Source organism: Scylla paramamosain, chromosome 39 (genome assembly GCF_035594125.1).
Source record: "Scylla paramamosain isolate STU-SP2022 chromosome 39, ASM3559412v1, whole genome shotgun sequence".
In the NCBI taxonomy this organism is placed as follows: Eukaryota; Metazoa; Arthropoda; class Malacostraca; order Decapoda; family Portunidae; genus Scylla; species Scylla paramamosain.
The window spans coordinates 6027817-6099905 of NC_087189.1; the positions used below are offsets into that span (position 1 = coordinate 6027817).

At 39.9% G+C, this 72089-nt stretch overlaps 1 protein-coding gene and 1 long non-coding RNA gene across 2 annotated transcripts in view; both read left to right on the plus strand.

Moving 5' to 3' along the window:
• Positions 1–1852: 1852 nt before the first annotated feature.
• Positions 1853–36214, plus strand: LOC135091998 (sec1 family domain-containing protein 2-like). The gene is made up of 14 exons (XM_063990110.1): positions 1853–2479; positions 3296–3503; positions 5318–5551; positions 7285–7462; positions 9159–9340; positions 11733–11905; positions 12368–12523; positions 13493–13505; positions 15598–15759; positions 20582–20728; positions 21879–22071; positions 25706–25808; positions 33717–33872; positions 34157–36214. The coding sequence occupies exons 2-14, from the start codon at positions 3324–3326 to the stop codon at positions 34374–34376; spliced, it is 2097 nt and encodes a 698-aa protein (XP_063846180.1). The 5' UTR covers positions 1853–2479; positions 3296–3323; the 3' UTR covers positions 34377–36214.
• Positions 36215–62407: 26193 nt separating this feature from the next.
• Positions 62408–72089, plus strand: part of LOC135092120 (uncharacterized) — a 31149-nt gene continuing 21467 nt past the window's right edge. The window contains exon 1 of the long non-coding RNA XR_010262758.1: positions 62408–62801. This is a non-coding gene — a long non-coding RNA (uncharacterized LOC135092120). The remainder of the gene's footprint in view (positions 62802–72089) is intronic.

Genomic DNA, 72089 nt, shown 5'->3' on the forward strand with positions numbered 1-72089 from the left:
TCAGTTTAAAGATAGTAAATATAGTGAGGGGTATGCATGTGGACGTAAAAGTCAAGTACAGACTTGGGAATATAGAAGCAGACAGGATGAAGAGAGCTAAGAGTCAGGCAAGGATACATTTTATCACCAACTCTGTTTATCCTGTATACAGAGGAATTACCGGTCAGGACTGGAGAATGATAAGATGTGTATGTTGTATGTAAATAATGTCGTGATTATGAGCAGTAGTAGTGAAAAATGCATGGCATTAGTGAATAGGTCAGAGGATGAGAAATGCAGTGTGAAGACTAGGAGGTTATGAGATATAACAGAGACGTGAATACAAGCACTTAGGGGTATGTATGAGTGCAGTGGGTGTGATAAGACAGAATGAAAAGATCAGCATGGTGACTGGGAAGCGCGGCAAGGATGAGAGCAAGTACGAGTAAGTGTGCTGCGAGAAGTGTGGACGAGTGTGGCTTTGCCGAGCATAATTTACGGTAAAGATGTGATTGCATGGGATGAAAGTGAAATCCATAAGTTAGATATTGCAAATATGCAGATATGCAGTTAGATATGCAGCAGCGACAACTCTAAGAGGTAGTATGGAATGAACACGTTTAAGGAAAGACCATTTCACAATCGCTTGGTAACTTTCTTAACCAAGAGCCTTACCAGCTTGGTAACAGGCATTACCAACACCTCCATCAGATTTCATAGTCGTTGTTTTCTTGGTTTCGGTAATCCCCAACCTGGTGACGATCATGACTAAACGGAGACCTCTGATTCGGTAATGTTGGCATGTTGGAGCAGCCTCGTATGAGAGAGAGAGAGAGAGAGAGAGAGAGAGAGGCATGGGAAAATGTCATTGATACATTCAACACGGCCTATCCATCTATTACAATTATGGTTATATTTTGTGATTTAAAGTCTTCCCTTTGAATATCTGTCTAACATTCACCAAGTTGTTTTGTAAACTGTGTTTATGGTACACAACAGTCTGCTGTAGACTGGCGTGCAAGCAGATCTGGTCTGACCTGAATATGCAACTTTTAAATTCCACCATGGCCATCCAGATCACGAATCGTGATTAGCCAACCATTATCATTTCTGTTTATCATGTGCCAACGAGACACATGATAAATCATCTATTTCTCCTTTCTCTCATTGCTTTTACACATACATTGTTAAATTGAATTATTTATCTTAGGGGACAAATGCCATATACTCGTACCCTGTCAGGGTTATTACAGGAGTTTGGCCAAGGGGCGTAGCACATGAAATAAGTATGACAGGTACTGAAGTTTTCGGGTCGTGTTCAGCAGGTGAGTTCATCCCAGCATCCAAATTATTCTTAAATTTTATCATATTACACTTATAGCCTACAAAGTATTGTTGTAGCTACTGTTAAATAATCTTAATACATCATTCAGAAAACAATTCAACTTCAAGGTGATAAGAACTTGTGGTATTTGCAAAAAAAAATACATGCATTGGTAATTGGAGGACATGGGAGGAAGCCTTAACATGACGGAAGGTGTGAGGATGGCCAGTGATAAAGATGAAGGGCCATGATCTCCGACCTTACAAGACTGGCACCTCAGTAAAACGCCTGGAAGTGACTGTCAAATCGGAGTCGCAAGAAAGGTGCATCTTTGGAATGAAAGTGAAAGCAAATGGAGGAGGATGTGCACGAGAATTACAGACAGGAGAGGACAAGAAGTTGTGTTAGATATGGCAGGGAGAAATCGAAATGAGTGTGAATGGGTAATGAGAGAGAGAGAGAGAGAGAGAGAGAGAGAGAGAGAGAGAGAGAGAGAGAGAGAGAGAGAGAGAGCGTTGAATGTGATGTAAAAAAAAAAAAAATGGAAAAGTGAGATACAGAAGTGAAGCGGGGTGGGAAGGACTGAATGAATAAAGTAATGAGATGGAACGGAAGGGCACTTCAGAATGTTATAATGAGAAAGAGGCCCCGATGTATGAAAAGCAGTGGGAGAAGCCTGGGTGGTGATCTCTCCCGAGCTAGGGCACAGTGTATGTGAACGCAAGGAACTAGAGATGATCTGAGTCCTGTGCACAGTGTGTGACAATAATAGTAATTCTAAGCCGCCTTTAGCGTCAGAATCAAGATCAAAACAGTGAACGGCTACGGGACGTAAACATAACACCAATAATTTTTTCCTCTTGCTTCACTACCGTATCCATCACAACAACGTCAACAACATATTACCCATCATTACTACACTGTAGACAAATAATTACAAAGGAAAAAAAAGGGGGAGAACAAGTAGACATCGCATTATTAACAGACAAATAAGTAGATGCCAAAACACGTAACTGATATTTGTGAAGCAGATAAACACAATTAGTCATTATTGTGTCACCACGAGTCACCTGTCAACACCTGGTGCACGGGCTGGAGAACAATGAAGGCAAGGAAACACAGGGACACGAACAACTGAACACTGAACGTTGCATCACCTTATGTGTCATCACTGAGGTGAGTTATGGTGAACATATTGAACTAGCAGGAACGTTAAGAGAAAGTCGTGAGATTTACCTGAGTATATAATTGTTGTAACTCAGGTCTTATTATTATGTTTCATTATAATAAGTTGATTATAACTCATTTGGATTTCATTATTATTCATTACTTTAATCCCAAAATACCATTGCCTCACAGCTACAGTTATCACAGATTTTTAGACTTTTGTGCTAAAATATCTTTGATAGTTTTGTTACTTAGAAAAGACAAATATTTTTGACCATGCAATATCATAGAAAATATAAAAAATTTTATTCTCTCTCTCTCTCTCTCTCTCTCTCTCTCTCTCTCTCTCTCTCTCTCTCTCTCTCATGCAGACAGTATTTTTACAGTGCTACAAATATTAACAGAGGACAAAACTTATATTACCTTTTTCCAGAGGATCACTTTAACTATAAAGGTGCTACTTAACTTTAATTTAACCTCTCCTTGCATTACCTCACCTAATCAAACATATGAAGGCTGATTGAACAGGACAGTATCATACTTGTTTATAAATTCGGTGACCCACTTCAGCTATCAAAGTGCATGATGAATAGTTAAGCTTGTACTGTATTTAGGGTGTGGCTTACTGAAATAATACAAGTGGCTGAGGATGAGATGGTAATGTTAATGTTTAGCACAGAGATTGTTGGATTTTTGGTGTTGAAGTAACTGAGTTTGATAACATTTGTGTGTGTTGTGGAAATTGTTAGTATTATGAAAGGTGTGTGTCATTGGTGTTGCTTGTGCTGAGACTATTAGCATTATGGAGGGTAAGTGTGATGTTAGTGTGTTGCAGGGTGCGAGTGTCGGTGCCATGGAGGCTGTGAGTGCCGGCCATGTCAGCGAGGCGTGGTGGACTGAGGCCTGCAAGAAGGTGAAAAATGCGCTGGTGTTTGTGGACGGACCAACAGCTGAGAGTCTGCACTGGAGTGGAGGACTTGGCCGGCTGGCTGATGCTGGGGCTAAGAATGTCAAGGAGTTCTCATCATTTGAGGTGAGGGCATTCATGATATGTCTTTCTTATATGATAGTATATCCACACTCCTGTTCAAATGCATATAGTCTGCAATACAATAGTATGTAGTGTAGTTCATAAGCATATAATTCTTCAGTTTCTTCTGTGTTCCATAGTGTAAGATATGCATGAGAGTGAAATATACCTATTATTATTATTATTATTATTATCATTATTATTATTATTATTATTATTATTATTACTATGATTATCATTATTATTATTATTATTATTATTATTATTATTATTATTATTATTATTATTATTATTATTATCAATATTATTATTATTATTTTTATTATTATTATTATTATTATTATTATTATTATTATTATTATTATTATTGTCATTGTTGTTATTGTTGTTGTTGTTATTATATTAAGTAAGTGAGAGAAACTTGTGCTTACCAGAGTGAGGGAGAAAAAAAATCAGGTAACAGGTGCTTTAAGCTGGGGAGCAACTTAAAGAATCTTCCCCAGCAGCTGGGGGGGGCTCTAATTTTTAGATGAGTTGCAGACCCAGTCATACAGAGCCCACCTGCACATGCCACGCCAAGTGTCGTGCTGCCGTGATGGTTGCAGCAAGTGACATGTTGCTGTAAATGACTGTGTTTTCAATATGTGGAGCTTTATTTGTATTCTGATAACACTATTATGTTCATGAGAATTTTTCCCACTTAATGTAATAATATATTTCAGCATTCAATGATTGACTGTTGAAAATAGCAAGCATAAGTAAAACATGTTAAAAACATTTTTAACATCTTCACAGTTCAACTCATCATAATACTTTTTTTTTCAAGTTTTTTACAATACATCTTGATTGTACAATTACTGCTGAGTCTGATGGAGTCATCCCATATATGAAGTGCATTATGGCATATAATTTGTGCATTTTACGCGCTCAAGCTTGAGTTGCAGTGATTAGGTGATAGTTGCGTGAGTTGAGAGGCAGAAACCTTTGTTCATATGCCAGTAAGTCGAAATATGCAAAATATAGCAAAACAACGGGTCTGACAAAGAGCCTTTGGCCTCACTCTTGCTGGGAGGGAAAAAAAAAATGTTAAGGCAGTGCATGAAGCTTTTATTTCATGTTGATAGAAGGCCTCTTTTTAGGCAATCTTTTCATATAAATTAAAGTAACACATGCATTCAGTAGATTCATTGTACTGTTAATTAGACAAGCATTATTGAAACAGTAGTAATAGTAATGGCAGTGTTGTATTAGTGCCCTGCTTCTTTGCAAGATGCAGAGGTTGTGTAACATAACCGTGTCATGCTGTGGGCTTTGATTCCCTACTATTTCTCTTTCATTACTTCATTTGTTATCATAATTTCTCATTGTTTGACAAAATCAACTCAATTTGTTATCTTTCCCTCTCCATTGTCAGCCCTCCAGTTATTGTGCTTAGTTTTAGGAACAGAGTGATAAATATTTTAGTGTTAGATTATAGTTCCTTTTTATTTCATGGTTATTTATTGAGTAGAATATTGTATGGCTTTTATTGAGATTATCTCTTTCCACTGAGTGGCAACAGGGCTAAGAGTGTGAGTGATGTGTGTGTGTGAGCATGCATTGCTCTGTTTGGGCCATCACGTATGGGATTGCTGGCCTGACATGTAGATAGATCATTAAATTTGTTGCTTAATATTGCTAGCCTCTTAAGTTCATCATTCACTTTTGCCATCACCTTCAAGAGAAGGGTGGCAAGAGAGGCCGAGGGGTGGAGGGAGATAGACCAAGTATTACTAACTTCTCAGTTTCATTATTCACCTTGGCATTGCCCTCAACAGAAGGGCAGCGAGAGGGATGTCAAGGCAGCCTTCCTGCTGAGTAGTCCAGTGAGGGGCACCACGGCCACTATTCTCAAAGATGTGATCCAGGCATCCAGCTTCCAGTACTGCATCATCATCACCTCAGCCCACCCCAGCGTGCACACCTATGCACGTTATGGTGGCAGAGATGTGGACGATGCTGTGCTGACCACTGAGTTGGAGCAGAGTGTTCTGACCTGGATGGGCAACATGGTGGGTGTGGCTGTCCAGCACTCACAGTTTCCATAGCCCTGGCACTCAAGCTCTGCAACACACATTAACATCACACTCAACCTCCATGATGCTAACAGTAATTTCAGCCAAAGCAACATCAGCAACACATTCATAGCTCTCATAATGCTAATAATTTCTGCAACACACTAATATTATCAAACTCACTGCTTCCTCAACACAAAAAAATCTAACAATCTCTGTGTGTTGATTGCATGTAAATTTTTGGGTTATAATTAAGTCACATGAGTTGCCTTCCTTAAAGTAAAATGTTGAAGTGACAGGATTAACATCTTGTTTATATGTAGTTAAGCTTGTGTAGAACATGTGGGTGTAGATGTGTGAAATTGTAGATGCAGAAGTATTTAGAGGAGAGCCAGTAGCTGCTAAACAGGGAAGGACTGTGAAAAACTCAATATTTAAATGTGCAAGCCCTTTCCATTTTTATAAGTCAACAAGTCTAAGGACCAATTTCACACTCACTTGGTAATGTTCCCAAGCAAGAGCCTTATCAACCTGGTAATAGGCATTACCAACACCTTGATCTGATTTTACAGTTGTTGTTTTCATGATTTTTAGTGATTCCCAACCTGGTAATGATCATAGCAAAACGAATACCTCTGATTCAGTAATGTTGGTATGGCAGAGCCCCATTACTAGATAAAATGAGTCAATTCATGACAAAAGAACTGACCATGCCAGCATTAAAAGAGAAAGAGAAAGGTACCGAAAATTTAAATACATCACTGGTGCCTTCAACACACCATATCCATATACTGCAAACATGGTTACATTTTGTGATTTTAAATTCTTCCCTTGAAATATCTGTCTAACATTCGCTAAACTCTGCGTATGCCATCCAGGCACATAATAAATCATCTATTTCTCTCTTCCTCATTGCTGTACAAATTCACTGTTAGATTGAAATATTTTGGGTTTTATGGAAATAGCCCTAGCTTACTATTTTTGAGACAGTGATTAATTATTTCTCAGCAAAAATATGATGTTTTCTTTTTTAATCATGATCTACCATTGAAAGGATTAACAATTAAATTAATTAACTGAATTAATTTAAACCTAGCTTAACAGAAGCAAGCCTAGCCCTCTGATGGAAGTGGTAATGTTATTTCAATATTATCTAATATTCCTCTTAGATGACAAATTCCATACAGCTTATGCATATGTGAGAATTATTAGTTTTTAACCAAGGAGGCTTAGTAGATGAAATAAGGGTGACAGGTAGTGAAGCTTCCATTAGCTGGTGAAGTGAGTTCATGCTGCCATCCAAATTCTTAAATTCTATCATATTACTATAATAGCCAACAAAATTTTGTTGTATTGTTAAATAATTTTAATATACAATTTAGAAAATAATACAAGTACAAGAGGATAAGAACGTGTTATTTGCAAGAAATAAATACATAGGTAAGCTCCACTGGGGAGGCCCAGCAGCTCACAAGCCAGCGTTATCAAAGGTTCCAATTTCTGGTAAGGATCAAAACAAAGAACGCCGCGAAAAACGTCTGTAAAATCAGATTTATTGTTAGTGGTGAACATCACCACTCATAGATAATGATCACAACAACAGGAGGTGATTGTGAAATAGTCCCTAAGTGTTTGAGAATAATAAAAGATATTGCTCATTCATTTACAAATGGCATGACCTTAAGAACAAGACAGAATATATATATACATAGTTCTCTCATGATTTCCAGAACTACACTGTAGAAGTATTTTACCTCCCCCTGGTCATCGTTCCATACTCTGAGGATCTCTTCTTTATGCCGGTGTTTGCCTCGTTGTATCCACTCCTGAGCCCTGATGTGCCCAGGATATCCAAGCACCACCAAGCTGTGACTCGTGGCGACAAGATCAAACCTCTCACTGGTCTTGGTGAGTCTTTGTTACCAGTGGAGGAGTGAGAGGAGAAAGAGAGGATTAGTTAGTGTGAGGAGGGAATACAATGACAAGAGTAAGTAGTAGCTTTTTTTTCCAGTAATTATTCCTCTGTGCTCATTTTTTCTAAGTTTAATGTGTCACTGGTCAGTCTGATAGCATTGGAGAAGTGTGTGAGAGAAAGTAAGAGGAGAATGAGAGAATTAGTCATTGTGAGGAGGGAATACAAGGACTGGAGTAAGTAGTAAGTAAATCAAATTTCTGTGGTGTTGGCAAGTCCTTGATAGCAGGAGGAGTGTGTGAGAGAAAGGAGTGAGAGGAGAATGAGAGGATCAGTGTGAGGAGGGAATACACAACTGGCTGTTCTTTTACAGTAATTCTTCCTCTGTTTATTTTTTCTCCCTGTTTCATGTCCTGATCTCATTATCATCTGTCAGGTTTTGTAAGACTTTGAGCAGTTTGTATAGAATATTGTTTTAAGCTTATGTAATTTGTGAAGACTATTTGATGTAAAGAAGGGAAACAAAAGTTCAAATTTTGGATGATACTAAAAGGGAAGAATATAAGCTTATTTATCCTCAAACAAATTAGAAACTATTTTGAAATATCAATGCTAAAATGTTTAGCTTATTTAAGACAACAGTTTGATACGGACTGAGTGAAAAATGAATATTTGGTTTTAAGCCTCTCAGGTAATTAGGTTGCAGGATGGTAAAAATATATTAATTTTTTGATGGGCAACTTATTATATTGCAATTTAGAATTGAATCTTTTAGAAAAATATAAACTAGCTATGATCCAGAGTTGTATAGTATTGGAACTGACAGAGTATAAACATGTGCACCCCTTGATCACGATAAATAAATAAATAGAAAATTAATGAATAGATAAATACAAATTAAAAATGCAAAAATACAATTAAATGATGAAAACTAAAACTAAATTAATAGAAATATAATATATATTTTTTTAAATATGGTCTAATACCCACATCAGGGTTATGGGGAAAAATCACAATCAGATCTGCATTCACCTCTAATATACCAACACACCAGACTCTGTACTCAGGCCTGCAGGACAATTAGGTTACTTAGTGGTGCCCAAGTTAGCTTAATCTCATCAGCTCCTCTACTTTGTCCTCAGCCTTTCTCTCATCATTGCAGTGTTGCACCTCCTGCTGTTTCCTACCACTGTTTTCACACTGCTTTAATATTCTTGCTAACTCCATGCTTCCCCTCCTCCCTCATTATTGCTACACAAGACTTTCTCATCCCTATTCTCTTCACCTCTCTAATGCAAGAGTTAAGCAGTATTTTTAATTATTCACTCCTTTTCCTAGTAACCTCTGTGACTCCTCCTTCCTGTGACTTGAATCCTTTCAAGAGGGAGGCTCCAAGACACTTGCACTCCAATTTTTGGCAATTCATTTGGCTCTTTCCTTTGGGACTGTCTGGCACTCATTGGGCCTTTTTGACCTAGGCCAGTGTCCCTCTTACATAAAGAAAAAATCTGACAGAGTTATAACCTGGGACTCCAATCAATATTCCTAAGTCTACCTATAAAGATAAGAAATACCATAGACAGTGAAATTGGGCACAGCAAGTTAATTATCCTCTGACCATGCATTTGCTGTATTTACTAACACTGTATCAACACTGTCCTCATGCACACTCAACCCCTTAACCTTCCTTAGGTGAGGTTGAGTTCCACCACCTCCCTCATGAGATGCGAGTGTCGGTGCGGCAGCTGGTGGCCTCCATACACAGCCTCCTTCAGGGGATGAATGCGCGGGAGGAGATCTTCACCATCGGACAGACGGCTCACATTATCGGCACAGAGCTGGATGTTTTCTCCCCAGCCAGGCAGAGACGAAAGGTTTGTTTTCACTGGTAGTCTTTCTATCTATTAGAGTGACATTTTCTGTGAAGAGGATCAACTGAGACACAAGCACAAGCACATTCACTATTGTTTCTTTACTTGTTCTTAGCAGTAGTAACTGGAGCAGTGATTTATCATTGTCGTCATTAAGTTTAAGATCCTTATTTTTCATGAGTATTTTCTCTTCTGCTTGGGGGCCAAGGGGCTAAGAGAGCAGTGTGAATGAGTGTGAATATGAAAGTTGTGTGCCTTGTTTTGGCTCTTTGTGTGGAAGACAGCCTTGGTACATGTATGTATGCTTTTTTTCTTTTCATTCTTGTGTCTGGAGGAAATCCTATAATTTTTACAACTATTGATGCCACTACTACTACTACTACAATTTGCTCCATCTGCCGACGTGAATGTTATATTCCGCAAACTGGCAAATTATTCCTCAGTCTGAAAAAAATCAGCTAGGAGAAAAATAACTGCATGGGAACTCAAACTGGCCCCTTATATGTTTTCAAAGCATAGAATAATAGATTCAGTGTTTGACGTATTGACAAGAGGGTTGTGTTTGTTTTAATTATAGTGTTCTGCTGAGTTGTTGTGCAATGCCTTCAAACAATACAAGTGACAATTACATAGCTCAAGTGATACAGTTTCATAAGATTGGTGAAAGAGATAAAAAAATAAGCCCTATATCTCATGCCAATGAAAGGATTGTGAGTGTTTTGGTCAAGAAATGGTCTGATGAGAGAGGAGAGGATGCACCTCACCACAGACATGGTGATGGATGTTTGTTCTTTTAGTTGTTCTGCTGTAAGTTGAGGATTTAGCTTTAACTATCTTTTGATAGCATATATGGTGTTGTCAAACATTTTGGGCTGGTCCACCACTATGTTTGTGGTGAGACACATTCCTGCATCCCTCATCATGCCATTTCTTGACCAGCACATTCACAGTCCTTTCATTGGCAACAGTTATACAGTTTTTTTGTATTTTTTTAAAATTAATTAATTAATTTATTTTTTCCAGCATTCTAGTGAAACTCTTAATATGTGTACTATGTGATCATACTCTGTATATTATCCAGCCATCACACAGCAACTCAGCAGAACAATATGTTTAAAATAGACACAATCATTTTGTAAGCTAAAGCTAGGAGTGGTCACAAAAGAAAACTCTTCCCCATGCTAATATGTCAAACACTGAATCCATAATTGTGTGCTTTGAAAACATATAAGGGACCAACTTGAGTTGCCAAGTAGTCATTTTCTCCTGGACCATTTTTTTAGGATGAGAAAGAGCGAGCTGCCAGTTTGTGGAGTGTGACGCCCATATCAGCAGGAGTTCTTAAGTTGTTTGGCACCAATTATACTACTACTGCTACAAAAAAATAGTACCATTTGTATTATTTTTACATACAACTTTATGGATCAGTGGTGATAATGTTGAAAATTCAAGACCTATCTATCTTTATACCAAGCTGGCAGTTCCACATAGAGTGGCCCAGACAAAGCAACACACACACACACACACACACACACACACACACACACACACACATACCATTCACATTTTTAGCCCCATCACCCCATCTGTCCCTGGTGGAAAGGGTTAGTCTCATGGATCACCTTACTAAATCCCAGGATCTCAGTCACATTAAAGATACTGTCAAGGGAGCCACATTGATTAACAGGGCATGGAGGACTGACAAAAATGCAAGGCAAGGAGCCAGTATTTTGATTTCGACAAAGCAAACAGCGCAACATGTCCCCGTAGCAACTGGTGAGGTGATGGGGACTCCACGTTGTGTAAATTCCGCTGACGGATGGTATTGCCTCATGGTGGGGGGAGGAAGATGGTAAAGGCAGTGACAATAGGTTACTCTCAACACTCCCAGCTGTGTGACTTTGTGATGGGGGTTAGGACCTGCAAGATGGAGGTAGGAGACTGGGGAGAGAACTATACAAGACTCAGAAGACAGGGATGGCAAACAGCACTCTGAACCACCCCTCAGTGTATCAGAGTATCCCAGTTAGGTGAGGCAACTAGGGTTGAAGAACACAAGGTGTGCTCAGGAAGAGCTTAGCTGCCTGTCTGCTCTCCTTGGTGCCACACACGACTCCTCACCTCGTACAGGCTTCATGAAGCAATCCGTTTGAAGCAGGTGAGATGAGGAGGAGCGAAGGGAGGCATTGAAACTGGTCCCACTCTCAGTTCATAATGCTTAAAGGTGGTGGAAGAGGGAAGCCAAGTGAACGAGCGGGAAATATTTGAAGGCAAGAGGAGATAAGAGCTGAGTGAACAAGTAGGAGGGAGTGGAGTGGTGGTAGTTGATTCCTTACAGATACCTCTTAATAAATTATAATAATGATGTTGATGGCTAGTAATTTCTTCCTCTCAGGTAGCAACCAACAAGGTGTCATTGGTGGTGGTGGACCGCACACTGGACCTTGTGAGTGCTGCAGATCACAGTGGTGACACACTGATGGCCCGCCTGCTGGCCCTGCTTCCCCGCCTGCCTGGCCACTGTCTCGACTCAGCTATCAACATGGCGCCACTCTGTGATGTTCATCCGTAAGCTGACCAAGTGGTGGGGTGTGTTGTGCTGATTAGATAGGTTGAGGTGTTTTTTGTTTTGTTTTGTTTTGTTAGATTGAAGTGTGTTGTTTTATTTTGTTAGATTGAGGTGTGTTGTTTTGGTTTGTTAGGTTGAGTTATTTTGTTTTGTTTTGTTAGGTTTGATTGTTGTATTGGGTGGATGATAAAAGAAATGCTGTTTTCTTGGTTATTTTGATGTATTTACTTAATATTACCTAATATAATATATAATTCCTTAACTACTTATGTGGTCTTATCTTGACACCACATCTGGACCTCTCCACTCCTTTTTTAAGATAATATACATTACATGCCATTATCATTCCTCTGAGTTCATTCCAGATATTCAGACTTCTAAGATAGGAGCTCTACTTTTATATATGTGTGACATTATGTCCACCAATTCATCTTTTACCTGTGTGTCTACTTGTATGTCAGGTCATGTGAGTGGACACTGGTGCCAGGGTGTCTGGCACCGCAGGGGAAGGAGCAGAGGGCAGCAGAGGTCCTCAGGTCACTGGTCACAGCCCCGGCCAAGGAAACACTCTCACTCATTAACAAACATGTGAGTGTGCCAGATGTGTTTACCTTTTAGTACTTGTAAAGCACTAACAGGTATATCCTTTCTCTCTCTCTCTCTCTCTCTCTCTCTCTCTCTCTCTCTCTCTCTCTCTCTCTCTCTCTCTCTCTCTCTCTCTCTCCCTCTCTCACTCTCTCTCTCTCTCTCTCTCTCTCTCTCTCTCTCTCTCTCTCTCTCTCTCTCTCTCTCTCTCTCTCTCTCTCCCTCCCTCCCTCCCTCCCTCCCTCCCTCCCTCCCTCCCTCCCTCCCTCCCTCCCCATCCCTCCCTCTCTCCCTCTCTCTCTCTCATCTCTCATCTCTCTCTCTCTCTCTCTCTCTCTCTCTCTCTCTCTCTCCAAAACTCATATAATTAGGCTTCTTGTGACAATAGCATGTATTTTCAGATGGTTACACTCTTTTATAAATACCAGAATGCCAGAGAGATGTGTTTATAAAATGCATATGCTAATTATGAGTATCTAGTTACCTTAGAACTGGAGTTTTAATCTTTTTGAATGACAGACTCCTTTGAGAGTCTGGTGAAAGTTATGGACCCCCCCTCCCTTGAAAAATGCACATAAACACCCAAACCCAACATTGCATGCAATGAATGTAGTTTGTTATTAAACAATTATGGACTCATACAGCAAATGACATGCACAACATATGGATAAAGTAAGCACTCTAAAAACAAAAACTATTCTCTTTCATGGAGAAATTGAATGTTGTTGTGAAACTCTGGAGTGGTCCTTTACAAGGTAACATACACATCATCTTTCCAGTCAGCTTTCACCTTTTGTTTTTGATAGAAGCAAATGCTGAAAATCATGAGTCACAAAGGTATATAGCAGAAACAGAGTCAGAACAACCATAGCTTGCTTAACCTGACGAGTGTAAGCTCCACAATTCTTGAGGGCTCTTCAAGTTGAATTTATTTTGTTATATTCCCCTTTGCCCTCAGGTCAGTGAGGTCATCTTAATCAAGGTCTTTGTCACTGTTACAGTCTGTGTCAGCAGGTATATGAAAATATTCCAAAAACAGTGATAAATTGCAAAATTAAGGAATAGGCATATGACATGGAGTGGCACAAGATGCAGGCTGTGCTGACAGGCATGTTTACAAGTAGTGGCAGGATGTGTTTTCTCTTACTTCTTTCAATGGGGAACCACTCCAGGAGTCAAAACTTGATGACGATGACAGTTTTACTTCTGTCATATATTAACAAAATTATAACAATTTAAAACAAAAACATAGTGAATATAAATGTTAAATTTTTATCTGACATTCATGGATCCCCTGAAGCCCATAAATGAACCGCCACAAGAGGTCCATGGACTCAGAGTTAAGAACCCTTGCCTTAGAGTATATACAGTATATACAGTATATTATATATATATATATATATATATATATATATATATATATATATATATATATATATATATATATATATATATATATATATATATATATATATATATATATATTATATTGTTTTTTTTTGTTTTTTTTTCATTTATTTATTTATTTATTTATTTATTTATTTATTTTTAATTCTAGGTCTCATTTCTATGTATTTAATTACATGACATTTTTTGGGATAGTAAATAGATTTTTTTATCATTATCCACTTTTTTATTGACTTATGTTTGTTATTATCACTCATTGTTTTACAAACCTTTTTTTTTTTTTTTTTTTTTGTCTTTAATTTGCCATTATTTTAAAGACTAATGTTACTTTATCATCATCCAGCATTTTAGATGTCCTAATTTTTCTAATCTTATAGTTTTACTTTTTTTTTTCCTTCATATTCATATTATTTCCTTTTTTATACATTGTTGACTGAACTTACTGTTTTCCTGTCTTTTAAATTGTCTTTTATTTTAAGAATTTTTTTTTACTTTTATTATCATTCCAATATTGCACAAGTCTTTCACCTTTCACAGACAACACACACACACACACACACACACACACACACACACACACACACACACACACACACACACACACACACACACACACACACACACACACACACACACACACACACACACACACACACACACACACACACACACACACACACACACACACACACACACACACACACACACACACACACACACACACCACACTTGTATATTGTAAGTGGCTTCATGTCGACTGAGTGCAAAATCAGTGATTTTGCACTCAGTGGGATAGTTTTGTGAGTGTTTCCTGAGTCAGGTGCAGCTCACTGGCCTCTAAAAAGCTCCACCCATCAGCCAAGCTCCACACACTAACCAGTCACATGATAAACTGAGAAGCTCACATGCATCATAATTTACTTAGTCAGAGGCACTTTCCACACTTTTTGTCTCAGTATTTTTTGCTGATGGGTAGGGAGATATTGATGACTAAATGACTTTGTTCCCTCCCTCCATCACTATTGTTTATTGTATTGTGACCATCATGGCTGAGATCAGTAGTAACAGTTTGTATATAGTACATGGACCACTGTAATGACATGGTTTTGGAGGATATTCAGCTTGTTGAAGAGGAAGGCTGGAGGTTTGTGGCTGATATTTTAGAACCAACAAGCCTGATGCCATGACAGTGTCCAGTAGAGCCAGTGGTGGAGTAAATGCTGCTCTGGGACCACACTGCTCTACTGCCCCTGCAGCTGCTTCTAGTGTTTTTTTTTTTTTTTTTTATGTTAAAGTAGTTTTAGAATTGATAAATTACTTGTTTTTGGAGTGTAGGAATTTATACAAGACATTTTGCTGAAGATATATACTTAAAGAAATTAATAATAACTTGAATTACTCATAGTGGGTGTACACACAGAGGAGGCTAGGACTGCTGCTTATTGGGTTTAGGGGATGTAAAGTTTGAAGAGTCATACATGCTTGTATTCAGAAACACTCTGCTCTCTTATTATGATTATTCTCAAAGACCACAGAGATAATCAGCCAAGTTCTCAAGAGTGTTTTTTTCTATTAGTAATGTAAAAATCTTGTTAATATGTCAGTAGATTCATAAAAACATCCTTAAAAATATGTGTAACTTCAACTAGAGCCTTTTGAAAATAGTGGAGGTGCAGCACAGAAGTGTGTCAGAGTATAGTCCCACATTCCCACAGGTGGTGGGAGGCTGCCAGTCGCAAGGGACCTCCCTCCAAACTCACCAAAGAAGGAGGGCAAGATGATGGTGGACAACCTGAAGAGGAACATCCAGCAGTTTGCCTCAGACATTGACGCCTTCACAGATAATGCTGCTCTGCTCCAGGTCAGTACAGAATTCCTAGTGTCTGATTTTTCAAGTATCATTTGTACATGCTCGGGAAGCGGTTCTGCTGTATAAAAACCAGTAAAAAAAAAGAATGTATCAGTTATCAACCATGAGAGATGGAAAACTGTCACCTTGATCTATGGGTCCTTTGCATTCCTGTCAGCATGTGCTATTTTTTATAATGTTCTCTTTCATAATATATTTTTTTTCCTTAGCAGCACCATTATCATTATCTCCATTCTTGGAGACTTCAATGTTCACCACCAGCTTTGGCTTTCCTCTCCCCTTCACTGACCATCCTAATGAACTAGCCTTCAACTTTGCTATCCTCCACGACTTAGAGCAATTGCTGCAACACCCTACTCGTATTTCTGACCGTCTTGGAGATACACCCAATATTCTTGACCTTTTTCCTGACCTCTAATCCTTCTGCTTATGATGTCACCCTTTCTTCTCTGTTGGGCTACTCTGATCACAATCTCATATCTGTATCTTGTCCTATCGCTCAAATCCCTCCTCAGGATCCCCCCTTAGCGAAGGTGCCTCTGACGTTTTGCCTCTGCTAGTTGGGGGGACCTGAGGAGGTATTTTGCTGATTTTCCTTGGAGTGACTACTGCTTCCGTGTCAGAGACCCATCTTTGTGTGCTGAGCGCATAACAGAGGTGATAGTGTCTGGCATGGAGGCATACATTCCTCACTTCTTTTTCTCGACCTAAACCTTCCAAACCTTGGTTTAACACAGCTTGTTCTCATGCTATACATGATAGAGAGGTGGCCCACAAAAGGTACTTAAGCCTTCCATCACCAGAATCTCATGCACTTTATATTTCTGCCCAGAACCATGCCAAGTCTGTTCTCCAACTAGCCAAAAACTCCTTCATTTACCGAAAGTGTCAAAACCTTTCAAGATCTAATTCCCCTCATGACTTCTGGCATCTAGCCAAAAATATCTCCAATAAACTTTGCTTCTTCTTCTTTCCCTCCTTTATTTCAACCAGATGGCACCACTGCTATCACATCTATTTCTAAAGCTGAACTCTTCACTCAAAACCTTTGCTAAAAACACTACATTGGATGATTCTGGGCTTGTTCCTCCCTCTCCTCCACCCTCTGACCACTTCATGCTACCTGTTAAAATTCTTTGCAATGATACTTTCCATGCCCTTGCAGGCCTAAATCCTCAGAAGGCTTATGGACCTGATGAGGTCCCTCCTATTGTTCTCCGAAATTGTGCCTCCGTGCTTGCACCTTGCCTAGTCAAACTCTTTCAGCTCTGTCTGTCAACATCTACCTTCCTTTCTTGCTGGAAGTTTTGCCTACATTCAGCCTGTTCCTAAAAAGGGTGACCGTTCTAATCCCTCAAACTACCGTCCTATTGCTTTAATTTCCTGCCTATCTAAAGTTTTTGAATCTATCTTCAACAGGAAGATTCTTAAACATCTATCACTTCACAACCTTCTATCTGATTGCCAATATGGGTTCCGTCAAGGCCGCTCTACTGGTGATCTGCCTTTCTTTACTGAGTCTTGGTTATCCTCTTTTAGAGATTTTGGGTGAAACTTTTGCTGTTGCCTTGGACATATCAAAAGCTTTTGATAGAGTCTGGCACAAAGCTTTGATTTCCAAACTACCCTCCTACGGCTTCTATCCTTCTCTCTGTAACTTCATCTCAAGTTCCCTTTCTGACTGTTCTATCGTTGCTGTGGTAGACGGTCACTGTTCTTCTCCTAAATCTATTAACAGTGGTGTTCCTCAGGGTTCTGTCCTGTCACCCCACTCTCTTCTTATTATTCATTAATGATCTAAACCAAACTTCTTGTCCTATCCAGTCCTACGCTGATGATATCACTCTGCACTTTTCCACGTCTTTTCATAGACGTCCAAACCCTTCAGGAGGTAAACATTTCACGCAAGGAAGCCACAGAATGCTTGACTTCTGATCTTTCTAAAATTTCTGATTGGGGCAGAGCAAACTTGGTATTGTTCAATGCCTCAAAAACTCAATTCCTCCATCTATCAACTCAACACAACCTTCTAGACAACTATCCCCTCTTCTTCAATGACACTCAACTGTGCCCCTCTTCTACACTAAACATCCTCGGTCTGTCCTTTACTTATCATCTGAACTGGAAACTTCACATCTCATCTCTAGCTAAAACAGCTTCTATGAAGTTAGGTGTTCTGAGACATCTCTGCCAGTTTTTCTCACCCCTTCAGCTGCTAACTGTACAAGGGCCCTATCTGTCCATGTATGGAGTATGCTTCACATGTCTGGGGGGGTTCCACTCATACTGCTCTTCTAGAAAGGGTGGAATCAACAGCTTTTCGTCTCATCAACTCCTCTCCTCTAACTGACTGTCTTCAGCCTCTCTCTCACTGCCACAATGTTGCATCTCTGGCTGCCTTCTACCACTATTTTCATGCTAACTGCTCTTCTGGTCTTGCTAACTGCATGCCTCCCCTCCTTCTGCAGCCTCGCTGCACAAGACTTTCTTCTTTCTCTCAGCCCTATTCTGTCTACCTTTCTAACGCAAGAGTTAACCAGTATTCTCAATCATTCATCCCTTTCTCTGGAACTCCCTGTCTGCTTCTGTATTTCCACCTTCCTATGACTTGAATTCCTTCAAGAGGGAGGTTTCAAGACACTTATCCTTCAGTTTTTGACTACTGCTTTGACCCTTTTATGGGAGTGGCATTTCAGTGGGCATTTTTTTTTTACTGGATTTTTGTTGCCCTTGGCCAGTGTCCCTCCTATATAAAAAAAAAGAAAATTATCATCACTTCATTACTTCAATAAGTAAATGTCTTTATTTTTCCTTACAAGGCTCATGTGTGTGTGGAACAAAAGATTTTCCTCCCTGAGATATTCTCCTCTGATGGAGATCTACAGTCAGCACCACACAACATCATGTAACCTAATTAAGGAGCTGAGAAGTAAAAGGTTGTAATCTGCAAATCTGCCATTTTTTAGTTAGTGCTGGTTTCCGGGAGTTTCAACCGTCCTCTGTGATGTGGCAGAAGAGGATAAACAATACTCCATTTGGCCCCAGTACAATGGATTCAAAGGGACATACACATGTTTTTTCTTCAATATCAAATCAGAGCCTCAGTAGCAGAAGGCCCTAGCCCTGTGTGGGTGGCTGGCCTATCACTGTGCTGCTGTCAGCCGCCAGCCAATCACAGGCATCATTTCAGTGCACTTACATCACTCACGTGCACCGTCTTACTACACTTACATCACTCATGCTGGTTTGATTCTCTCACTGTATTTTGCTTGAAATCGTGGACTTTTCATTTGACTTGTCATCTGAAAGTGATGGTGATTATCCTGAGCCTTGTACTTCTCATAAGAGAGTTAAGAAGCTAGAAAACTGGCAAGTTAACATAGCTAAAGCTAAAAAAAAGAAAGGGTGAAGAGTATTACATAAAGTATTGTAAAAAAAAAGTATTATAAAAATTCACCAAAAATTTACTGTTGTGTATAAAGGCATGAAACTTTCACAATTTCTTAATGTTCATATATAGATAATACATAGAGTTTTTGTATGAATCTGGGAATTTTTTTATATTTTAACATTTTAGGCTATTTTTTAAAATGCATATATGAATTGAAAAAATCATGAAAACAAAAAAATAAATAATAAATAAACATTCAGTAAACTCTGGAGCTCCTTGCTTGCTCCTGTATTTCCATCTTCCTGTGACTTGAACTTGTTCAAGTGGGAGGTTTCAAGACACTTATCCTTTAATTTTTGGCTACTGCTTTGGTCCTTGTTTGAGGACCAGCATCTCAGTGCCCCCCCACTCTCTCTCTCTCTCTCTCTCTCTCTCTCTCTCTCTCTCTCTCTCTCTCTCTCTCTCTCTCTCTCTCTCTCTCTCTCTCTCTCTCTCTCTCTCTCTCTCTCTCTCTCTCTCTCTCTCTCTCTCTCTCTCTCTCTCTCTCTCTCTCTCTCTCTCTCTCTCTCTCTCTCTCCTATCTATAAAAAAAAATAATGATAATAATCTCTGTTCCAAAACTTTCCATTAGTATAATTTTAGGTAGTATTTTGGTTACAAAGTATGGCTGAAACTGTTCCCCTGCTTTAACAGTATTTTTCTCAAAAGTGACCCATTGCTGGTTAAGACCTTTTACTTCTCAGCTCCTCATTTGTTCTGGCTGCAGATCCCATTCAGTTCCCCTTGTATACACTCTGTTATAACCTGAACCACCATCATATAACCTTATTGCTTTGGCTCCATATCTGATTCATTTCAAATTTTCCCCACACTAAGCACTCTATTATAATCCAGGTCAGCATCTTATAACCTCAGTTCACAGTAAGTTCATTTCAAGCTCTTCTAGACAGCTTGGAATCAAAAGCATTTAATCTTATCAACTTCTCTCCTCTAACTGTCTTCACCCTCTGTCTTTTTACTGCTGTGTTGCATCTCTTGCTATTTCCTACTGATATTTTCATGCTAACTGCTCTTCTGATCTTGCTAACTGCATACCTCCTCCTGCAGCCTCTCTGCACAAGACTTTCTACTTTCTTTCACCCTTGTTCTGTCCACCTCTCTGATGAGTTAACCAGTATTCCCAGTCATTCATCCTTTTTTCTGGCAAACTCTGAAACTCCCTGCCTGCTCATGTATTTCACCCTTCCTATAACTTGAACTCTTTCAAGAGGGACATTTCAAGATACATATCCTTCGGTTTTGATGACATATGACATTTCTGTTGGGACCGGCTCTTCATTAGGCATTTTTCTCACTCATTTTGTTGCTCTTGGTCAGTGCCTCTCTTCAAAAAAAAAAAAAAAAAAAGCTCTGTACCCACAGCAAGGCCTTGGGGCAGTGGAGGCGCTGATGGATCCTCGCCACACACACCAGGACCAGCTGCTCAGCCTGGAGAAGAGGCTCCTGCAGGCCCTGGGTGATCCAGAGGAGACGTCACCCTTCACCCAGGTAGCGTCGCCTTTCTCACAGGTAACAGTGCCCTTGGAGGAATTATTGCATCTTTTCCTGTCACCATCACTTCCGTCTCCTTTCATCAGGTATCCATGTCCACAGCCTTTCCTTTCCTAGATATCTTGGAAATTACTGCATCCTTTCGTCTTCTGTCACCATCACTTCCGTCTTATGTCATCAGATACCTCCCCTGCCTCTCCTTTCCTTTTCCTCTACAAATTTTCCTAGATTTTATTGACCACAAGTAGATGAAAGCTAGATTTAATTGGCCACAGGTAGACAAAAGCTTAAAGCATTACACTTGTGTCTCCTTTCAACAGGTATTCACATCCCCTGCTTTTCCTTTCCTCTTCCACCACAAGTTATCTTATATTTTATTGACCACAAGTAGATGAAGGCATAAAGCATTACACACTTAAACATTGATCATCCATATACCAATGATGTTCTCATTCTCTTGATAAACAGCTACTAATGCTCAGCAACCTTCAAATCCTTGCAGTGTAAAGATACTGGATTGGTGTTGTAGGAACAGGGAGCTTGCTCTACTGCTTTAGTGCTTTATTGGCTCTTATGATCCAAGAGCAGAACTTTTCAAGAGGGACTCATGAGCTGTTCATCCACATAAAAGGAAGTCATTACAAGCCTGACATGTTTGCTTACCTCAAGTCTCTCAAAGCAGAAGCAGTGTGCTTATGGTATTTAAGAGTTTCTAATGGGAAAAATGGGATTTCATGAGGCTTAATGCATAGGAAACACAAAAATTATGTTTACGAATATTTGTCTTGTTATCTCTCTCTCTCTCTCTCTCTCTCTCTCTCTCTCTCTCTCTCTCTCTCTCTCTCTCTCTCTCTCTCTCTCTCTCTCTCTCTCTCTCTCTCTCTCTCTCTCTCTCTCTCTCTCTCTCTCTCTCTCTCTCTCTCTCTCTCTCTCTCTCTCTCTCTCTCTCTCTCTCTCTCTCTCTCCCTCTCTCTCCCTCTCTCTGTCTTTCTGTCTTTCTGTCTTTCTCTCTCTCTCTCTCTCTCTCTCTCTCTCTCTCTCTCTCTCTCTCTCTCTCTCTCTCTCTCTCTCTCTCTCTCTCTCTCTCTCTCTCTCTCTCTCTCTCGCTCTCTCTCTCTCAGCCATGTATTTAATCATTTCCTTCTCATCTCTCATCTCCCTGCGCCAGGTCTTCCAGCTGCTGAGGACACGGAAGAGTCACGGAGTCACACTGGATGACCTGCTGAGCCTGATGGTGTATGTGGCATCTCTTGGAGGCTATGGCGTGTTCTCTCAGCGGGAGGAATATGCCCTGATTAACCTCCTGTCCCATGCCATTGTGGAGGATAAGGAGGAACTCTCAGACCTCCTCCTTGAATTGGGTCAGTGGTTAGTCATTATTTATTCCTTATGATCCCATATCAGAAGAGGAGGTAGAAGCCAAAATGTTAATTACTCCCAGGGAGGTCTCACAAGCACTGGACCATGTGGATGCTGTGAGCTTGACTTTGACCAAGCTGTGATCTTTCTGAATGCCACCCTTTATGTCTCACAACACAAGGGGCAGTCACAGCCTGTACTTTCAAGACAATTTCTTTCACACAACACTACATGCATCTAACACATGCACATCTTTCCCTAAAAATCAAAATTTAATATGGCAACTACACAGCCTCAGAGTCCCTCGCTGAGGAGAGGACCACCAATGTCCCCAGGTCAGACTGCTCCTCTAGTATTAACTCGTGTCTTGACATGCTGCTCAACTTATTATCCATTAACTTCTGCAACATTCACAGCCTTGAATATAATTTTCAGTCTTTGAAACACAACCTTTCCTCAGCTAAACCTCATCTTATCCTCTGAGGCAGCTGACAGTAGCCTCTTCTCTGTTCCCTTCTAATTTCTCTGTCCTTATTTTCAATCTAAAGTAGATGTTGCATCTATTTCTGCAGCGACCCAGCTTGCTTTCATGCCTACACTCTTGAATCTTCTTAATTTTCTACCATCTGGCTATTACTGCAGAGTCACTCTCAAACTAAATTTATCTGTCCTGTATACCTCTCACCTAACTCCTCAAACTAAAAAATTCTTTGACCATTTGACTTCCAAAGTGGAGCACATCCTCTCTTTCCTTTTGCAAAAATCTCCAGCACCAGCTCTGGCTTTCCTCTCCCTTCACTGACCTTCCTGATGAACTAGCCTTTAACTTTTCTATCATCCATGACCTAGAGCAATTGGTGCAACACTCTACTTGTATTCCTGACTGTCTTGGAGATACGCCCAATATTCTTGATCTTTTTCTTACCTCTAATCCTTTTACTTATTCTGTCACCCTATCTTTTCTGTTGGGCTTCTCTGATCACAGCCTCATATATATATCTTGTCCTATCACTTCAATCCCTCCTCAGGATCCCCCAAAGCAGAGGTGCCTCTGGGGTTTTGTCTTTGCTGATTGGGGGTACCTGAGGAGGGATTATTCTGATTTTCCTTGGAATGACTACTGCTTCTGTGTCAGAGATCCATCTCTATGTGCTGAGCACATAACAGAAGTGATAGTGTCTGGCATGGAGGCATACATTCCTCACTCTCTCTCACTCTAAACCTTCCAAACCATGGGTTAACTCAGCCTGTTCTCGTGTTATACATGATATGGAGTTGGCCCACAAACATCACTTGAGCCTTCCTTCACCTGAATCTCAGGCACTTTATATTTCTGCCTGGATTCATACCAAGTCTGTTCTCCAATTAACCAAAACTATTGAAATTGTTCTTGGGAATACTCATTAGTCTTGTTTTTTCGTTCCATTTCTGTGCAGATATATTCCACAGACAACAGAGCAATAGTAATTTGGTAGTGTCTTTTTTTTTTTTTTTTATGTAGGAAGGACACTGGCCAAGGGCAACAAAAATCCAATAAAAAAATATGCCCACTGAAATGCCAGTCCCATAAAAGGGTCAAAGCAGTGGTCAAAAATTGATGAATAAGTGTCTTGAAACCTCCCTCTTGAAGGAATTCAAGTCATAGGAAGGTGGAAATACAGAAGCAGGCACGGAATTCCAGAGTTTACCAGAGAAAGGGATGAATGATTGAGAATACTGGTTAACTCTTGCATTAGAAAGGTAGACAGAATAGGGGTGAGAGAAAGAAGAAAGTCTTGTGCAGCGAGGCCATGGAAGGAGGGGAGGCATGCAGTTAGCAAGATCAGAAGAGCAGTTAGAATTAAAATAGCGGTAGAAGACAGCTAGATATGCAACATTGCGGTGGTGAGAGAGAGGCTGAAGACAAGTCAGTTAGAGGAGAGGAGTTGATGTGACGAAAAGCTTTTGATTCCACCCTGTCTAGAAGAGCAGTACGAGTGGAGCCCCCCAGACATGTGAAGCATACTCCATATATGGACGGATAAGGCCCTTGTACAGATTAGCAGCTGGGGGTGAGAAAAACTGGTGGAGACGTCTCAGAACACCTAACTTCATAGAAGCTGTTTTAGCTAGAGATGAGATGTGAAGTTTCCAGTTCAGATTATAAATAAAGGACAGACCGAGGATGTTCAGTGTAGAAGAGGGGGACAGTTGAGTGTCGTTGAAGAAGAGGGGATAGTTGTCTGGAAGGCTGTGTCGAGTTGATAGATGGAGGAATTGAGTTTTTGAGGCATTGAACAATACCAAGTTTGCTCTGCCCCAATCAGAAATTTTAGGAAGATCAGAAGTCAAGCATTCTGTGGCTTCCCTGCATGATATGTTTACCTCCTGAAGGGTTGGATGTCTATGAAAAGACGTGGAAAAGTCCAGGGTGGTATCATCAGCGTAGGAGTGGATAGGACAAAAAGTTTGGTTTAGAAGATTATTAATGAATAATAAGAAGAGAGTGGGTAACAGGACAGAACCCTGAGGAACACCACTTTTAATAGATTTAGGAGAAGAACAGTGACCATCTACCACAGCAGCAATAAAACGGTCAGAAAGGAAACTTGAGATGAAGTTACAGAGAGAAGGATAGAAACCGTAGGAGGGTAGTTTGGAAATCAAAGATTTGTGCCAGACTCTATCAAAAGCTTTTGATATGTCCAAGGCAACAGCAAAAGTTTCACCAAAATCTCTAAAAGAGGATGACCAAGACTCAGTAAGGAAAGCCAGAAGATCACCAGTAGAGCGGCCTTGATGGAACCCATACTGGCGATCAGATAGAAGGTTGTGAAGTGATAGATGTTTAAGAATCTTCCTGTTGAGGATAGATTCAAAAACTTTAGATAGGCAGGAAATTAAAGCAATAGGACGGTAGTTTGAGGGATTAGAATGGTCACCCTTTTTAGGAACAGGTTGAATGTAGGCAAACTCCATACAGATGCTAATTATACATAAAATTTGTATATGAGATACCTGATAGATGTCTTTTTGCTCTCATTTCACAATATAGTATGCATACACAATTGTGTTATCCAGGAGCAGTTTTGACACAGTGAATTTTTATAATAGCAGTACCATGGTGCGATTGTAGTGCCATCTGCAGCTGTGTGCTATGCACTAGTTTATAAAGATTGAGAATATAGCCACTTGAAAATATGACAAATTTAACAAGGTTCCAAATTAAATGATGCCAGTGTTGATGGTTAACCTGCACTTTATCACAGACAGAAAAAAATGTTGAAAAATGTGTATTTAAAATAATTGTCTTCTCTCCCGTTTATCCACCAGTGAAGTCTTCAAATATGAATTAAAATAACTAAGATACATGCAGGAGATTTAATATTTTTATGATCAATATATTTTATTATAAAAGTGACAAAAAAAGTTGTGAAAGTGCATATGTAAAAGAATGTCTATCTACAGTTTATTTACTGATGAAGTTTTGAAGTGAATAGGACTAATTGAAATGCTGTTGTTTCACTAACTTATTAACTTATTACTAACAGTATTATTATTATTACTTATTACTAACATTATTATTAACTTATTATTCACTAACTTAACTAGTCTTATTTTGGCATATAGTTAAATGTTGTTTTGTTGTGGGTGCAGTTGGGGATGAGGTGGATGAGGTGTCAGCCCTGAAGACAGCTCAGAGTATAGCCAGCCAGCTCCATGCCCTCACCACTGTCAGGGAACATCTCAAAAACTACAGGTGAGAAGCAGCCACCATGATCATCTCAGCTTGTCAACACTCATGCACTTAGCCATCCTTGTATCAAACACCAAAGTAAATGAGGAATTGTTGTAACTTTAGTTTCTGAAACAGGGGAGTATTAAGACATTTCCTAAATTGAATTTAGCAGACTACTTCAGAATTCTTCACTGTTGGCTTTTTAGGTATCATCACCATTTTGTTCAATGTTATTGTTTTCCTATGCTGGTGTTAGACAAATATTTGGGGGTTGTAGGGATGAAGGGAAGAGCAGTGATTGGAACTTTCTTCTTCAAATATAATATGCACTGACTGAACAGAGATGTGTACAGACACTCAAGATTTGTTCTCTAGATTTGTTCTCTGTGTTCTTGTATTCGGGATGAGTGTGTCCTCCATATAAGTCATCACTTTGTTGCATAAGGGAACTGCTTAGCCAACACTTCAGATGATGACACTCAGCAATTGCAAAGTCAACTTCTTTGGGTGCTACTGCATAAACTTTGCTCTGTAAACTTGACTTTGGCTGGCTTCTTAAAGAATTAAATCTATTACCATTAACAAAGAAGACTAAGAGGCGATGATATAGGTTTCTAAAATCATCAAAGGCACAGACTGCAGTAAATATTTCATGATAGATTCTTCAAATTATATGTGAGGAAATGGTTGCAGAATTGTTAGAACATAAGAACGTAAGAAACAAGGTAAGCCACAAGAAACCATCAGGCTTACACATGGCAGTCCATGTATGAAATATACTTGCTTATTTCCACCTATCATCCCTATCCATAAATCTGTTTAATCTTCTCTTAAAGCTCCCTAATGTCTTAGCACTAACAGCTTGATTGCTGAGTCCGTTCCATTCATCTACCACTCTATTTGAGAACCAGTTTCTTCCTATCTCTCTCTCTTAAACCTAAATTTTTCAAGTTTGAAACCATTATTTTTTTGTTTTGTCCTGGTAGCTGATCTTAAGAATTTTGCATACATAACCCCTTGTTATAACCCTTACACCACTTAAAAACTTCTATCAAGTCCCCTCTTAACCTACATCTCTCTAAAGAATATAAATTTAACAGTTTCAATCTTGCCTCATAAGGAATACTCTTCATCCCCTGTATCCTTTTAGTCATTCTCCTTTGTACTGATTCTAATAGACCTATATCCTTCCTGTAACATGGGGACAAGAACTGAACAGCATAGACTAGATGAGGTCTGACCAGTGCCAAATATAACTTTTATATTACTTCAGGCCTTCTACTTTTAACATGCATAAAAATTAATCCTAATACCCTGTTTGCCCTGTTTCTGGCCTCTATGCATTGCTTTCTTAGAACTTTCAGAGCTAACTATAACTCCTAAATCTTTTTCATACCAGAGTTTCATTGTTTATTGTGTGCCTGTTGGGTGGGTTTCCTCTACCTATGCTAAGTATTTTACATTTGTTGATATTAAACTGCATTTGCCATCTGTCTGTCCATTCGTTCATCCCATCTAAATCTACCTGCAAGGTGATGGCATCCGATTCTGACCTAATTAATGTACCCATCTTCATGTCATCCAGAAGTTTACTAACATCACTACTAATTCCACTATCCAAGTCATTGATATATATTAAAAACAACAATGGCCCTAATACTGGTCCCTGTCACACCCCACTAATTACATGACCCCATTCGAATGTAGAGCCGTTCATTACAACTCTCTGTCGCATGTCACTTAGCCATGACCTTATCCAGCCTAACACTTTCCCATCTATCCCATATGCCCTAACCTTTCTCAGGAGCCTCTGAAATCCTTCAACTGTCATGAATCAAAGAATAATTTTTCCACCAAGTAGTAAATCTATGGAATGGGCTTCCTTGAGACATGAAAGACCGCAATACTATAGAGACTTTTAAACACCATCTTGACAAATATTTTGCCTGCAATCCACAGCTAACAGCATTTGTTTGTTAGTGATTAACTTTCTTGTCTTCAGGCAAGGAAATGGGGGCATCTCATTTCATCTATTTTCTTTCTTTCCTTTAAAGTTTCCTTTAGGTTTTTCCTTCTCTAAGGTATTTCTTTCCGACCTGTTTTCCTGTACAGCTTATGCCAGTGGGAGTGGAGGGTGGGGAGAGAGCCTTCTGCTTTCCTGTCTTTTTCTTCTATCACCTTAATAGTCCTAGTTCAGGTCACCTCATGTGGACTGCAAGGTCTTTTATGGCCTGTTTTTCTATGTAACTCTCTCTCTCTCTCTCTCTCTCTCTCTCTCTCTCTCTCTCTCTCTCTCTCTCTCTCTCTCTCTCTCTCTCTCTCTCTCTCTCTCTCTCTCTCTCTCTCTCTCTCTCTCTCTCTCTCTCTCTTTTTTAACAGATATTTACAGAAAGGCTTAAAATTCCATGTTGAGTATGGAATTATTTAAAAAGCCTGTGATAGTATTATTTACAGGAATAACACTATACATACTTAACATAAAGATAATAATGCTAATACAATAATACAATAAAATAATAAAAATTTAAAGCGCCAGTGGGGACAGATGCGTGCTACGCCAGCTGTGGGCTGCCAGCTTCACCTGGTGCGTGGACATGTCCTGCACTTGGGGCGTGGCCACCGTGAACATGTTCCACAGCCGCGAAGTCCTAGCTGTGTAGGTACGCTGGTGTTGGCTAGAGCGAGATCGAGGCACCTTCACTAGCTCGTCGCTACTGGCTGCAGCTCTAGTGCACCTCTGCACTGTGTGTGGCAGCAGCCTCATGGGGGTCAAGGTTAGGGACCCTGCACCTGAGTTTTGTGGCACACCACTAATGCCAACACGTCCCGGTGGTGCTCCAGTGACGTTACTGGTGGTGGGTGCTATTGGTCCTCATCAGTGGCCACCAAGCGCAGGGCTCGCCGCTGCACAGCATCCAGTCTCTGCATGTGGGTGGCAGCACTCGACATCCAGGACAGGGCACCGTACTCCATACAGGGGCGTATCTGTGCCCTGGATAGCATGAGGATGCCCTGTGGGTCAAGGGTGTTCGCCATCCTGCACAGGGCAGAGACTCAGAGAGAGGTCTGGCAGGTGACGACAGCAATGTGGTGATCGAAGCGTAGGCTGCAGTCCACGGACACACCCAGGATCTTGATGTAATCCTGAAGGGGCAGGCTCTTGCCTCCAAAACACAGCTGTCCTGAGACTGCTTGTGAGGCACTTGGGGACCGCGAGATGACCATCGCCTGCGTCTTCTCAGGAGCGAAGTTAACCTGCCACATCTTTCCCCACTGCTCCACCAGTCCGAGCTGCCTATTTCTCTCTCTCTCTCTCTCTCTCTCTCTCTCTCTCTCTCTCTCTCTCTCTCTCTCTCTCTCTCTCTCTCTCTCTCTCTCTCTCTCTCTCTCTCTCTCTCTCTCTCTCTCTCTCTCTCTCTCTCTCTCTCTCTCTCTCTCTCTCTCTCTCTCTCTCTCTCTCTCTCTCTCTCTCTCTCTCTCTCTCTCTCTCTCTCTCTCTCTCTCTCTCTCTCTCTCTCTCTCTCTCTCTCTCTCTCTCTCTCTCTCTCTCTCTCTCTCTCTCTCTCTCTCTCTCTCTCTCTCTCTCTCTCTCTCTCTCTCTCTCTCTCTCTCTCTCTCTTAAAAAATGGGGAGAGAACACAAGAACCAGCAAAAAGATTAACTTGGAAAGTTGTGGAAAGGAAAGTGAGGAAATGGTGGCACAAAGATGCCTCACAAGATCACCAAGCAGAAGTTTAAAGATTATGGATAGTAACGTAGATTGTTTGTTGTCGACCCTATTGGAACTTAAAGACTATTTAAAGAACAATAAACCAGATGTGGTATGTTTAACAGAAACCAACTAAAAGAGGAAATAAAAGTTGGGATTTGCAAAGGAAGGATATAGCACATGGAGGAGGGACAGAAAAGGAGGAGGAGTGATGATATTGTAAAAGAGGATATTGTTGTTGAGGAAGTGGAATGTGGCGATGGAGTGCTGGAAACTTTGAGTGTTGTGATTAAGATGAAAAGAAGTGAAAAAAGGAAAATCAATGTGTCATATGTACCACCAAAAACTTATGCATGGGAGACCAATAAATTTAAAAGCATGCAACTAGAAACAAAAAACAGTATAGAGGAAATGATAAGAAAAAATAACAAAGTGCTCTTAGTAGGCAACTTAAACATTAAAGGAATTAACTGGGAGGAGATGAAAGTGAAAAAAAATGTTGGCTCATGGAGCAAAGAACTTGTGCATGCCACGATGGTGAATACAGTGAGAAAGTGGGTGAACGAGCCTATAAGATGCAGAGGAAAAGAACTATCACAGTTGGACTTAGTGTTTACAAAATCCCCAGAAAGAAGACCAAGTATACATTGTCTGAGTATTATTGGGAAGAAGCGATCATGTGATAATAGAAATAGTACTACAGTAGGAAAAAGTGTTGCACAGGAAAGGACAATACAGAAATGGGAGACAGAACTATGCTAAAGCAAACTTTGCAGAACTTAGTAAATTTTATGAAAAAGATAACTGGAAAGAGCTATTTAAAGGTAAAGTAGTGCAAGAAAAATATGAGATATTTTTTAGCAAGTATAGAGAGGGGTGCAACAGCTTGTACCAAGTTATAAAGTGAAAGTTGGGAAGCATGAATGATATAATGCCAGGTGTGTAGAAGAAAAAAGAAAAAGGACAGGGCATGGGAGAAAATTATGAGAACTGAACAAAAATGCTAGAGAAGAGTACAGAAAGGCAAAGAATAAATATAATAAAATAAGAAGAGAAGAAAAAAATTTTGAGAGTGACATACTCGTAGTAAGAAAATACAAGGAAGAATCAAAACTCTTCTACAGATACATAAGTGAGAAAATGAAACATAAGGATGGCATAAACAAGTTAAAAAGGGAAGGAAGAATTTATGAAACAACTGAGGAGATGAGTGAACTAATGAATGAGAGTTTTCAGTCTGTGTTTACAAAGGAAACTGAATTTATGGCACCAAAAATGGTATCACAGAATGAGGTAATACAGGAGATATAAGTAAAGAGACAAGAAATCAAGAAACTGCTGGAAGAGCTGGATGTTAGGAAAGCTGTGGAACCAGATTTAGTAAATGGATGGATATTAAGAGTGCAGAGAACAAAAGGAAGCACCCATATGGAATATAATTAACAGCTCGTTGAGAGAAGGAAAAGTACCAAGGGAATGGAAAAGAACTAATATAGTGTCAATATACAAAGGGTAAAATAAAACAAAACCATTAAATTATAGACTAGTGTCACTAACAAGTATTGTAAGCAAGTTTTGTGAAATAGTAATTAAAGACAGATAGGTGGAATATCTAGAAGATGAAAAAGATAATCACAGAAAAGCAATTTGGGTTTAGGAAAGGGAGATCCTGTGTCACAAGTCTACTGAGCTTCTATACAGGAGTAATAGATGAAGTGCAAGAAAGGGGTGGATGGGATCTCAAAAAAGCATTCAATAAAGTTCCCCAAAAAAGCCTTATGTGGAAGCTAGAGAATGAAGGAGGATTAAAGGTAGCAACATTGAGATTGATGGAGGATTATTTATAAGGGAGAGAAATGAGAACAGTAATCAGAGACACTAAATCAAGTTGGCGCAGATTGACAAGTAGGGTATCGCAAGGATCTGTGTTGGCACCTATTATGTTTCAAATATATGTAAGCGATATGACAGAGTATCTAAATAGTTATAAAGAATGAAAATGACTGCAAGGAGTTACAAAAGGATATTGACAAGATACATGCATGGAGCCAAATATGGAAACTAGAATTTAATGCCAGAAAGTGCCATATATTGAAAATAGGAAAAAGTAAAAAGAGACCTTCGTGGAAGTACAAAATGGGAGGAGAAATAATAATGAAAAGTAATGAAGAAAAAGGTTTGGGAATAATGATTCAAGACACACTATCACCTGAAAGGCACATAAAAGGGCTATTCGGCTCTACATACAGATTGTTAACAAACATTAGGGTGGCGTTTGACTAGTTAGATAAAGAAATGATGGAGAAAATTATAATAAGCATGATATGACATAAATTGGAATGTGCAGCAGTAGTTTGGGCTCCACATAGAAAAAAATATATGGAAACTGGAAAGAATACAGAGGATAGTGATGAAGATGGTACCAGAATTGAAAGAGAGCTGGAGAAAACTTGAAGAGCTGGGATTACCAACACTACAAGAAAGAGGAGAAAGAGGAGACCTGATAACATTATACAAATTAGTAAACAATATAGAAAAAATAGACAGAAATGACTTGGTACCACAGATGGAGGAGGGAGAGAGACAGATGAGGGGGCATGGTAAGAAAATAAAGAAGAGTGGATGTTTGAGTGACATCAAGAAATACAGTCTCCCATATAAAACTACTGAAATCTGGAATGATCTGAAGGAATATGTGGTTGTGGCAGTGTACACATACTCGTATTTAAAGAGAAACTGGATGAATATGGTTATGGAAACAGGACAAAATGAGCTTTGACATGTGCCCTGTACAATACAACTAGGTAAACAAACACACACACACACACACACACACAGTTTTAGATGTGATGGTAGTACTGCACAGCCACAGCACTGCATCACAGCAGATGTAAGGACAAAACACACCCTCTTTTAGGGATTTTGGTGAAACTTTTGCTGTTGCCTTAGACATATCAAAAGCTTTTGATAAAGTCTGGCACAAAGCTTTGATTTCCAAACTACCCTCCTACATCTTCTATCCTTCTCTCTATAACTTCATCTTAGGTTTCCTGTCTGACTGTTCTCTTGCTGCTGTGATAGACAGTCACTGTTCTTCTCTTAACTCTATTAAGAGTAGTGTTCCTCAGGGTTCTGTCCTGTCACCCACTCTCTTCTTATTTATCAGTGATCTTCTAAACCAAACTTCTTGTCCTATCCACTCCTACAGTGATGATACCACCCTGCACTTTTTCACATCTTTTTGTGGAGGTCCAATCCCTCAGGAAGTAGAGCTCATGCAGGGAAGCCACATAATGCCTGACTTCTGAGCTCTCTAAAATTTTTGATTGGGGTAGATCAAATTTAGTAATGTTCAATGCATCAATTCCTCCATTCATCAACTCGACTCAACCTTCCAGATATCTATCCCCTCTCCTTCAATGACACTCAAGTTTCCCTCCCTTCTACACTGAGCTTACTTATAATTTAAACTGGAAACTTCACATCTCATCTCTAGCTAAAATAGCTTTTATGAAGTTAACCATTCTGTGTCGTTTATCAGTTTTTCTCACTGCTCCTTCCCCACACCCCAGCTACTGACTGTACAGGGGCTTTATCTGCCTATGTATGAAGTCTGTTTCATGTGTATGGGAGGATTCCGCTCACATCACTATTTTAGAGAGAGTGGAATCTAAAGCTTTTCATCCTATCAACTCCTCTCCTCTAATTGACTGTCTTCAGCCTCTCTCTCATCACCGCAATGTTGCAGCTCTTGCTATCTTGTACGAGTATTTTCTCGCTAACTGCTCTTCTGATATTGCTAGCTGTGAACCACCCCTCCTCCTGCAGCCTTGCTTCACAAGATCTTTCTTTCATCCCTATTCTGTCTACCTCTCTAATGAAAGAGTTAACCAATATTCTCAATCATTCATCCCTTTCTTTGGTAAACTCTGGAACTTCCTGCCTGCTTCTGTATTTTCTTCTTCCTATGACTTGAACTCTTTCAAGAGGGAGGTTTCAAGACATTTATTTATTTATTTATTTTTTATTTATTTATTTTATTTTCATTTTATTTTTATTTTTGTTTTTTAGCATTGTACAGGAACTGCCATGTGTAGGCCTGATGGCTTTGTGTTGATTCTCTTATTTTATGTTGTTATGTAGTGTAAAGAAAATGCAGTGTCCTTTTAAAAGAATTAGTTATGTAAGTTTACTAAGGCTTGTCATGTGGCTGCCTGCAGAAGTGTACATTTCCCTGGCGATGGGGTGGAGCCGGCCTCCTATCACAGTCTGCTGCCACGGCTTGTGCAGGACTGCCTGGCTGCACCACAGGGGGAGATTACTGACCTGGAGTACAAGTCAGCTGGCTTCAAGGACCTCATCAAGACAGGTTTTAGGTAAGGCTGTGGCTTCTTTGAGTTTGAAATTTTTTTTTTCCACCTTTTTTTTTTTTTTTCACCATCATCATCAGCTCAAGCAATAATATCCTGGTAACTAGATAGCACTAAAAACTGGTCTCATTCACAGTTCTCATCATGAACATCCTTGCCATTTTCATCTCACAGCCTGGTTACCATTGCAAGCACGTCCTCAAAAATAAGGAGCAGGATGGATAGATAAGATTTCTTCTACCCACCACCTGAAGAATGTGTCACTAACACCCATATTTTTCATCCGGCAGCCTGTTTGTCAACGTGAGCAAGCCTTCCCCACGCGATGCCCCTGTCATGCTGGTGTGGGTGGTCGGGGGAGTGTCACCGGGGGAGGTAAAGGAGGTGAGGCGCACAGTGAAGGCTCTCAACTCTCCCTGCAGGGTGATCCTTGCTTCCTCCCACTTGTCCTACCCAAGAGACACAGTGCAGAAGGCATTGCAGCCCAACTTTTTTCTCAGAGGGTTTTAGATGGTTGGTTTAAGTCTCTCTCTCTCTCTCTCTCTCTCTCTCTCTCTCTCTCTCTCTCTCTCTCTCTCTCTCTCTCTCTCTCTCTCTCTCTCTCTCTCTCTCTCTCTCTCTCTCTCTCTCTCTCTCTCTCTCTCTCTCTCTCTCTCTCTCTCTCTCTCTCTCTCTCTCTCTCTCTCTCTCTCTCTCTCTCTCTCTCTCTCTCTCTCTCTCTCTCGTAGTAGTAGTAGTAGTAGTAGTAGTAGTACAAATTAGTCATCTGTTTCCAATCTTCATGTTATTAAGATATTTAATGGTTGAGAAATTATTTCATATTCCATGCCAGATAGCCAGATAATGCAAGGGTACCAGTTACTATAGAACTATGATGTAATGTCAAATATGAGAAAAGTAGGAGCTACATATATTATTGTCGTTGTTGTTGTTATTAATTTTTATTATTAATATTATTAATGTCACATTGTTTGTTCAACTTTTGTATGGATGATGTAGTAAAGGAAGTGAATGGAATGAGGATTTTAGGCAGAGGCCTGAGTTCTACCTATTGGGAGGAAATGGTATGGGATCTGAACCAGCTACTGTTTGCTGATTACAGAACCACAGTGCCAACTGTGCTGTATGGTGCTAAAACATAAAACATGGTATTTGTGGAGAAGAAATAATTAAATGTAATGGAAATGAAATCTTAAAGGATTATTTATGGAGTAACAAAAAGGGATAGAATAAGAAAGGAGGAGGTAAGAAGAACTGGTGTTTTGGGAGAGTTGACTGGACAGATTGATCAGTGTGAGTTAAGATGGTTTGGACATGTGGAGAGAATGGGACAGTAAACTGACTAAGAGAATGATGAGGTCAGATGAGAGCAGTGAAAGGACAAGAGGAAGGCCACATGTGGAGTGGATGAACTATGTGAAGAGAGCATTGAATGAGAGAGGAATGACAGTGCAGCAAGCAAGAGCAGTTGTGGATAATAGAGGTGAAAGGAGAACAACAGTGATGAGTACTTGAAAATTAAAGTCTCATCAATCCCTGTGAGGCGGTTTGGGCACATCTGGCAGGGCCCATTGGCATATGGACCCAGTGAGGCTACAGGGCACTCTGTAGGAAGTACTACCAAGCATTTGTTTTGGTCTCAGGATTGAAGTAGGTGCAGGGTAAGAAACAGTCTCATTATGAAGCGGAAGGGGTAAACCAGTGTGTGCTGTTAGGCCTTGCTGTGGAAGTATGTGGCCAGCTGTGCTGTGCCTGAGCTCCTGGTGTGTTGTAGGGTGGTCCACGAGACTGTCCCTTTCCACCATGGGGTGACAGGGCTAAGAGTGTGAATGAGTGTGTAGTGCTATGTATGGGCCATTATGTGTAGGATTGCTAGCCTGGTATATGGATAGATAGATTATCATTATTATTATTATTATTATTATTATTATTATTATTATTATTATTATCAACATCATTATTATTATCAATATCATTATCATTATTGTTATTATATATATATATATATATATATATATATATATATATATATATATATATATATATATATATATATATATATATATATATATATATATACACACACAGTGGAACCTCAGTCTTCGAACTTAATTCATTCCTGAATGCTGTTCAAAATCTGAAACATTAAAAAACCAAAACTGTTTTTCCCATACGAATCAATGTAAAACGGATTAAATCCGTTCTCAGACACCCGTCCACCATCTCTTAGCGGGTAATGACTGACTCTTCCACAGCTAAGATGGCTGCTCTACACCAATCTCCAGCTTAGACATTTTTTTTTACCCAGGAAGGATGTATTGAATGAACTTCGTGACACAGAACTCATCAGAAGATATTCTTTAGACCATGTAGGCATTCTTTTTGGCACTGGTCAAGTGAGGAAGATTTACAGAGTGACACAGAGAGGAGCAACCCCCTCATCGCCAAAATGAAGGTGATCATAACACTTAGGCATCTTGCTGCTGGGAAAAGATACTGAGAAAATGCAAGTGCACTGTAGTGATGGCGTTGTGTGTCATAGAAAGAGCCACAGGAAGCTCAGGATTACTCCTCAGCGCCGAACCTTGTTTGTATACATCAAGGTTCTCCAACGGGATCACATTTAACTTATTTCAAAGATTGAATTACTGTCTTACCCTCTGTGTCTCTCCTACAAATGTATAAAAATGAAAATATTTATAGAAATTATAAGTTAATAATAAATGACAGCTTTTGCTACGTCTTGTGGTATTGGAAATCAAGAAACTTTGTTCGAAAACCGAATTATGGTACGGCAACCGAAGCAACTGCGAGTTAAAATTTTTGTTTGAAAACAGAGTTGTTCGGAAATGGTGGCTTTTAGTAACCGAGGTTCCACCGTGTGTGTGGATGTGTGTGTGTGTGTGTGTGTGTGTGTGTGTGTGTGTGTGTGTGTATATATATATATATATATATATATATATATATATATATATATATATATATATATATATATATATATATATAAATATATATATATATATATATATATATATATATATATACCGGTATATATATATATATATATATATATATATATAATATATATATATATATATATATATATTTATATATATCGGTGAAAGAGGGCCCGAAGGATGATTTTTCTCGGTATAATATCACTTAACACAGATTGATCTCAAATAGAATAATTATGTATTTGCATATTGCTTATGGATTTTATATGAAATTCTCTCTCTCTCTCTCTCTCTCTCTCTCTCTCTCTCTCTCTCTCTCTCTCTCTCTCTCTCTCTCTCTCTCTCTCTCTCTCTCTCTCTCTCTCTCTCTCTCTCTCTCTCTCTCTCTCTCTCTCTCTCTCTCTCTCTCTCTCTCTCTCTGTGTGTCATGTGATACTAGGTTGAAGAACACTTATTTAGAATTGTGTGATATCATGTTACTGTACACTTAAAAGGCATCTAATGATTGAATTTTTCTTTTACTGTTTGTGCCTTGTCATGCATTAAATAATAAAAACAATATTTTTACTATAAAAAGTAGCCGTACTAGTAATAGTAGTAGTAGTAGTAGTAGTAGTAGACGAATGTTCCCTATTTTTAGCTATAATGCAATGAAAAGTGGCACTGCTTATTCATACGAACAAAAAAAAAAAAAAATAGAAATAAGTAGAGCTGTATCTATAAAAAAAAATTGTTTGCGTGGAAAAGATATGAAAGCATAACATCTAAAAATTAATTTTGTCTTTCCTAGGCAACAAATTTATTCAAAAGCCATTTTTCAGTGTTACTGACGTTTAAAAATAACGATGGTTATTCTTCTGGTCCTTACTTTTATAACAACTGTCACATGCTACACTGCAAAAGGCTTGTTGGCTCTTTCAGTTATTCATCAATTATACATTTATATTATTAGTACCCAGCAATAATTATTCAACTATATACCTTTTCCCATTATCACTACTACTACTACTACTACTACTACTACTACTACTACTACTACTACTACTACTACTACTACTGCTACTACTACTACTACTACTACTGTTGCTACTGCTGTTACTGCTGTTACTGCTGTTACTACTACTACTACTACTACTACTACTACTACTACTACTACTACTACTACTACTACTACTACTGCTACTACTATACTATCTCAAAAAAGTAAATAAATAAATATAATTAATTCATTAATAATAAATAAATAAAAAAATAAAATAAACATCTCTCCTTACATATTTTCCTTCCTTTATTCCTCCCTCCTTCACTTTTCTACTCGACCTACACCTTCCTTTTTATTCATCCATTGTAATTATTGTATAATTTTATAATGTATTCATTCGAAGGAGAGTTAGACATAATATACCACTGGAAAAAAAATGTGAAAAAAAAAACTATAAAGTAGAGTGTGAAGCAGCAGTGAGTCCTCAAACCCGCAGGGAGGTTATTAGGGGATTTGGCATGGGGTGGTGAGCGAGGGAGGAAGGAAGGAGTGGCAGGTATAGGCAACAAAGGGGAGGAAGAGGGTGGAGACTGGTCCCAGCTAGTGCCACCAAGGTGAGGTCATGTTAATCTGTCTTGTGAGGGTGGTGAGATGCTGTGGTCCTTGAAGCAGTAGTAGTATGAGGTGGGGAGAGGAGAGTATTTATGATAGTTTTTTTTTTTTTTTTTTTATGTCTAGAATAATAAACGCACTTGAAAACCACAATAGCGTCCATAGGATTTTTTTTTTTTTTACCGTCTCCAGAATAATAATAAACGCACTTGAAAACCACAATAGCGTCCATCGGAGAAAGGTGAAAGTAATTGTGGTTTATAAAACATGTAAGAGTATCCTATACTTTAATGATTTGTGTGTTACAGTCCATGTAGTCTGACAGAGCACATCCCAACGGCTGTATTAACTATGAATGTGGGCCTGTCGATCTACGAGCCATAATCTCTAACGTTTCGAAATCTTATATCAATATTTTTATTATTGTTATTTCTTTTTTGTAAAAAGGTCGAGTGTGGTGCTTAGGGATGTTTTCATTATTCTAATGGCAGTTTAATATGAATGTTGCACCATTAGTAGCGGGAAATAAAACACCCATGAGAATACCTAACATATAAGGGCTTTAGAAATAGTTCTCATGAGAGTCCCAAGCGTTTAAAACGTGTGTGTGTGTGTGTGTGTGTGTCACGGCAACATTTCTTTTTAGGAACGTTCCACGAAGCAAAGAAAGAGATGGGAACAATACTTCTGTTGATTCCTTTGACAGTTAAGAGTAACATTTATTTATCTATTTATTTATTTATTTATTTTAGTAAGCCAGACGATTTTACTGATGAAAATAAACTACAGACGGAAAGGTCTCAACTGTTCGACCACTTGTTGCTATCTCCGGTGTCATGAAATTTTACTCTGAACTTGAATTGCACCAGACCGTTTTTTGAAACCATAGGGAAATCACAAAATCACAAAATACGTGATCAACTTCCTATGATAATAATGAAAGTATTCGTCACGGTGAAGCCTCTCCATATTTTTTCTTGTGATGTAGTGAATAAGCGTTTTTCTGTGAACCACTAATTCCTCAACACACTTTGTATAAGGTGAAATGAGACCAAGCCAGTCTTACTTTTCGCATCTTTTATTTTTTCCCCATTACAAAAGTATATAATAAAAGGATGAGCTACTTGGATATAATTTTCCCCTTCACATGCGAACAGAAACGTAATATTCCGGCTTACTCAAGTGCGAGCAAAGTAATTAAGTGGACGCCGCGTGCCGTCACCTGGCACACGATACTGCGAAATTAAAACCCGTTCAAAGTAGAGCTACGAAGGTGATCTCTTGCCCTTTGGCGGAGAGAGAGAGAGAGAGCGAGAGAGAGACAGAGAGAGAGAGATTATGAAGTGAAGATCGAAGAGGAAACAGACACTTTGGTAAACGATGAGGAAAAGTGGTAGCGCGAGTGGACAGAAGGGAAGGAAGAAGAGATAAGGAGAAAGATGAGGAAGGGGAATAAAGGAGAATTGAGAAACGAGGTGAAGGAGCTGTAAGGCGGAGCTCCATTAAGGCGTGAGTGCGATCTTTGCTGGTCACCTCTCTCTCTCTCTCTCTCTCTCTCTCTCTCACAAACTCCTTCGTTGCTTCTCATCTTTCGATCTGATGTCCCGGAGGAAGGCGCCGGGCAGGAAGGTCGTTTTTAGGGTCCAACCAAGTGGATAATGAACCTTCCCGCTAGGTATGCTGCGGCACCTCGACCCAACTAACTTTCAGGAAGGGAAGAACCGGGTGTGACTTGATGCCTGGGTGCCTGACTGACTCCTCGGTAAATGTTGCCGTGATGAAGACAAGAAAAATGGAACACAAAGTCACGGTTGTACTGGTCTGGTTTACCAAGGTTGTCTGTGGTCAAATCTGTGCAGTTAATCTTGTTTTGTTTGTAAGGAAGGAAGACATGAGGACAGCCTATGGTCGAAGTTGTTTTCGTTTGGGCGTTACAGTATGCCACATCTGACATCTTACAACTGTGCAGTCTCATCCTGTTTTACCTTTGTCATCCGTAAATCTATCCAGTCTTTTCTTAAAGCCCAGCATTGTATAAGTTGGTTTAGGTTAACCTAACCTAACCTAACCTAGTGTGGATTGTTTTATTATCGTCATCATTAGATATGTATCACTCTTTTCTTCAAGTCTCGTATCCGCATTAGGACCGATTCACACTGCCCCATCACGTCACCATCTCATCACGTCGTCACCGTTCCGTCAGTCATGTCATGTGTTCATCCTACACCGTGATGAGATGTTGACACGATGATAAGTGTGAATCGGTGTTTATTAGTTATTATCTCAAGGATGATGGTAGTTCACTACGTTTACTCTGAGTACTTAGGTCATTTCTTTGTTCTGGAGTGAAATATTTTATTTAGACGAGTAGGTACTTCGGTTTTTAGAGTATGTAGTGCGTCATAGTTCCGTGCAGTGCGTCAAAAGTATGGATATTGAAACGTACCCCCGCCAATAGGCAAGGGGCGCCTCACACCGTTGCGGGGTTCGGGACGTGTGTCGGGGAGGACTTGACCTGGGCGGCTGGGAGCGGGAACGGCTTCGGCTCTGACTCACCCAGTCTCCTTCAGTAAGAACAATCAACAAAGCAGGGAGAAGAAAACAGACTTCTTCTTATGTCCGTATATTGCCCAACAGTCTACAAGTCACCGTGCAATACATTCACGACACACAAGTAGGTACAGGGGCGGCAGGCACCCGCACCGTCGCATTCAATCACACGCAAACTCTATTTGCAAGGACTCAACTCTCTTTCCCTTATCTCCCTCACACATCTTGTCGCGTCGCGGTCTCTCTCTCTCTCTCTCTCTCTCTCTCTCTCTCTCTCTCTCTCTCTCTGTGTGTGTGTGTGTGTGTGTGTCAGAGTTTTTTTTTTTTTTTTTTTTTTTTTATGTAGGAAGGATACTGGCCAAAGGCAACCAAAATCTAATAAAAAAAATGCCCACTGAAATGCCAGTCCCTAAAAGGGTCAAAGCAGTGGTCAAAAATTGGTGGATAAGTGTCTTGAAACCTCCCTCTTGAAGGAATTCAAGTCATAGGAAGGTGGAAATACAGAAGCAGGCAAAGAGTTCCAGAGTTTACCAGAGAAAGGGATGAATGATTGAGAATACTGGTTAACTCTTGCGTTAGAGAGGTGGACAGAATAGGAGTGAGAGAAAGAAGAAAGTCTTGTGCAGCGAGGCCGCGGAAGGAGTGGAGGCATGCAGTTAGCAAGATCAGAAGAGCAGTTAGCATGAAAATAGCGGTAGAAGACAGCAAGAGATGCAACATTGCGGCGGTGAGAGAGAGGCTGAAGACAGTCAGTTAGAGGAGAGGAGTTGATGAGACGAAAAGCTTTTGATTCCACCCTGTCTAGAACAGCAGTATGAGTGGAACCCCCCCAGACATGTGAAGCATACTCCATACATGGACGGATAAGGCCCTTGTACAGAGTTAGCAGCTGGGGGGGTGAGAAAAACTGGCGGAGACGTCTCAGAACACCTAACTTCATAGAAGCCGTTTTAGCTAGAGATGAGATGTGAAGTTTCCAGTTCAGATTATAAGTAAAGGACAGACTGAGGATGTTCAGTGTAGAAGAGGGGGACAGTTGAGTGTCATTGAAGAAGAGGGGATAGTTGTCTGGAAGATTGTGTCGAGTTGATAGATGGAGGAATTGAGTTTTTGAGGCATTGAACAATACCAAGTTTGCTCTGCCCCAATCAGAAATTTTAGAAAGATCAGAAGTCAGGCGTTCTGTGGCTTCCCTGCGTGATATGTTTACCTCCTGAAGGGTTGGACGTCTATGAAAAGACGTGGAAAAGTGCAGGGTGGTATCATCAGCATAGGAGTGGATAGGACAAGAAGTTTGGTTTAGAAGATCATTAATGAATAATAAGAAGAGAGTGGGTGACAGGACAGAACCCTGAGGAACACCACAGTTAATAGATTTAGGAGAAGAACAATGACCGTCTACCACAGCAGCAATAGAACGGTCAGAAAGGAAACTTGAGATGAAGTTACAGAGAGAAGGATAGAAACCGTAGGAGGGTAGTTTGGAAATCAAAGCTTTGTGCCAGACTCTATCAAAGGCTTTTGATATGTCCAAGGCAACAGCAAAAGTTTCACCAAAGTCTCTAAAAGAGGATGACCAAGACTCAGTAAGGAAAGCCAGAAGATCACCAGCAGAGCGTCCTTGACGGAACCCATACTGGCGATCAGATAGAAGGTTGTGAAGTGATAGATGTTTAAGAATCTTCCTGTTGAGGATAGATTCAAAAACTTTAGATAAGCAGGAAATTAAAGCAATAGGACGGTAGTTTGAGGGATTAGAGCGGTCACCCTTTTTAGGAACAGGTTGAATGTAGGCAAACTTCCAGCAAGAAGGAAAGGTAGATGTTGACAGACAGAGCTGAAAGAGTTTGACTAGGCAAGGTGCAAGCACGGAGGCACAGTTTCGGAGAACAATAGGAGGGACCCCATCAGGTCCATAAGCCTTCTGAGGGTTTAGGCCAGCGAGGGCATGGAAAACATCATTACGAAGAATTTTAATACGAGGCATGAAGTAGTCAGAGGGTGGAGGAGAGGGAGGAACAAGCCCAGAATCATCCAAGGTAGAGTGCCTCGTATCCTGCCTCCCAAGTCACCACCTCTGGCAGGCGACACTTAACTACACCTATTCTAGCTTGCAAGATACAAGTAATTACGATTCATGCAAATCATCAATACTGTTAAGGATAATTGCTACTTATACTATTCATGCATTCACACTCTCAGAACTAGAATTAAACGGTACCGTATAACAATTATTCCATGGTTAGCTAACCCTCACACACATACACACACGGACACCCTCATGACCTCAGGGCCTCAGAGGTCAACCGCTAGGCTTGTGTCAGCTCGTCTCCCGTTAGCGGTACAGATAACAACGCCAGCCTGTAGACAAAGAGCAACACAATGCCTCTTGCTAGATCACCCACATATGTGCTCATATGTTGTACTCACATATGAGGCTACCTCAGAAACACAGCATGCTCATGTGTAGGGCTGCTGCATATGCGCGTTCGTAACTGTATTATTATTATTATTATTATTATTATTATTATTATTATTATTATTATTATAATTTTCATCTAATCATAATCACAATTGTGATCATTAATAATATCGTTTTAATTACACCCTACATAAGAGGAACGTATACTTTTGTGAATATAGTGTGCATGCGTGTGTGTTTTCAAATATTAGTATTACACTATGTGAATGATAAACAGGGAAACCCATAGGTAGGTAAGGATAGGTAAGATAGGAATAGGTAGGATTTTTGTTCACGCAATGTAGGAAACTTCCATTGTTTTGCATCTCTTGAGATGCAAGGCATGCAAAGCACAGACTGATCACAAAGTGCTGATACTATGTATACGTCCGGTGGCTGTTGCCGGAGGCTCCTTCCCGAGGGCTGGGCGTGCGGTAGGAGTGCTACCTGCCGGTGTATCTCCGTTGAAATCAGTGTTGTTAGTGTGTGTACAAACTCTAAAACTTTTTTTTTTTTTATGTAGGAGGGACACTGGGCAAGTGCAACAAAAATAAAATGAATAAGAAAACCCCTGAAATGCCAGTCCCAGAAAAGGGTCCAAAGCAGTAGTCAAAAATTGAAGGATAAATGTCTTGAAACCTCCCTCTTGAAGGAATTCAAGTCACAGGAAGGTGGAAAGAAGCAGGCAGGGAGTTCCAGAGTTTACCAGAGAAAGGGATGAGTGATTGAGAATACTGGTTAACTCTTGCATTAGAGAGATAGACAGAATAAGGGTGAGAGAAAGAAGAAAGTTTTGTGCAGCGAAGCCGCGGGAGGAGGGGAGGCATGCAGTTAGCAAGATCAGAAGAGCAGTTAGCATGAAAATAGTGGTAGAGGACAGCTAGAGATGCAACGTTGCAGCGATGAGAGAGAGGCTGAAGACAGTCAGTTAGAACAGAGGAGTTGATGAGACGAAAAGCTTTTGATTCCACCCTGTCTAGAAAAGCGGTATGAGTGGAACCCCCCAGGCATGTGAAGCATACTCCATATATGGACGGATATGGCCCTTGTAAAGAGTTAGCAGCTGGGGAGGGGGGGGCGGGTGAGAAAAACTGGTGGAGACGTCTCAGAACACCTAACTTCATAGAAGCTGTTTTAGCTAGAGATGAGATGTGAAGTTTCCAGTTTAGATTATAAGAAAAAGACAAACCGAGGATGTTCAGTGTAGAAGAGGGGGACAGTTGAGTGTCACTGAAGAAGAGGGGATAGTTGTCTGTAAGGTTGTGTCGAGTTGATAGATGGAGGAATTGAGTTTTTGAGGCATTGAACAATACCAAGTTTGCTCTGCCCCAATCAGATATTTTAGAGAGATCAGAAATCAGGCGCTCTGTGGCTTCCCTGCATGACCTGTTTATTTCCTGAAGGGTTGGATGTCAATGAAAAGAAGTGGAAAAGTGCAGGATGGTATCATCAGCATAGGAGTGGATAGGACAAGTTTAGTTTAGAAGATAATTGATGAATAATAGAAAGAGAGTTGGTGACAGGACAGAACCCTGAGGAACGCCAATGTTAATAGATTTATGAGAAGAACAGTGACCGTCTACCACAACAACAATAGAACAGTCAAAAAGGAAACGAGATGAAGTTAGAGAGAGAATGATAGTTTGGAAATTAAAGCTTTGTGCCAGACTCTATCAAAAGCTATTGATATGTATAAGGCAACAGCAAAAGTTTCACCAAAATCTCTAAAAGAAGATGATCAAGACTCAGTAAGGAAAGCCAGCAGAAGATCACCAGTAGAGCGGCTTTGACGGAACCCTTACTGGCGATCAGATATAAGGTTGTGAAGTCTTCCTGCTGAGGATAGATTAAAAAACTTTAGATAGGCAGGAAATTAAAGCAATAGGAAGGTACCTTGAGGGATTAGAACCGTCACCCTTTTTAGAAACAGGCAGAATGTAGGCAAACTTCCAGCAAAAAGGAAAGGTAGATGTTGACAGACAGTTAAAAGAGTTTGATTAGGTAAGATACAAGCACGGAGGCACAGTTTTGGAGAACAATAGGAGGGACCCCATCAGATCCATAAGCCTTCCGAGAGTTTAGGCCAGCGAAGGCATGGAAAACATCATTGCAAAGAATTTTAATAGGTAGCATGAAATAATCAGAGGGTGGAGGAGAGGGAGGAAGAAGCCCTGAATTGTCCAAGGTAGAGTTTTTAGCAAAGGTTTAAGCGAAGAGTTCATTTTTAGAAATAGATGAGATAGCAGTGGTGCTATCTCGTTGAAATAAAGGAGGGAAAGAAGAAGAAGCATAACTATTAGAGATGTTTTTGGCTAGTTACCAGAAATCACGAGGGGAGTTAGATCTTGAAAGATATCTATGTATGAATGTATACACGAATGTATAAAGATTTTAGGAGATGGAAAGATAAGCAAAAGTAAAAAACGAGAAAAGACATTTTTTTTCTGGCCATGAATAATTTGTTAGTAGTCATGTATGGCCAGGGGAGAGTTGTCCATGGTAGGTTTGGTCATCAGGTTTGGCCACTATAGATTTGGCCTGGTTAGGTTTGGTCGTCGTCGTCAGGATTGTCTAAGGTAAGCTTGGTTCGTCATCTTGTTTGACCAGGATGGGTTTGGCCAGGGTAGGTTTGGCCAGGGTAGGTTTGGTCGTCATCAGGATTCTCCAGAGTAGGTTTGGTCGTCATCAGGTTTGGCCAGGATAGATTTGGCCAGGGTAGGTTTGGTCATCGTCAGGATTGTCCAGGGTAGGTTTGGTTCGTCATCAAGTTTGTCCACGGTAGGTTTGGTTGTCATCAGGTGTGGCCAGGATAAGTTTGGCCGACGTCATCATCAGGTGTGGTCAGGGGAGATCTGGCCTAAGTTTAGTCATCAGATATGGCCAGGGGAGATTTGGCCTAAGTTTAGTCATCATCAGGTTTAGTCATCATCAAGATGTGGCCAGGGGAGATTTGGCCTAAGTTTAGTCATCATCAAGGTGTGGCCAGGGGAGATTTGGCCCAAGTTTAGTCATCATCATATTTGGTCATCATCAGGTGTAGCCAGGGGAGATTTGGCCCAGGTTTAGTCATCATCAGGCGTGGCCAGGGGAGATTTAGCCCAAGTTTAGTCATCATCAGGTGTAGCCTGATGATGACACCAGTAAGCAGGAATGAGTCTCTCTCTCTCTCTCTCTCTCTCTCTCTCTCTCTCTCTCTCTCTCTCTCTCTCTCTCTCTCACTCTCTCGTGTGTGTGTGTGTGTGTGTGTGTGTGTGTGTGTGTGTGTGTATATATATATATATATATATATATATATATATATATATATATATATATATATATATATATATATATATATATATATATATATATATATATATATATATATATATATATATATATACACACACACACACACACACACACACACACGAGAGAGAGAGAGAGAGAGAGAGAGAGAGAGAGAGAGAGAGAGAGAGAGAGAGAGAGAGAGAGAGAGAGAGAGAGAGAGAGAGACTCATTCCTGCTTACTGGTGGCATCATCTAAGTTAACCACAAAACGTTCAATGAAATGATTTATCACTATATCACTCTCCACAAACTCATTCCCTAATTTCTTGTTCTACCCACTCTCTCTCTCTCTCTCTCTCTCTCTCTCTCTCTCTCTCTCTCTCTCTCTCTCTCTCTCTCTCTCTCTCTCTCTCTTATTTAAGCATCAGTCAGTGAATGAGTCCAAAGGCGCACTGCCGTGTGCCACCTATTTGAAGGACTAGTATAATCAAACTTAGTCTAATATCAGGAAAAAAAAAAAATATATATATATATATATATATATATATATATATATATATATATATATATATATATATATATATATATATATATATATATATATATATATATATATATATATATATATATATATATATATATATATACAGTCGGCGCCTCTCGACGTGATCGCGGTGAGCAGCGCGGGACAATCTTGCGTGACTATTATTTTTGCATATTACCCAGCGCGGGAGACCGCCCGGGGAAAAATTACTATATGGCAACATTTCGAATTCTTGGCCGTTAATTTAAATGACAACAGCTGTCAGTGTTGATTACGTTTGTCTTGAGTGGTCGTGTTTCTTCTCGCTCGTGCCACCACCCGTACTGCCTCCGCGACCTACTGCAAGGATTATTAAACAGGCTCGTAATATTTCCCGTCATGTCAAAAGCTTACACAAGTGAGGATAATATTGTGCGAGTGATCGAGTGCTATAAATTAGGCCTCAGCACCAAGGAAATAAGTCATCAGACCGGTGTGAAGCCAGTGACAGTGCGCCGCCTCATTGTTAAATTTAAGTCCTCGGGAGAGCGTGAGATTCCTCACCACTTACATGGTGGTGGGTGGCGCCCAAAGATTAGTGGCAGGACTCTGGCCCACATCAAGCGTCAGCTAGACCAAAACCCTCACCTCACAGCAAGACAGCTTAAGGAACAGAATCCCATGCTCCTCCAGGATGTTAGTGTGCGTACCATCCAGAAGAATATCCAAACCAAGCTAAACTATCGAAAAATGCGCGCTCGTAACAAGCCTTTTGTTTCCGAGGTGCATCGGAAAAAGAGGCTGGCTTTCGTTCAGAAATACAGTTCATGGACTTTAGAGGAGTGGAGGCGTGTCTTGTGGACTGATGAAGCCACGTTCAGGGTCAGTGACACGAAAGGGAAGAAGGTGTGGCACCGGAAAGGCTCTGACCCGCACGATCCCAAGTTCACCGCCAAGTCTGTGAAGCACCCTCCCTCCCTCATGGCGTGGGGTGCGTTCTCTTACGGGGGCGTGGCTGACTTACACATCTTCCCTAAGGGTCAGTCAGTCACCAAAGATGTGTATCTCAGCTTGTTAGACAGTCGTCTGGCTGACTGTTTCGCAGCGACTGGTGGTGAGGTGCTGCAGCAGGACGGCGCTCCGTGCCACACCGCGCACATCGTCAAAGAATGGCTTGTTTCAAGCCAAGTGGAATGCATTCCAGACTGGCCAGCTAACAGCCCGGACATGTCACCCATCGAAAATCTGTGGGGCATCGTGAAGTGCAAGCTGAGAAACGAGGACACATCAACATTGCCCAAATTAGAATGTGCACTTCGTCGGGCGTGGAGCAGTGTGTCACAAGAAACTGTGGAGAAGCTGGCAGACTCTCTCCCCAGTCGCTTGATGGAGGTACGAAAACGGAAAGGCTACCCCATCAGTAAATAGGAGGTTAGTTAATATGTATTCATAACAAGTATCAATTTCTCATGTCTTGTAGTTTGGCCATTTTCAGGAACAGAAGTAATTTTACGCACATTGTTTTGCTCGCGATCACGTCGAGAGGCGCCGACTGTATATATATATATATATATATATATATATATATATATATATATATATATATATATATATATATATATATATATATATATATATATATATATATATATATATACACACACACACACACACACACATCTTACAGAACATATACTTTAAAAGATTTAAAACATACATATTTACAGTGTCTTGTATATTTAATGTTTCTATTTTGTCCCCCATTTAGTCTACTATGAGTTACTCATGTCTGTCACTTTGTGTGATGTGTGTCAGTGTGGATGTTTCTGTGTTGCACTCACTATCATTGTGTTTGTAGCATCATGGGGGTGAGCTGTCTGTCTCCAGGTATAGGCAGTCACTTTGACACTATGGATGTTCATGTGACGGACTTGAGGCATAGTGGCTATGAAAATGTTCTACATCCTGGAGACGTGGCCCACAAAGGTGCGCTGATGCTGGCTGGCTCTGGAGTGTGGCACCTCCACTGTGACGCTGTCTGGATGCAACGTTCTCATGCACCGTGCAGTGACTCTTGGAGGTTGGCGCAACCCTGTCAGATGTGGCACTTCCTGCACCTGCGCCTTATGGAACACCACTATTACTGCAACGTCTCTGCGATGTTCCAGTGAGTCAAAGAGACTTACAGGCTCAGGCTGGGCTGGGGGGGTCTGCAGCATCCACTAGTCGCAGAGCCCAGCGTTGGATGTTGTCCAGTCGCTTGGTGTGGGGGCGGCGCTTGATATCCAGGAGAGGGAAGCATACTCGAGAGAGAGAGAGAGAGAGAGAGAGAGAGAGAGAGAGAGAGAGAGAGAGAGAGAGAGAGAGAGAGAGAGAGAGAGAGAGAGTAGCCACACCGGCTGGGCATCAATTGGCTCTCAGGTGATCTGTTTTACTGATCACACCCATCATCGTAGGGTCGAGGAAAGGCAGTTCTCTCTCTCTGACATTTATTGATGAGGTAGGCATGACCGTAAGAACTGCGAACAAGTTCTCAGTCTCAATTTCTTACAAAATAACATTATACATTGATATTAAACACTTTCAACATGTTACAGTATTCATTAACAATACATGCAATCAACTTGGCACTATGACAATCAGTTTTTACTACAAAATTAAAGTATTTATCTCGGTCACCATCCTGCCCATCTTTGTTTGAGCATGACTTGGCCATGAGTGACGCCCGCAGGCGACCAGTGGGTTAACCACACTCTATTAACAAGTGAGCATTGGCTTTGGTGCTTAATATAGCATTGAATACTGATACTTACACATATTACACGTTTTCATGCAAATAGAAAACTATTGAACATTTCACTTATGATTACTGAGGAATAATGACATGAGGTACATACGCTTTACATACAGTAACATGGCTCCCCTAAATTGTGTAACAATTTACCTTAAATTAACATTAGTATGTACCTTAAAACTAGGATTAGCACGTAATATGTTTTGTTACACTGGCTCCTTTTTGGGGATGCTCCGGTCTATTATTATGCATTACCTTCTAACAGCAATACTAGACTATGTATTGGCCTCTCTATGATGGTCCTGTTTGCCTTTGTGCACCTTCGCTGGTTGTTCAGATTACAGTCTGACACCAAGACCTTAACCTTTCTTATTAGGCCATCATGATCAGGAGATACTTCTGTTACTCTTCTTGCACATTATTATACTCAAGTTTTCCCTTCAAGAGTTAATGGATTCTAACTGACACCACTGCTGCTGCTAGTTCTAGTCTGAGAATTGTCATGGTTTTTAGAGGTACGACACGTGACTTTGCCATTACTAATGCACAACGAATTCAGCCAGTCTTGCTAATTAATCTAATATATGAGCACTGGCCATATCCCTCTTGGCAGGCATCTGAAAAGTGGAGTTCAACCTTTTCTACTTCCCCAAAGTCATCAGGTTTGTAACATCTAGGTATATTTAGCTGATCTAGTTTGTGCAGCTCATCCTTCCATTTTATCCATTTAGGTTTGACATAATCTGGCACCTCATCATCCCATTCAACTGCATTCTTACATAATTCTTGTAAAATCTGCTTTCCAGTCAGTATGAGAGGTGACACTAGACCTAATGGATCATATATAGAGCTCACTGTTGACAGAATGCCTCTCCTGGTGAGTGGCTTGTCTTTCAGCTTTATTCTAAATTGAAATGTGTCAGATTCTATGCACCACTCAACTCCCAAAGTTCTTTCAATAAGCAGTGTGTCTTCATTCTTACTAAAATCCAAACTTTTAATTCCATCTGCTCTCTCATGAGGAGAAATTGCAGCTAAATACATCTTTGTTGTTTGACAAGAACTTATGAAGGTTAAAACCTCCCTTGTAACATAATTCTTTGCTCTGCTGAATAAGAGTGACAGTTTCATCCATTGTAGCTACTGACTTCAAACCATCATCAACGTAAAAGTTGTTTCTTACAAACTTGGCTGCATCAGATCCACACCCATAGTCATCTGCAGCTTTCTTAAGTGCAAAGTTGGCTACACTTGGAGATGATGTAGCTCCAAACAGGTGAGCTGTCATCCTGTATTCAGCTATCTCATTATTAAGGTCACCATTTTCCCACCACAGGAATCTTAACATGTCTCTATATTCTGGGTTGACTTTCACTTGATGGTACATTGCTTCTATATCACATACAAGTGCAATGCTTTCTTGCCTAAACCTACACAACACTCCAACAAGTTTGTTGGTAAGGTCTGGACCTTGTAACAGGTGACTGTTTAATGACTGGCTCCTGTAGTTTGCACTACAGTCAAATACAACTCTTAACTTTTTGGGCTTTCTCGGATGATAGACTCCATGATGTGGAATGTACCAGACCTTACCATCATTCCTAACTAAATCCTTTGTCGATACAACCTCTGCATAATCTTTTGTAATCATATCATCCATAAACACTGTAATCACCTTTGTGTTGATTATCCTTCTTAAGTTTAGCTCTTAACTTCTTGAGTCTCTGCTCTGCTAATAGTTTGTTGTTTGGAAGCTTGACATTATCATCTTTAAGAGGAAGGGGTAACTCATAATGCCCATCCTTCAGCTGATGTCTCCTTCTTTCATCTTACTCATAAACCTTTTATCTTCATATGATAATGGAGTGTCAGCTGACTTTCTATCACTGAAGTCAAGTTCAAACATATCTCTCACTTGAGAAGGATTAATCATCTCTTTGGTTTTAGTAGGAACCACTAAGAAATTAATCCTCTTTTCTTCATTGATTTCTACTTCTTGTGTCACTGTTCTGTAGACTACCACTGTATCCTCCAATGGACTTGAATTGGGTGAGATTCTACCAATGATCCCCCAACCTATCTCTGTCCTACGAGCATAGGGATGCTTCTTGCTATCATCTGCTATTTGCTCTTCTGCCATAATGGCTTCTGCACAATCGAGACCAATGAGGAGTCCTATGTCAACATTTGGGTCATATTTCATTAGCTTGTCAGAGATTGCCTTTAAGTGGGGCCAGTCACAAGCAGTCTCGGGCCTTGGTATCTGACTCCGTCCAGCTGAAATGTTTTCTGTTGAATATGCTGAAGGGATTGATATTTCCACTTCTTCATTATAACCTCTTACTTTAAGTCCATGAATTTTGATAGAATCAGTGATTTGTTTTCCACTTATTGTGTGGATATTGAGTGACACTGATGATCCCCTAACTCCCAATTTATTCAGAGTGCTTTCCTTGATGAATGAAGCATCAGACTGCTCATCCAGCAGGGCATACACTAAAAATTTATTCTCTTCATTACTAACATGATGTAACCATACAGGAACTATCATGGTGTGCATGTCATGTGTCACTGATTCTGTAACTTTGACCTTATTTGCTACTACTGTGGGTTTATCATCTTTAGGCTGAGTTGCTTGTGCTGGCACCCTTTGGCTCTCAGTTCTTGTCATATCATCATTGTGAAGAGCTGTGGGATGGTATCTCTGACATACTTTACAAACTTTCCTTCTTCTACAATCCTTTCCTTTGTGACCCATTTTTAGACACCCTGTACATAACCATTTTTCTTTAGCAAATTTGTACCTAGTATTACCATCAAGTTTGGCAAATTCCTTGCAATCATCTAAATCATGATCCTTTGTACAGTAGTGACAGAGTCGTCCTTTCCTTTCCAGGTCCTTGGGATACTGTTTGTTGGCTTGTACATTTACTTTACTTTGGAATGACCACATTGGTTTTTCCTCAATTGCTTTAGCCATGAAAGTTCTACTCCCTCTATTCTTTGTCATGATGTTGGATTCCCTTGGTTTCCAATTGGTTGCCCTTGTGTGAGTTTTGATCCAGTCATTTACTTCCCTACTTACTGAATTCCAGGAAACAAATGGATTGCTTGCTCCTTTTGCTTCTTTCTGGACAAATTCACATAACATTTCAAAGGGTGGGTGGTGTTCTTCATTGCTACTAGAAGTGTTGTTATTACTGTTAGTATCAAGATATATCATCGCTTGCTTTCTCCAGTCATGAACAGTATGTTCAGGGAGTTTTGCTAGCACCTTTCTCTGCTCTCTAGGGTCATTCAGAAATGACAAATAAGAAGTGTGTTTCATTGCAGCTAAACAGCACTTCAAAAAATCTGAGAATGCTGTTAATGCTGGACCATTATGCGGAGAGATTGGTAGCCAATTCATTAACTTTTTTGTGTAAGCATCAGCTATGATGCTTTTGTTTCCAAATCTATCACTAAGAATTTTCTTTGCTTGCACATAGTCAGCATCAGAGTTAAAGTGCATTAACATTTTAATGGCATCCTTTGCCTCACCAGTTGTATACCTGTCTAAGTAGGCAAGTCTCTCTTTACCAATAGAAGTTTTAGACTCTACATAAGTTTCAAAGTTTTTCAACCAACTTGGAAATTCCATGGGTTCTCCATCAAAAGTGTTAGGCTCTATTGGAGGGAGGCTCCACTTGGGATCAGGTATATTGATTGCAAAGGTTCCCCCAGGATGGGAAAAGGATTGATGATTCTGTCTCACATTATTCACATTATTAGGCATGTTGACATTATGAGTGTGTCTACGAGAGCTTGCTACAAGACTTTGAGCTGTAGGGTTGAGATTTATTACCTGAGGTTCACTAAATATTTGTCTAAATAATAAATGTACTTCATTTGTCATCAATTCATTATCTCTATTGCAAGAAGAAGGTTCCTGTGGGTCATGGAATGTAACATATTTGTGAGGCATGGCATTGTCACTTTGTTGATTTGCAATTGCTTGTACTTTCATTTCATTTTGTGACTCTATGTATTGTTGAAGATAACTTTGCTTCTCTACACTTTTATCATTACCTGGAAGCATTTTTACTTCTTCTTCAAGTAAGCTAAGAGCATTAAGTTCTGCACTAGCAACTGCTAAATCTCTCTCTTTCTTTTTCTTTGCAAACATTGCCTGGTCTCTAGCTAACCTAACTTCTGCCTCTGCTAAACTATCATGATATTCCATTTCCTTTCTAAGTCTGGCTACCTTTGCTGCTGCTTCTTGTTTTCTTTGTGCTGCTGATGAACGTGATGAAGTAGATGAGACTCTAGAATGCGGTGATAGGACAGAACCCTGAGGAACACCACTGTTAATAGATTTAGGAGAAGAACAGTGACCGTCTACCACAGCAGCAATAGAACGGTCAGAAAGGAAACTTGAGATGAAGTTACAGAGAGAAGGAGAAAAGCCATAGAAGGGTAGTTTGGAAATCAAAGCTTTGTGCCAGAATCTATCAAAAGCTTCTGATATGACCAAGGCAACAGCAAAAGTTTCACCAAAATCTCTACAAGAGGATGACCAAAACTCAGTAAGGAAAGCCAGAAGATCACCAGTAGAGCGGCCTTGACAGAACCCATATTGGCGATCAGATAGAAGGTTGTGAAGTGATAGATGTTTAAGAATCTTCCTGTTGAGGACAGATTCAAAAACTTTAGATAGGCAGGAAATTAAAGCAATAGGACGGTAGTTTGAGGGATTAGAACGGTCACCCTTTTTAGGAATGTAGGCAAACTTCCAGCAAGAAGGAAAGGTAGATGTTGACAGACAGAGCTGAAAGAGTTTGACTAGGCAAGGTGCAAGCACGGAGGCACAGTTTCGGAGAACAATAGGAGGGACCCCATCAGGTCCATAAGCCTTCCAAGGGTTTAGGCCAGCAAGGGCATGGAAAACATCATTGCGAAGAATTTTAATAGGTGGCATGAAGTAGTCAGAGGGTGGAGGAGAGGGAGGAACAAGCCCAGAATCATCCAAGGTAGAGTTTTTTGCAAAGGTTTGAGCAAAGAGTTCAGCTATAGAAATAGATGTGATAGCAGTGGTGCCATCTGGCTGAAACATAGGAGGGAAAGAAGAAGCAAAATTATTGGGGATATTTTTGGCTAGATGCCAGAAGTCACGAGGGGAGTTAGATCTTGAAAGGTTTTGACACTTTCTGTTAATGAAAGAGTTTTTGGCTAGTTGGAAAACAGGCTTGGCATGGTTCCGGGCAGAAATATAAAGTGCATGAGATTCTGGTGATAGAAGGCTTAAGTATCTTTTGTGGGCCACCTCTCTATCATGTATAGCACGAGAACAAGCTGTGTTAAACCAAGGTTTAGAAGGTTTCGGACGAGAAAATGAGTGAGGAATGTACGCCTCCATGCCAGACACTATCACTTCTGTTATGCGCTCATCACACAAAGACGGGTCTCTGACACGGAAGCAGTAGTCATTCCAAGGAAAATCAGCAAAATATCTCCTCAGGTCCCCCAACTAGCAGAGGCAAAATGCCAGAGGCACCTCCGCTTAGGAGGATCCTGAGGAGGGATTGGAGCAATAGGACAAGATACTGATATGAGACTGATCGGAGGAGCCCAATTGAGAAGAAAGGGTGACGGCATAAGCAGAAGGATTAGAGGTCAGGAAAAGGTCAAGAATGTTGACCGTATCTCCAAGACGGTCAGGAATACGAGTAGGATGTTGCACCAATTGCTCTAGGTCGTGGAGGATAGCAGAGTTGTAGGCTAGTTCACCAGGATGGTCAGTGATGGGAGAGGAAAGCCAAAGCTGGTGGTGAACATTGAAGTCTCCAAGAATGGAGATCTTTGCAAAAGGGAAGAGAGCCAGAATGTGCTCCACTTTGGAAGTTAAATAGTCAAAGAATTTCTTATAGTCAGAGGAGTTAGGTGAGAGGTATACAGCACAGATAAATTTAGTTTGAGAGTGACTGTAGTCGTAGCAAGATGGTGGAAAACTCGGAAGATTCAAGAGCGTGGCCACGAGAGCAGGTTAAGTCACTGCGAACATAAATGCAGCATCCAGCTTTGGATCGAAAATGAGGATAGAGAAAGTAGGAGCCTTTTCTGTTCCAGAAAAGGGGCCACTGTCAGTTGCCTCAGACACCTGGGTTTCAGTGAGGAAAAGAAGATGAGGTTTAGAAGAGGAGAGGTGGTGTTCTACAGATTGAAAATTAGACCTTAGACTGCAAATGTTACAGAAGTTAATGAAGAAAAAGTTGAGGGGGTGTCAAGACACGTAGGGTTGTAGACAGAAAGGCAGTCCGACCTGGGGACATTTATGGTCCCCTCCCCAGATGGGGACTCCGAGGTTGGTGTAGGAGTTGCCATTACGATTTTAAAATTTTTGAATGAAGGGTGTGTGTGTTATTAGGTGCTTGTAGTTTTGTGTGGAGGAAGAGAGTTGTCTTTAGAGGGCAGGCTGTGACTGTCCCCTTGTGTTGTGAGACACAAATGGGACACAAAGTTCAGTGAGGTCACAGCTGGGTTTAATGATAAGTTCACAGCACCCCCTGAACTGCTTTAGACCTCACTGGGAGTAATTATTGTTTTGGCAGGTGTCTACTGCCTCCTCCTGTGATTCTCCTGTGTTCCTGTCTTACTTGTTCCCAGTGCCTGTGATTTCATATATATATATATATATATATATATATATATATATATATATATATATATATATATATATATATATATATATATATATATATATGTGTGTGTGTGTGTGTGTGTTAAATGGTGGTTAAAGTAGCAGTAGTAGTAATAGTATTATAGTAGTAGTAGTAGTAGAAGGAAAAGGAGGAAAAAGAAAAAAAGAATATTTTTACATGTATGTATGTATGTATGTATGTATGTTTGTATGTTTGTATATATGTATGCATGAATGAATTGATTTATGTATACATGTAGTAAGTATGCAATTATTAAGAAACAAAAATAGATAAATGAACTGTAAGGAAACCCAGACTCATCCAGAATGTACACAACAACAGATCATAATTTTCTCTGTCATCAAAATGTAAAAACTTTTCAGTACTGCTACTTCAGCCTGAGTGTCTCCCTGCAACAGCCCATCCCATTCCTAGACACATCTGGCAGGTTCTACGAAGCTGGCATGATTGCAGTGACGTTTAGAGGAAGATCTCCCTCATTCCTAGACGATGAATGCTGATTTTTTTTTTTTTTTTCATGCAGGAGGGACACTGGCCAAGGGCACCAAAAATCCAATAAATAAAAAAAATGCCAGTCCCTTAAAAGGGTTCAAATCAGTAGTGAAAAATTGAAGGATAAGTGCCTTGAAACCTTCCTTTTGAAGGAATTCAAGTCATAGGAAGGTGGAAATACAGAAGCAGGCAGGGAGTTCCAGAGTTTACCAGAAGAAGGGATGAATGACTGAGAATAATGGTTAACTCTTGCATTAGAGAGGTGGACAGAACAGGGGTGAGAGAAAGAAGAAAGTCTTGTGCAGCGAGGCCATGGGAGGAGGGGAGGCATGCAGTTAGCAAGATCAGAAGAGCAATTAGCATGAAAATAGTGGTAGAAGACAGCTAGAGATGCAACGTTGTAGCGATGAGAGAGAGACTGAAGACAGTCAATTAGAGGAGAGGAGTTGATGAGATGAAAAAGCTTTTGATTCCACCCTGTCCACCCTGACGATAATAAAGAAGTTTTCATATACAACACTTTCCACATAAGAGAATGTGTTGGCTTTCAATCCCATTCTTTCATCACTCACACAGCCACCAACACTTGATATTGTCATGCTGCAGCCAGGTAGTTAAGATCTCTTGTGTTATTTGGCTTGCAACTTTTGCCATCTGACGCGCTGAAGATCTTTCTTGAAACGCCACTGCAATAAATATTGTCCTGGAATCTCTCTCTCTCTCTCTCTCTCTCTCTCTCTCTCTCTCTCTCTCTCTCTCTCTCTCTCTCTCTCTCTCTCTCTCTCTCTCTCTCTCTCATTTCTTCATTTATGAAAGGCTTATGTCAGAGAGCTTGGTACTTATTGCATCTCAGCTCTGTGGGAGTCCAGATGGGAAGGAAGAGAGAGATTCCATTCTGACAGATGTAATGGAGGTTTATAATAGCAATGGAAGGAAGAAGAAGAGGAGGTGGAGAAGGAAGAGGATGAGTGTTGCGAGGAACAAGTGTGAAGTCAGTACTACAGTGATATGATGAGGCTGATTAATAATAGCAATGGACCAATTAGACCAGCACGGCAAAATAGTGTAGTGTGTGAATTTAATTGAATTTATTGAGTAAGCTCAGACTTTATGTAAAAGTATGGAGCACAGCTCTCCAGCAAAAGAATACAAATGCCATAAATCATATACAGAATGTGCATAATATTACATAAAGAAAAAAATACATACAAATGAAATACACTGTAAGCAATGGCAAAAAGTGAATAAAAAAATGTGTATACATATATTGAGAAACTAGAAAAACTATTGACCTGTTGTGCACACTATTTATCTAAACATGCATAGCACCATCCTCAAAAAAAAAAAGATCATTTCTTCATCACACTTGAACTTGTACTTTGCATGAACAAAGCATATTTGAATTGTGTTGGCCTATTTATGTAATAATTTGGTATATACATATTACGTAACCCAATAATTTCCACATCCATATGTTCAAAAAGAACATGAAATTCATCTACTACCTCAACATCACACTTATTACATACCCTATCTTCTCTACTGACACCTTGATACCTACCAACATTTACAGGAAGTCTATTATTACAAGTTCTAAATTTAGTCAGCCTTTGTTAACTTTTCTAAATACTGTTCTCTGCCAAAAATCTGTCTTAAACACCCTATAATTGCTACTTAATAATTTTGTTTCTAAATTATGATGCCAAGTTACAAGCCACTGATCTTTCAATCTCTGTTCCACAGCTTTCTTCACCCATCTTGAATTAGGAACATCTTGCAACAACCACATACCAGACATTCCACAGTCATTACAAATATTCTTTATACAAGCTAACCATGGAGAAATATAAAGCCCTAACCTACCAGCTGCAATAGACACTGGTACATTACATAACACAATTTAATATTTTTACCTGAAATTAGCCTAAACCAATAACCTATCATGTTTTCTTTATATAAATATCAAGGGGAAATACACCCAGTTCACCATACACCATGTCATTACAAGTATTCTTATGAATGCCTAAAACCTGTTTTAAAAATTTCATGTACATATACTCTAACTCCCTAGCAATATGGTAATCCCAAATTTCAGATGCATAAGTCAATATAGGTAACACCGTTGTGGTAAATAATTCAAGTTGTATATCCACTGGCAAGTCAAACTTCCTACACTTACTTATTAATGAGTACACTGTTCTTGTGGCTGTCTCCTTTAGCTCCAGCTCACCTTTGCAAAACCTCCCATTACAATTTAATAACACTCCAAGATACTTATACTGTCACTACTTCAGTGTTTTCACTACCAAATTCAAATTCATAATTAGATCAATTTTGTCTTCCCCTATTAAACACTACTACTTTTGTTTTGTTACAATTTAGCTTCAATTTCCATTCATTACAATATAAATTCAGAGCAACCAGTGCCTGCTTCATTCCATCCTCACTGTCACACAAAATAACTGTATCATCTGCATACATAATAACAAATAGTTTAAGATACAAGTTTAAGAAATCATCACCAAATTTTACATAACTGCAATTATATCCAATTAATTTACTTTCAATATCATTCACATAAAAAGCAAAAAGCAAAGGTGATAAATTTTCCCCCTGTCTTACCCCTACATTGCAAACAAAGGTGTCTGAAATCTCTTGGTTAAGCATGACACATGATCTGATATTATTGTACATATTTCTGATTACATGTAGAATTTTCCCTTGCACCTTTTCCTTCACAAGCTTACACCATAAACCTTCACGCTATACCACATCAAAGGCTTTCTTGTAATCAACAAATAAACAAGATAGCTTTCTCTTCTTCCAGTTAAATAAATCAATTACATATTTCAAAAATATATGATCCAGAGTGGAATATCCATGTCTGAAGCTCGCTTGTGTTTCATTAATGATAGATAAGGTGTTTGAATAATCATTAGGTCTTTCATTAAGTGTGGAGGTGAACAGCTTCCCCATGCAGCTAAGTAAGGTAATGCCCCTGTAATTACTAACATCCTGGATGTCTCCCTTGTTTTTTATAGAGTGGCACTATTGTACCCACCAACCATTCAGCTGGCATGACACCAGTATCAAGTACTTTATTAAACATTTTAATATAGAGGGGACACTAAAGATGCTTAGTACTTTTAATATATTCATTTAATATCATATCAGATGCTGGGGATTTGTTTTTTTTTTTTAACTTCTTAATATTTCTAACTACCTCTTCTTCTCTTATAGGATCATTAAGTACTGATAAAATTTTTGGATCCAAACTGTCTTCATCATTTGTAATATTCACATCGCTATTGTCAGAATTTTCATCACCCGCTAGCTGCTTAAAATGCTCATAGAATTCATTTAGTGTTATGGGGATCTGATAAGTACTTTTCTTACTATTTAAAATTTTCCAATATGCTTTAGGGTACCCCCGTATTTAAACCTGCTTAATTTGCTTTTGTTCTTAAAGACAATATCAAACCCAATATTTTCTACATTATTTTTTACATTAATCATATCAGTATTATCACCCTTAGTTTCACATAAACAAATCACATCATAATCTTTAATAAAGTTAACAAAATCCATAGGTAAAAACTCTGACTGACGTGTGTGTGTGTGTGTGTGTTTATAAGCTTCGGGGGACTGCTGGCTAGGTCAAGGTGGGGCCGGAGGATGGGGGAATGAGAAGAGTTGGAGAACAAAGACGTTAACTTGAACTGACCTCAGCCTGACCTGACAAGACTGTGTCTTCCACTTCAACCTTTCCCCCTGTCCACTCTCGTCCCCAAAGGTTCGTTCGTCGTCCCTTTCCCGACACACCTGCATGTCGCTAACTCCCTCCCGCCCACCTTATTACGGTGAGGAGACGCTACACGAACCGCCCTACATTTCTCTCTCTCTCTCTCTCTCTCTCTCTGTATATGTGTGTGTGTGTGTGTTTGCTGATGCGGCTGGGTCAGTTTTATGGTCGTCTTATGATCGACGCTCGATTACCTGATGAATGCAGGCAACTGTTTATAAGGCTGTCAATAACTGTTATCCAGACTGGTACCTCAAATTTCCCACAGTTAGAGAACACACCACAAGCAACACAAGACAGCTCAATAACCTTTATGTGGGTAGAGCTAGAACAGACTCTGGTGCCAGAGCCATTATGATACTTGGACCAAAGTTATGGAATACACTGCCCACCAATGTGATCAATTCTGAAAGCCTTTATGCTTTTAAGTCTAGACTTAGCGAAATTCTTTTAAATAATTATTAGTCAATGTTATCATAGCACAATTATTTTAAATGACGTTTACTAAATGTTTAATACAGAGTGGCAAAGAAGTTTTGAGTCAATCTACTTTTATTGTGTGTGTGTGTGTGTGTGTGTGTGTGTGTGTGTGTGTATTTTATTTGCTATCATATATTAAACATGACTACCTATGTTAACCAATCTGTAAGAATAACCATGTCTCATGGAATAATAAAGAATCTGAATCTCTATTCTATTTATACGGAGAGAGAGAGAGAGAGAGAGAGAGAGAGAGAGAGAGAGAGAGAGAGAGAAAGTCGTCCACGTGCGCAAGCACACAGCTGCCCACTAATCTCTTTTCTGATAACTTCAACTTCCCTATCCTCCCCATTTTTCCTCCTCCACCCATCACCACCTCTTTTGTACAGTACTACCATCCAACCACCCAATATCGTACATGTGTGTGCGTGTGTGTTACACTGAAAAAAAAAAAACTCATATTTCTACAGAGAGAGAGAGAGAGAGAGAGAGAGAGAGAGAGAGAGTTATTACATTATAAATTAGATAAGTTACCGCTCGCAGGCCTACGCCGTATTTGAGCAACGGAAGTTTTTAAGCATCCAGACCAAAGGTGTATAACAGCCGTTTTATGTATTTATTATTATTTTTTTTTATAGGACCAACAGGAGAGAGAGAGAGAGAGAGAGAGAGAGAGAGAGAGAGAGAGTGAGGTGAGGTGAGGTTAGATCTCTCCCACTACCTCACCTGCCAATCACAGAAAGGTGTGGGTGGGGCCTATTTTTTTGGGGGGTATCGTCAGCTTAGGTGACAACAGATATAGAATGTCTTTAATTTTTGTTTGAAGAATAATTAAATTGAAGAAGTTAATAATGTACATACGTATATACCTACGTGTGTAGTGAGGGACCATGTGGTATTCCGCTTCGTTTTAAGCACCACGCAGTAATTTCTTTGTGGGTGAGGAGCGTGCACGACAAAGGGTGGCAACTCAACTAATGTGGGGGCGTAGCTCCGCCCCTTTGAAAGAAAACGGGAAGTGGCCCGAGAGACCACTGTACTTGGAGGTGTCCAGCTCCGAGATGCTACCAAGCTGGGTCATCCCCGGCCGTTAAAAGAGGCTGTGAGTGACCCAGTCAATCATGGACGGGCCGGGGCCACCTTTAGCCCATGTGGGTTTCCAGCCTCACGAATCAACAATATCCAGTCACCCAGGCCTCCTTGTCCTTTCCGCTTCTGCTTCCTTGCCACCTGTGTCTGCCCTGAAGCAAGTTTAGACCAAATGAGGAGGACAGAACAAGTGGAATCCTTACCTTTGGACTGATATCTGTTTTGGTGAGTATGTAAAAAACTAAAGCTTTGTTAGTTCACGGTGTATTGTGTCTGGCTGGTATTTGAGTATTGTGTATAAGTTATGATGATTATGTTGTCTGGAGACGGGTTGTGGTGTGGAAATAAAAGGCTGATCTTTTGAATATTGAGGTATAAGTTTTGTGGGTTATGTTCTATGCAGTTTGTATGTAGTGAACCAGCACAAGGAACCTTGGGATTGTTCTTTTTGGTGTTGTACCGGGAGAACTTCCCTTCGTTGCGCGTGATATCCGACCTGGAGCTTCTCTCTTTTTGGTACTAGAAAACACGAATAATCTAAGTGACACGAAAAAGGAGTGCAACACTATAGGAAGTAGACATTTTTCTAAGACACTTTTCTGTATACTTTCCGTTGCAAACCACTCCTTTAATATTACTGCTGATAAATAACATTTATCCTAGCCCTCTCTCCAGAGACCAGCAAACTGGAAATAACCCGGTAGTGGAGAGGGCTATGATTAGGGAAATTGTGGGGCAAAAGCACATACTTTACTGATAGTGTTTAAATAGATTAAGCGGGTATGCTATGTATTTTTCTCAGAAATACGTTTTTCCCAATTTTTTTCTCCCCATCAATTATGTGTGCCGCCATGGTCCAGTCCAGTAATAGGTGTGGGATAAGCCACGACTCCTACTGCTCTTGTTTAGTTTATTTTTCTTACTATATTTTGTGTTTTTTTCTGGTTTTCTTTCCTTTTCCTTGTTTTTTTTCTACTTTTTTCGTTTGCCGTCCATTCTGTTTTACTTAACATAAAAAGTCGCAGTATATATATATATATATATATATATATATATATATATATATATATATATATATATATATATATATATATATATATATATATATATATATATATATATATATATATATATATATATATATATATATATATATATATCTTGATCTTGATGGTACAGGTGGCACAGGATCACTCCTGAGCCAGGCCTTTGGATCGGCAACTCCTGTAGAAGGGGAAAGAAAAAGAGAAACGAACAGCATCCTCTATCCTAATTGGTCATACACCTGGCACGCCACATTCTCTCCAGAAACTCTTTCACCGCCTCAATCATCCTTTCATTCGCCTCTCTACACAGTCCCAGCAACAACACCATCCATTCCTTTCCTGTCTTCTCCACTCTTTCATTCCTATCATGCCCTAACTCAGTCAGTATCACTTGCATCATCTCATTCCTATCTCTGGCATACTTCACACACTCCAGCACCACATGTTCCACCGTCTCATCCTCTCCCATGTCACACATCTGGCACACTTTGCTGCGGGACTCAGACCACCTGTAACTCCTTGCATTCACATCCATACACTGTGCTCTCGCTCGGAAGAGAAGATCACCGCCCAGGCTTCCATCATACCACCTTTCATACCCCGGGGCCTCTTTCTCCTTGTACCATTCCAGGGTCTTCTTTCTTTCCATTTCATTCTTCCATTCATTCAGTCCCACACATTTCACTTCTTTGTCTATCTCATTCTTCCATTTTCTCACATCCCATTCGGCTCCCACTCTGCCTCCTCTTGTTACCACCCATTCACGCTCATTTTGATTCCTCCCAGCCATTCTTATCGCCCACACAACTTGCAGTCCATTCCTGTCTGTCATTCTCATACATCTCTTCCTCCATTTGCTTCCACTTTCATTCCACAGGTACACCTTCCTTGCTATTCTTGCATCATCCATTCTCTCAAGCCTAATCTTGTACCTAAGTGTGGCTTTTGTGAGTCTTTCTCTGAAGGTGGTCCATCCCATATCACTTCTCAAGGCTTCTGCTGCTGTGTATCTCGGTGCACTCAGTGCCATCCTTGCTACTCTATTCTGGCCCATTTCTAACTTATCAATTTCACTTTCATTCCATGCAATCACATCCATACCATACATTATACTTGGCACAGCCACACTCTTTCATACTTCTCTCAACACATCATACTTGCTCTCATCCTTGCTGCGCTTCCCAATCGACCTACCCACTGGTTTAGCATACTTATCTGTTCATTCTTTGCCTTTGCACAACCCACTAGGACTCATCCACATCCCTAAGTATTTGTATTCTTGCACCTGTTTCAACTCATTCCCTCCAATTCTCCATACCACATTACTTTCATCCTCTGACCTATTCACAATCATTACCTTGCTTTTCTCACTGCTAAACCTTACTCCAAAGTCTTTTCCATAGCCATCCACAACATCCAACAAACTTTGAAGCTTATCTGCCAATTCACTTATAACAACTACGTCATCTGCTTAGAGAAGCACACATAATTATTATTCCATACACTTTTCAATAGATTCATTCTAATTTATAATTTTTCACTTTTTCCTTTTGTCTTCTGTTTCACTTCACATAAAACGTCACATTATCCGTGATCTTATTATTATTTTTTCCATATTCTTAATTTTCTTTGTCCTTCTATTCCACACATTTTTATTATTATTATTTATTTATTTTTTTTTTCTGATTACAGTATCTTGTTATGTCAATGGGGAGTTTTCAGAACGAGTGGTTGTCACCAGGTAGCAGCACAGACACAAACTCCTCTCACATACAAGCAATATCAGATATACCTACCGTGTTATTCTATTTAGATGAAGATGCAATGGGCTTATATAATATATTTTTCTACGTAATCCCTTCTAAGTAGTAACACAAGTAAAATCAAACTTTTTTCATGAACAAATGTATATAAGTTGATTTTCTAGTGAATCGGCATTTAAATTTATTTGGTCATCTTAAGATTTCCAAATGAATACACGCTTGATTGGAAACGACGACAATAAACATAAAGGCAACATGTCTGTGACAGTCAAAAGTCCAAATTACATAGATCTCCTTCCTAGTTTATGGAAACGGCAATTTTAATAAAAAAAATTGGAAACTCGAGCGTCCTGGCGATAGTAATGCTCCACTTGTCCCTCTTTATAGCAACTTCCACAGTTTCTTCATTCCAGCTTCTTGTGTTGCCCCCACATTTGGTCTCCCTTAGGATCATTGTCGGTATTCACTAACATGGTGATTTGCTCTGTGTGTGAGGACAACTATTTTAAGTGTATACCACATTATTTTGAAAATAATGATGCTGGTCGCAGGTTTTCAAGGGCACACGGTGTTCTGACAGGTGTAGAGCCAGACTTGCCGCTAGCAGTGTTCGGACATGTGTCGCGGACTGGCGGTGCACCAACAGTCACGTGGTTCCAAAGACAAGGAAACGGCGCTAGTGTACATTCAGTGTCTCCGATTTTAAGATAACGTTTTAGACAATGTGTACATTCCACCTTGGAAGATGAAGAAGCTTCAGACGACGAATAATGTAGACACACATGCTTTAAATGGCGCTAGATTAGGTTAAGTTAGATTGTAGTGCCGCCCCTCTCGTCATCTGTGTTTTATATGACCCGCTGGCGCGTATATCTAATAGCTCGTATGAGTAAGGAGTACAAAATTAATGTCTCAACTGACTAGGCGGGAATACAGATATCAATCACTGAAAAGGGAAATTATTAAAAAAACAATCCCAGGAATTATTTTTTTCCTCTGCCACTAAATTGTTCCAAATTCCTTGATTGATTTTAATAATGGGACAGTAGATCCCAAAGTTGTATAGCAATGGAGAGGAGAGAGGGAATTAAAAATTATTGAGGCAACTTGCAAGCGAGACGGCGAAGGGACGCGCTGGCGTGCCGCGGGCGGGAAGGCGGACGAAGCTATGGTGTTACGTCGTGCCTCTTGGCTGTTCACGCAGCTTCCTTGTATCTCTGGTAAAATGCCTTGAATTTAAATTTGTAATAGTGTGTGACAATATATATGTAATAGGTAAGACAGTGACAATAATTTGAAGGTGAAGTGAAGTCTGATAAAGTAATTATAGGTGAAATAGTGGTATGTATGTTATGGCGTCGCTGGATAGGGAGACAAAGTTCGCCCTGCCTCGTGAAGCCACTCCACACTCACCTCCCCTGTCTTACAAAATGTAAATTATAAGTTGAGTGTATTCTGTATGTTATGTTAAATGGGCACAGTCAAAGGGAATAAGGCTAGTATGCCTCGGTGGTTGAATGTGGTAGAGTAACGTGTTAGCGTACCTTGATTCCTTGCCTCGTGGTCATTTAATGGCGGTTGTGGTACCTTGGGTCTAGAAGGTGAGAGACAGTCTCTCGACTTCTCTCATTGAAGTTATGACATTTGGGGAGAGTTCCAAATTAATTTTTATCGTGAATCAGATTTGTAGAATATGAGAGACTGGACTACCTTTTAACCTTTGGCCCAGTGTGTAGGGAAGTGTTCTAAATTGGAAGTTTTGGAGGCAAGAGTACCTATCATTAAGGGACCCATCGAGGTCATCGTGTTATCTTACACCAATCGTCGTGAAATTTTTATGGTTTGAGCGCGGTACTTCACTGATCATTCACCTACAATATCAAGATGTCTTAATAGAATTTTTCTTTTCACTTTTTATGTAAATTTACTATCCCTTTAAAATAGGGTGACTTTCTGTGTTTTTAGTCCGATTTCAGTTTTCTTTATATGGAATTAAAGAATGAACATTCCTCTTCAAGTTAGATAATCAATGGATTCGAAAAATAATAGTACTTGTGAATTTTTTTTTTTTTTTTTTTTTTTTTATTAACGTACTCATTTTCCACAATTTTTTTTTAATGTTTCCATCCTCCTTGTGACCAACCAATACAATCTAGAAGGAAAATCTAACTATCAAATGTTGCTGTTTTACCTCTCTATCCAAAACTGCAAACAGATTTAAGATCGGTTAAAAACTTTCCAATCTCAGGAATTTTGAAGTTAAGGCAATGCACTTTTGAGATACGGGCATTTAAAGTTTTCTTTACTTTGCGGCCCTTTAATCTTTTTGTGTGCAGTTTTTTTTTTGGCCATCAAATTCGCTCTTTCATAATTCATTGTATTCTACATTAGTATGTGGTACAATGTTTCATTCTGATGGCCACTGGTCCCCTTCATTTGAAAAGAATATTATCCACACATCTCGGTGGTGTCATGAGGAGCCACCTCACTGGTTGTTGCCAGCTTTTCAGTGTGCACCTGCCTCATACTCTTCACCAGCTTCTCCCTTTCTCTTCTTGCTTTTCCTCTTGCATACTGCATTTCTCTGCATTCCCTTGTCATTATTCGTGAGTGCACGTAGTGTGTGGTGTGATGTGGGAAAACCGAGGTGGAGTAAGAGACTTTGCACGTAGTGTGTGGTGTGATGTGGGAAAACCGAGGTGGAGTAAGAGACTTGATGCCAGGTATGCAAAGTAGTGTTCCAACACGGTAGTTTGACAGGTAAACTGCGCTCAGATTAATCCACAGAACTTGTCCTTCGATGCTTTTCTCCACACGTTTGAATGAAGCATTTTGTTGGGATTCTGTGTCCTTCCCTTCAGGCACTTCTGTAAGAGGTCAGGATTTACGAGGTCCTTGTATACTGTCTTGATGAGGTCTAGTGATTCCGCTGGTATCTTAGTGAGGTACAAGTTCTCTTATTTTATTTTTTATTTTTTTTTTATTTTTTTTCCCTTGGCTTGAGCACGCCTGACAAAGCCTCAAGAGGATTCTCTGCCTACCTCTCGCTGTCTGTTGTTGTGTTAGGCCTACATATCTACATATTCTAACCTACATATATCTGCATATTCTACATATCCTGCTTTCTCTCCTTACAATTTATCAGAAAATTATTATTTACTTTTTTTGTGTGGGGGGGTAAATTAACCTCGTTGAGTGTGTTAAGGTGGAAGTGTAATGAAATTTGGATGTTAAATTCCTTGTTCTTGTTCCCTAAAGTTCATATGAATTGAATTGTGAATTAACTGTGGTGAAATAGTAACTGAATACATTTTGTTAGTGTGAGAATGTGAGCTGCCATTTCTTCCAGTTGCAGCCACCCCTTTTGTGAAAAACGATTTCGTCTGTAAATTCATTATTCCGAAGAGTCATTAGTGCCTGTAAGTAAAAATCACAGTAATGCTACCAAATACTTATTTTTAATGATTGGACATGCTACCAAGTAACAAAAGGTAAAGTAAAGAACTCAAGGTAAAGAAATGTCAGTGTAGAACCTGTTCCATATTCATTAAAGAGCTAAAGGCAAAGAAAAATTGGGTTGTAATGCTGCCCTCCTCGTCTTGTGTGTTTTATGTGACCTGTTGGATACATATATCTAATATATCCTATGAGTAAGTAGTACAAAATTAATATCTCAACTGACTAGGCAGGAATACAGATATAAATAACTCAAAAGGGAAGTAAAAAAAAAAAAAATCACAGGAATTATTTTTTCCTCTGTCACTAAATTGTTCCACATTCCTTGATTGATTTCACTAATGGGATAGTAGATCCCAAAGTTGTATAGCAGTGGAGAGGAGAGAGGGAATTAAATGTTATTGAGGCAACTTGCAAGCCAGACGGCGAGGGGACGCACTGGTGTGCCGCGGGCGGGGGGGCAAAGCCTTGCTGTCATGCCATGCTTTGCTTTGTTTTTGTTCACCACGCAGCTCCCCTATGTCTTACCGGTAAAATGCCTTGAATTTAAAGTTCTAATAGTATGTGACAATAATTTGAAGGTGAAGTGAAGTGTGATCAAGTAATTATAGGTGAAATAATGATATGTATGTTTTGGCATCCCTCGATGGGGAGACTAAGCTCACCCTGTCTTGTGAAGCCACTCCACACTCATCTCCCCCTGTCTTACAAGATGTAAATGATAAGTTGAGTGTATTCTGTAGGTTATGCTAAATGGACATAGTCAAAGGAAATAAGGCTAGTATGCCTTGGTGGTCAAGTGTGATAGAGTAACACGTGTCAGGGTACCTGATTCCTTGCCTTGTGGTCATGTAATGACGGTCGTGGTACCTTGAGTCTAGTTGGTGAGAGATGGTCTCTCGACTTCACTCATTGAAGTTATGACATTTGAGGAGAGTTCCAAATGAATTTATATCGTGAATCAGATATATAGAATATGAGAGACGGTCACTGGACCACCTTTTAACTTTTGGCCCAGTGTGTAGGGGAAGTATTTAAAATTGGATTTTTTGGAGACAAGAGTGCCTATCATTAAGGTGGAAGTGTGTAGTGAAATTTGGGTGTTAAATTCCTGATTCTTGTTCCCGAAAGTTCATATGAATTGAATTGTGAATTAACTATGATGAAATAGTAACTGGATAAATTTTATTATTGTGAGAATGTGAGCTGCCATTCCTTTCTCCCAGTTGCAACCACCCGTTTTGTGAAAAACGATTGCGCCTATAAATTCACTATTCCGAAGAGTGAGTCATCAGTGCCTGTAAGTAAAAGTCACAGTAATGCTACCAAATACTTATTTTTAATGATCGGACATGCTACCAAGTAACTAAAGGTAAAGTAAAGAACTCAAGGTAAGGTAAAGAAATGTCAGTATAGAATCTGTTCCATATTTATTAAGTAAAAAGTTAAAGGCAAAGAAAAATTAAAGTAAAAGTTTGTAAAAATTATAGTAGACCATCAAAACTAGCTTGACACATCCTGGGACCACAAGGTTATTTAGTTAGGTTTAGAAGTTATATTTAGTTAAGTTTCTTTCTGGCTGCCCCCAAAAAATTTTTCAGTAAAGTACTTGGGTCATATATACCACAGTGGTGTGTATCTTTACTTCTGCAAATTGTTAGTTCTGGAGATATTCATATTTATTTAGATAAATTCCATTTATCTTTGGTTTTATACAGCATTTCATAAAGCTTTTTGTTTTCATTACAGTTGTCTCAGCTTTTCACACCCATGTACAGCACCAGCACCTACCATACATCTTTCAGTCCGGTGATCTTTGCTGTTAGTGTATCTCTCTTGTTATATCTCAGTTTGCTTTCCATATCTTTGCTTAATTTTTCTTGTGTTAGTCTTCTTCCCAGATAATATGCAGATAACCTTAGACTCTTCTTCTGAGGTTAATATTTACATGTCTGATAGGATTAAGGTTGTAGAATACCATACAATTTAATGTCAACTTAATTAAAAAGTTAATGAACTGAAGCATCCCCACACGACACCCTCCCCACCTGAGTGCTTGAGGGTCACTGCTGCTCTACTTTTCTCTCATCACTATTCCTACTCCACCTCCCTTTTATCTTCCTTTTCTTATTCCTAATCAGCCACCCTCGTTCCACCTAATGCTGCCATGTCAACCTGTTTCTACTACTGTTTCAGTGTTTTCTTTTCCATCTTCAATGATGGTCCTCCATTTTCCTTTGTTTCACTTTCTTGTGTTTATGAGAGCAAACTGCATATTTCTTATTCTGTCGGCCCTATGCTATTTCTGAGCCTGGTCTGTTTCCTTATATTAGGCCCATCCTGTAATGTTGCAGGCCACCCAGACCTTTCTGGCATTTGACAGGAGACTGTCACATGCCCATTCCTCTTGTTTCTTTTTATTTACCTTCCTTCTTGGCCTTCTATACCAAGAGCCTTCTTTTCTACGCCTCTTGGGTATACACATCACTAGGGGGCTTTGTTTCACTTTCAGCTTTACGATCTTTACAAAGCTCTCAATTAGTTCCACCATTTTTGCTATCCCATTTTCTCTAGACTTGCCTCCTCCTAGCACCACAAAGTCATCAGGCTCAAACTCCCTCAGACTCTCCACTACTGACCTCTGGATATCCCTTATGGTTGCCCTGGGCATATAACTGTCCATTATTTTATAATATGCTTTTGAGAGGAAATGTATTTTTTCCCCACTCCCCTCAGGAGACTGTCACCAGACATAACCTCCCAATTTTTCACTTTCCTTTAATTTCAACTGGTTCCCATTCACTACTTTATCCCAGACATGCTTGCTTTCTCCATTCCACAATGTTGTACTGTCTTGCTTTCTTTGGTCCTGGTCTTCCTCTTCTCTGGGCTGCTGGCTACTAGCAGTCTTCACTCCTGTATCGATACCTTCCTGTTCAGTGTGGTCTTGTTTTCTCCCTGGGCTTCTAGCTGGTAGCTGTATCCATTCCTGTGTTGAATTGTTCATTGGTCTTATTTTTGTTCTGTCTCCCTGGGCTGATGACTGATCTGCATTTTCTCTTTTGGAGCTATCATTTACTATTTTCATCTTAGCACTGTGTGATCCTTTGTCTTCTGTGTCTCCTTGGTACTAGTGGTGGGGACTTCCTCTACCTCATCTTGTTCCTTCTCCTCCTGCTCAGTGACCATGGTCTGCTCTTGTTTCTGTTTCATCTTCTATACCCCATTCTTTGGATATTTTATTCTCA

Coding starts and splice junctions, on each gene's coding strand:
- LOC135091998 (XM_063990110.1), top strand. CDS start 3,324: ATGGAGGCTGTGAGTGCCGGCCATGTCAGCGAGGCGTGGTGGACTGAG. Junction 3,504..5,317: donor AGGAGTTCTCATCATTTGAG/GTGAGGGCATTC, acceptor TGCCCTCAACAG/AAGGGCAGCGAGAGGGATGT. Junction 25,809..33,716: donor GAACATCTCAAAAACTACAG/GTGAGAAGCAGC, acceptor GGCTGCCTGCAG/AAGTGTACATTTCCCTGGCG.